The sequence below is a fragment of the Panthera onca genome, chromosome D2 (genome assembly GCF_046562875.1).
Source record: "Panthera onca isolate mPanOnc1 chromosome D2, mPanOnc1 haplotype 2, whole genome shotgun sequence".
In the NCBI taxonomy this organism is placed as follows: Eukaryota; Metazoa; Chordata; class Mammalia; order Carnivora; family Felidae; genus Panthera; species Panthera onca.
In genome coordinates this window covers 8,847,127-8,919,215 of record NC_138349.1, presented here as the reverse complement: position 1 = coordinate 8,919,215, position 72,089 = coordinate 8,847,127, and the positions used below count along the sequence as shown (strand labels likewise).

Here is a 72,089-nt window from a genome sequence, read left to right as displayed (position 1 = left end):
AATAAGCTTGCAGGGGAAAAAGTGAGCTTTAGCAGAGCTGCCTTTAACTGTGGCCACCCTAATGACTCTGAAGAAATGGATTGTCATCTATTAATCCAAATACTTATGTATGATTTCCGTGGTGGCGCACCTGTTTTCAGACGACTGAATAGGTCAAACGGCAGGTTGAATAGCTTGTTTTCCAAATCTTAATTCAGGCGTATGAACAAATGGGAATTTGAACGTATTTAGGATTTTGATGAGATAGAAAGTTGAACTTGAATTTGCCGCCGAGATGTACATTTTTAGCAGTTCCTACCTCTGCCTGCTTCAGAAGGCATTAGTTAATGGTAGGAGCGTGCGGTATGTGTGAGAGGTGGTGATGCGTTTTTCAATCTCTGTGTGTCCTTCATGAGCTGTTTGTGTTCAAGTTTACCTTGTGCGGGCACAAGACAGCCCGCCCGCCATGCTCAATGAGGAGAACCACTCTGCACGGGCTCCTGCCATTACCATTTCTTTTCCATTTAGGGGACACCTGCCATTTCAATATCTTGAAAACCAACAGGTTTGAAAGGCTGCAGACTTCACTCTTGAAGGAACCATTATGAAAAGCGAGCAAAAATTTAGCAAAGGGGGAAAGTTGGGGTGGGGGAGGCAGCAGAGACGAAGAAACAAGCAAGCTGTTGATGCCCCTGCTTCTTTGAAGGAAACATTGAAGATTAAAAGCGTTTTTTCTTTCTTTGTGTGTGTGCATGTGCGTGTGTGTGTGTGTTTTGTTTCTTCCTGGGAAATGTAATTGGCCCACCTGATCTGTGAAAAAGCAAGTTCTTGCTTGGATCTCCTAGCATGCCAAATGTTCAGATTTCCCCCTAGCCACCCAATCTTTCTTTGAGGAACAGAGCTTTCTCTTAAGTAAACATTTAGGGCCTAATTGGATCATTGGTGTGGTGTCACAATAATTAATGCACCGCTTGGAGTAGTCACATAAATGTCTGTGTGAGCAGCACCAAGTCCTGCTGGGAAGTCAGAGAGGGCTTGTGGGATCCAGCCAGCAAGTCTCTCGCACGATTGTTCTTGGCGATGAGGAAGAAATAGCAAGAATATCTCCAGGATACGTGGTGTATTATACAGAGATTTAAAAAAAAAAAAAAAAATCTCAACAGTGGTTGACTAGTGATTAGGGCTTTATTATTATGCTTAGCCAAGGACAGATTAAAATGACCCCAAAAGAGAGTGCAGTGTTCTCGTTGATTTTATGTCTTGTTCATTGGTTAAGACTGGGATGCAGAAACCAACCCGAGTGAGTTTCAGCCTCACAAAGGATTCTCTGTGAGCACGAAGGGCTGTTTTTCTAGAACCCAAGAACGGTGCCGCGGGATCCCTGGGAAGGAGTTGCCCTGGAATAAGAGAGCTTGCCGCCTTCACTCCACATCTGCTGTCTCACTTCCCCACGGAGCCGCTGCCTCACCGTTTTCCCTCTGTGTACAAGTTTGTTTCCACTGTTCCGGTTGATGTCCACTGACCCGCTTTCTAGGGGGGACAAAGCCCGGATTCGGAGCGTTTGCCAGTTCCCATTATGCAAATCTTCCCACCACGGCTGATCCGCAGCCACCCCCATGAAGGCGGTGTTGGGCAAAGGTGTCCAACAGCATTTGGAAATGCACAGCATTTCCATCGGGCTCTCGGGAGCACAGATACTAATAAAATGTAAAGTAATAATAAGGTCAAATAATTAGGAAGTGATGAGTTTTTTTGAGTACTACCTTTGTTTTTAATATGGCTTATTAATCGTACGTTTACGTAATTTAATTTTTTAAAGTTTATTTTGAGAGAGAGAGAGAGAGTGGGAGAGGGGCAGAGAGAGAGAGAGAGAGAGAGAGAGAGAGAGAGAATCCCAAGCAGGCTCTGCACGGTCAGCACAGAGCCCAACTCAGGGCTTGATCTCATGAACTGCGAGATCATGACCTGAGCCAAGATCGAGAGTCGGACGTGCAACTGACCGTGCCACCCAGGAGCCCCCATAATTTAATTTTTAATAGTGGTCATGTTAGCAAATTTTGCTCGCAAAATCCCCGATGATTTAATAATCAGCTCTCGTGAGCTAGCACGTATGAACTGATTCTAGCGCACGACCAGGTTTTTTCCACGTTATTGTGGAACACAAGGCAGCGGTCCCCCCACCCAGCCCCCCGCCCCCAGTTCCCTCTCCTACAAGGACTCCTTAAGGACCTCAAGCCCAATTCCACCTTCCAGGAAGCCGGAATCTAGTTGGTTGAGTCTGTTCTAATTTGGCCAGTCAGCTGTGGCTGGGGGTGGATTGGAGGCTCTTCTTTCCAGGAAGGGGCAGGGATACTGTGTTGCCAGAATATTCCACAGACTATCTCTGTGGGAAATATTCAGAAGAAGGTAGTGTCTGCTCAAGACTTACTATGTGCCAGACACCGTAAACACATCTTCTCTTCTTGTCTTCAGAATTCTGTGACTTGGGCGTTCTTGTCTCCATGTTACAGATGAGGAAACTGAGGCCCAGGGAGGTTTAGTGACTGGCTCAGGTTCCAGATAGTAAATTTAAATTACAGTGCTGAAATTCATATTCAAGCCCATCTTACCCCGAGGCTTCTTTCCACCAACCAGTTGTCTCTCACGTGGAGATAAACTGTGCCAAAAAACCTCTGCCAGCAGTAGTCAAGCTCCTGACCCTGTGTGGGAATTGCAACAATTCCTCCTCACAGAGAATAGAGAAAGGGGGGTAAAAGAAGAAAGTCTGAACAAGAGATACAGGAACAAAAGCATGCATGATTTTTTATCCCCCCAAACCCAGTCCCTCTGCGGCCTGCCTCTCTTCTTTCCTCTAGTCTCTGGGGGGCCAGAGGCAGATACTGGCTTCATTGTAATTTCGGGTGTAGGTACAGATCACGTGGAGTTGAATAGGAGTGTGGATACTGGTTTTTTACCTTCTTCATTGTTTGCCTCGCCCAGCCACTTTTGTGTGTTCCTGCCCCCAGGTATTGGGCGCAGTCAATTCTTCCTGCAATTAGTATTCATGGTCAGCTGAGCAGAACTAATGCAACAAACCGTTTTTACTTTGAAGGTCATATTACATGCTTCCGAGCTCCTGCGGAAAAGGCTCTTTATGAGTAAGTTCTTCTTGACTCTCTCCAGGAATTTAATTTTTGCTGCTCTGAATTTTCAAGCCCACCTATTGAAATCTTCAGTGTGGTTCCCCAGGAGACACCCAAAGCCAGACAGATAACCGGATAGAGCCAAATTGGTAGTATTTAAACAAAAAAAATCCCTTTTTCCCTGGGGGTGCGAGATACGCGTGCACGCCCCTGCCTGTGTTTGAGTGGTGCCTGTCTCTTCCTTTCACTGCTTTCTTTGATATATGTATATCATTGCTATCAATCCCATTAATTAAATAATGCCCATTCACTTAAAATTGATAAGAGGAGGGTGCTGAAAAATCTGACTTCTGATTACTTAAAAATTATATTCAGTTACTGCAGGTAGTTTCTCAAATAGCAGAAGCAAGAAATATTTTTTTAATGTTTATTTATTTCTTTTGAGAGAGAGAGAGAGAGAGAGAGAGAGAGAGAGAGGCAGAGAGAGAGAGGATCCCAAGCAGGCTGTGAGCTGACAGCACAGAACCTGACGTGGGGCTTAATCTCAACAAACTGTGAGATCATGACCTGAACAGAAATCAAGAGTCAGACACTTAACTGACTGAGCCACCCAGGCGCCCTGCAAGAAATATTCTTTAAAAAAATATTCTTAAAAATGTTTAAGAATGTAAAATGACTTCTCTGTACTGAACGTGTAATACCAATTAATACTTTAAATGACCAACAATGGTCAGAAAATTCGTTTATCTGCTTTGGAAAAATTCCAGTTAGTCCAAAATGATGGCATAAATCAGTTAATTCTGAGTTATTTAAATCTGCTCTAATGTTGTGAACACACACTAAAGCTCAGCTTTTAAGATGTGCCAACAACACTATTTTGTCCTATTTTCTTTCTTTTTATCCTCCTTATCGTTAAAAATAGCATCGGAATTTCCACTGATGCACTTCAGAGGTTTATATTACATGAAACAACCAAGCAAAATTAGGAAAGAAGTAATATCTGGCTTTTAAAAAGATGCCTTTAATTCTTGGTTTCTGAATCTTACATCGGGTTTTGTTTACATTTTTCCTTTCAGACTTTTTTTTCTGTTTTTCTTTTCAGACTTTTCAGATTTTTACTTATTTCTAAATATATGTCTTCTTTTGGAAACAGTGAGTCTTATGTCTGTAAGGTTGTGCTTTCCCTTTTGCTTTGGCCACTAGGAAGCTCTGGGCCAAAATTGTGGCTGGCTTTTAGCAACTTGTAGGACCCTATGGTGCTTACCCAGGAGTATGAACCCCACCTCTGGATTCCAATCCACACCACTTCCACTTAACTTCCCTCTTATTCGTTAAAATTTTGTTTATGGATTTCTATAAGCCACCTCCCTCTCTCCTCCACATTTTAGAAAATGAACGAGGTACATAGCGTGTGCTACTGCAAATTTGCTGACTGAGAAAATGGTGAAGTTCCCGAGAAGGTGACTCCCATTTCTACCCGGGGGTGAAGTCTCCCACCTGGGGGTCTCTGCTTCATTTACATCTTCCTCGCCCAGTCGTGGGCCCCTCCAGTGCCCGGGGATGAGCGCAGTAAAAAAATACAGGCGGATGATAAGGAGCCTGAGGGCTGCTGAGCAAGGAGGCCCAGAAATCTCGCTTTCCAAAGGGCTCTTAAACTTAATGGGAGGAAGGATTTCTGCTATAACCTCTAGAGGTTTCCGGAGCGTGGCCTTGGTAAATGGGACAAGAGCCTCACAGGCTGGCGAGCGTGGGTAGATCCCAGTCTGCAAACCCTCTTGTGGCAACAACCTATGCTGTTTCCATCTCCGTTTACATGCACGTACACACGAATTTGAAAACGTCACAGTCTACTCCCCCATCCCTTCCCTCCCTCTTTCTACCCTGCCAGTATTCCTACTGAGGGTGTTCCTCCTCAGAACCCTCAGAGACCACATCTGCTTTGAGGGAATATTGCCCAGATGCATGGCATCTTGCCCCATCCGTGCAATGCCCTCTCCCCAGGGGAGAAAGGGAGGTCTCCTTTGAAAATACCTTCTTCCCCTAGAGGGTTCACTTTAAGACTGTATAAAGCTGCAGCTGCCTCTGGAAAAAAAAAGTAAAGGTGAGTTTCTCTCTTAAAATCTGGTTAGTTAATAAGAGTCTTAAGCAAGCAAACGCATAAAATGTAAGGCTGTTGGGTTTTTTTTTTCTCTGATTAAAATATAGAATCTATTTTCTTGCAACATGCCGGATGATCTTGGCTTTTTTCCTCCCTGAGAATGCCGCAGACACAGAATCCAGTCCATCGACTCTTCATTTCTAAAAACCAAAACCAAAAGCAAAAAACTGCCCCCCCCCCCACCCCCGCCTCAAAACCTCTATTGGTGAATTTCTTCTCAAAATGTGTGCTCAGGACAGCAGACATTTCTGACAAGTCAAGTACAGGTGATTAAAGCTTGCAACGTCAATCAGTTAACATCTGTAATTTTCCTTGTTCTCTAATGCTATTAGTTATTTCAAGGGGAAAAAAGGATGTTTTACTTAATTTTTTTGAATCTTACTAGGTACCCGTAGCTTAACTTAATGATTTGTATAAGTGATAGTAATTGCCGGGACTACAGTTGAGTATTATTAGCTATAAAATGAACATGGTTATATGTCCAACAGAACTAGCAAGGGACAGAAATGCAGTTGTATCCAAGAGAAAATAATTACAGCAATAATCAGCGTAATTCATGATAATGGCTGAATTGAATTTCACACCATAGCTCCAAGCACTTACATTTAATGAATGTAGTTTGTGCTTGTTTACTAAAAAGGTTTTTAGCAGAAAATCGATAATGTAACTTCAGTGTTTCTAATTGCAAATGCAATTATTTTTTTTAAAGTAGTGGTTCAATAAGGATTTTGTAGAGAAAATTGAGGTATGTGAGCTCTGCACATGTGGGCGCTTTAATTAGTCTACCTGTGCATTAGGGCTATGGCGCCTTAATATCTATTTATTACAACATATTGATTAAAATGGATTTGTATTCCATTTTAAGGCTAGCTAATGTAATGGACATTGAAACTTTTCTGGAAGCGTTGGCTGGGATTACAACATGTCACTGGGTAATGAGGCTTTCCTTCAAGAGGTGATTTCAGAAATCATCCTACAAACCCAATAGTGGGGCCAAGGAGGGGAGGGCCAGGCGACGTGCTAGTCTCCGTGGAACGAGTGGCAGGGACGTGCATGGCGTTCAGTAAAACAGGAGGCGTGTGCATTCATAACGTTGTTACGGATTCATGCTTTCTTGGGTTAACTTCTGGGTGTGTGTTTTCCAAGCCCAAGGTATGCTTAAGCTGGTTGTTTCGGGGGTTGATAATCTCCTCCAGAGTAAAACCTTTTGGGAGGCTTCTGAATTTGCAGATGCACGGCTAGTCTAGCCTGAAGCCCTCATCCTACAGAAGCTGAAGGCAAGTGCATTGTCTCAGGTCTCAGGACTCTGAAGTAAACCAGTTGACTCAGTTCAGGTCCAGTGTTTTGGACTCACACTGATGTGAGCCTTCTTTCCCAACTGTACCCTTTGTTCAAGACCAACCGACCTTAAGCCTAACCTTCTGCCCCGTGTGCCTGGTCATTATAGTCACTGTCACATCACCACCACCACCACCACCACCACCACCACCACCACCATCATCCTCTTTCCCGATGTCTTACATCATCCTCTTTCCCGATGTCTTATCTCTGCGGCGTGCACGTGGTTGTATGCTACGGTCTTGCTGAGCATTACGGGAACTCTTTTCCACCAGAGAGGGTGAAGATGTAGTTCTGGACCAGCTGAAATCCCTTAATAACCTGAATTTTAGGTATATCCACTGGCTTGAGATTTCAGAGCAAGCTCTGATAATATCCTGGTGTTGCTGTCTCAAAACCAAGTTAATTTTAAACACGAATGCTTTGAGTGGGAGGAAGGCGTGCATATTGTAATTTGATAAGCAATGCTAAAATGCCACTGAATCCCAAAGACTTTTAAGTCCTGCCTCCCACAATATCACTTGGAGTCTATGTGAGAAGCAAATGTACCAATCGCCCCGAGCTCCAACGGGGTCTTCTGTCCTGGTTTTAGTAAAAATGGACCCCTGGCAGGAGGCCAGCTGAGTTTCTGGACCACCATGACAAGGCCTGGGCTGATAACTTTTTGGGAAAATGCCTCCTACCCTCCAAGGGCCAGGTAGGCTCCCACAGCCTCCAGAAGGCCCAAGAACCAGGAACTGTGGGTCACTCCCTCCTCTGGCTTTCTGTGGCACATCAAATGAAAGGCCACACAATGAGAGCTTCCCGTGTGGCATGCGCTACGCTGGGTGTGTGACCTGGGTCACCTCCTGCTTGTACAACGGCCCTGTGAGGCGGGTGGTATGGTCACTCCCATTTTCCAGATGAGGACACCAAGGCTCAATAGGGTTAAGTCGATGGCCCAGATCCTGATGGTTAGAAAGTCGTTGAAACAGCTGGAGTCCCAAGTGCCTTCCTGTACACGTCACCGGCTCCCCACTGTGTGTCCCCACGCGGTCCACATCGACTCTACCTGCTATTAGAGGTCACCAGAGGTGCATTTTTCTCATCACGGGGCTGCAAATTAGATTTCAGTCTCTCCCTCCACTCCCTACTCCCCTTCCCTGCTCCCCTCCCTCCACTTCTGGTGCCCTGTCCATAAATCAGTAAATGTTAGGTAAGCGAATGATGCCAAGACCCAGGCGAATCTGACCCGATTGTGTCTCTTTTTATGCAGAGAGCACGGCTGCCACCCATGTCAGTTGTGAGCCTCTGCGCCGTCTTCCTGGCGTCTGGAGGCTGGGCATGTGGCCCATTTCAGTGTGTCGCGACCTGATCGGCACCTGCACCACAGCGCCAAGCAGGTGGCTTTCGCCTTCGCTGGCACGTCCCACAAAGTAAGTGAGATGGAGAATCGGGTGTAAAGGAAGCTTATTGTGGGGGCGGGATGACAGAGTGGGAAGATCGTCAACTGTGCGACCTCTGGGGAGTCCCTTCCCTTCCTGAGCCTCAACTTGCACATCTGCAAGGTGGGGCTAATGCCCCTGCCCTGACTCCCTTCTGAGCTCGACAAGGCTCAGATGGGGTCTGTTATCCTCCTTGCATTCTGGAAGCTTTAAAGTGCTTGACAAAGGGTAGGGGATCCTTCTAACTAAGGAGGAAGGTCCACACAAGTTGCCCGATGGATGAAGTTCCTGGTATCAGATGCAGTCCCATCCAGTCCCATCTGTAAGGAAACAGCCCACGCATGCCGCATCCTTTCTAATGAGGCAACAGCCCTGTGCTCTCGTAGTTAGAGTCATTACTTTAGGGATGAAAACGTTAATGCGTTGCCAAGCTTTCTTTGTTTTTTCTTGGCTCATGGTGTATATTCAATATGGCTCCATGGAGCCAACCAGAAGCTCCTGCTTGACGGAATGATCTGTCAGGCTGGAAAAGACAGACACCCTAACTGTTTGACCAACAAATGTAGAGAAAATAGTGGCTGGTAAGTAGCAATTACATAATAATCTTATCCAAAGAAAATGGGGGGCTCAAATTAAGATGATTTCACCAGGAAAACATTAAGGTATACAAAGAGTTCTTAATAAATAGAAATAAATAGTGCTGGGCTTTCGCCATGGTTATTTTCGATGGTTATCTGCCCTTGCCACTGCTGCTCAGGCTGCATTTTCCGCGGGACTCAGAGCGGCATTTTGCTCTACAAAAACAACTAGCTCCTTTCCAGCCAATGATTACTTGTAATTATGCTTTCCCCCTGCTATTATTCTAATAGACCTGTCATGTTGCTCAGAGGACTCTGGCATTTAGAATATACGACGGCTTTTATGGATGGACTGCTGGAACACTTAATATAGCTCTATTTTTGAATTATCAAGTTCTAGCCTTTTGAAGTCTGTGTTAGTGGAACTCCTATTTATGAGATGTGCTGTGCTTAAAGGTTTGCTATTGATGAAGAGGTCCAACAGAGCCTTTATCGTAAGTACGGTAGCATTCTCCCTGGGAGATAAACAGCCGTGCTAAAAGGTATCGTGTGTACCTAGGCTGCAGATTACTAGCCAAGTACCTTCGTAACAGTATACTTCAAAAATACCTTTATGTTTCTTGTTTGTTCTCTTTTCCGTGGAGATGAGTGACATTTCTTAAAACCTGGAGGGATGGATGCATGTCGGTCATCGTTGGTCACCCACATTAATCGGGTCTGGGGAACGTGTTTGTTCTGGCACAGGGTGTCTCCGTATAGGCCCAAGTGTGGCTTACATCCTCTGTGCTTGCCGTTCCGAGAATTTGCTTTTCTTTAATTTCCAGGGGTACTTGGCTGGACTCAAGTACTTTTTGGAGGGGGAGGAGGGTTAAGGGACAGGGGTGCCCTGTCCTGGGGAATCTGGAAAACACTGTTGGCGGGTAGAGCAAGGGCCCGAGGCTTGGCTCTCCGGGCAGTGATACGTGCAGAGAGCGGGCAATGGCATTCGGCTCGTGGCAGCACGCAGAGGCCTTAGATGGGGTGGCCTGGCCGAGAACTTGTCATCAGAGGTGGTTTCCAAAGGTCTGATTATCTGGGCAACTTGAGGACCACCAGCTGGGGTCGAATTTTCTTTTAGCAGTTAACCAGGTTGCTCTTCTGGGGACCCCAAAGTGCAGGCATTTGAGGCTAGAGTAACTGGACCCTGGAGGCATTTTGGGGGCCTTGGGTGGAGATCATAGGGAAAGAGATGGTGTGGTTGACACACACAGGAATTTTCCAGGAGTGGGTGGTCTGGCTGTCTCTGGTATACTTGAGGTCCTCCCAGGTTTTTGGCGAGCATCCCAGGTGCAGACAGAACTTCCTCGGTAGCTGACGTCGAAAACGCAGAAGCAGGACCACAGAGCAGCTTTTGACCACGCGGCAAGGATTTGCATCGATTCCCCCAAGAAGGCAGGCTGTTGCTCCAGAGCGTTTGCCTGGTGTTTTTCATTTGGAACCGTCATGCATCAGAACCCTGACTACATGCTCCCTGTCTAATTCATCTTCACCCATATATTTTACCATTACGGATAGCCTTCCCCTTAAGCTTGTCTATTTACTAGCTGGGGTGACGGATGACAGCGAGTCTGAGCCATGTTAGATGGCATTTGTATGGCTCCGATGCCAGGAGCATTCTAAGCGCCGGTGTTGCATATTTATTGATCTCCATATTCCCGATAATCTGATGCCCGTCACATTTGACAACATTACGTGGAGAGGTCAGCTAGATGGGGCTAATGAAGCTGTTGCCAAGATGGATGTTGTTCCCACAACATTACCCTTGCAAATGGCTGTCAGTGGGGCATTTCACAGTCGGGCCAAGCATTTGAGGACTTTTTTGCTTTTTTTTAATAGTTGACGTTAACATTAAACAAAACCTGAAGCTATTCAGTCTTAGTATTTATATACGGTAGAAAACATGGGCGCCCTGGCATCTTTCCAAATGAAAATCTTATTAACAGACATAGTGCTTGTGGCAAAGTCCTCAGCGATCAGAGATTGGCTTGGCTGTCTAAAATGTTTGACGGATTAGCCCGAGATGATGTGAAGGGCCAAATGGGAAATGGCTGAAGTCTGGAGGATTAAACTGGCAAATAGGCTCGCTGTAGCAGGAGGCACGCGGTGCTTTTCTGACTGTTTCCAAGCTGCCATGCTGCTGCAAGCAGCTGACACAGAATGCGCTCGGATTTAGATAACGCTTTGCCGGAGAAAAAGGAAGATGTGAAATAATATTTGCAAAGAGGATCCTATTGAAAGAAATGCTACGCGTAAATCAATGACCCTGGAAACGCTTCAGGAGCACTTATGAAATACTAAAGGTTTCCCACACCGCTCCCACACCTTTAAAATAGAGAAGGTTTCCCACACCGGAACCTAGGGCCCTTTGAAAACCCCGCAAACAGCCATTTAGAGACTTTCCCACTGTCTGCCCTGAGGATGACCATGTTGGACAGTGATCCTGTCAGTTCTTCTAAGGAGTCCATCTTGGTTTAACTCCTGGTGCCTGTTTACTGGTTGAAAATTCATTGAGTAATTGTGAGCATCTTTGTGCCAATGTGGTTTTTGAGCAACTTGTTGCATATCTTGATAGGGCCACTGAAAATTTTGAGTTCTTTAAGAAAAGCACAATAAATCTTAAGTTTGAAATGCAATGTTATGTAAAGGCAGTTGTATTTATGGATTTCTTCATGACAGCGCTCCTCTCCCAGCTCATGCCAGAGTGGGCACAAACAAGCATATATAACAGAGCTGATAAGACTTGGCTACTGGCTCATCCAGAACCGTCTCAACAATGAACTCATTTATCCAGTGCTAGCATTTAGGACCATTAATTCACCACATTGCCCACAGTCACAAATAATTGAAGAACTTCTCAACTTGTTTATTTGGTAGGGCTAAAGGAAGGATGCCGGAGAAGAGGGGAGTAGCCATTGTGCCTTTTTCTTTAGTGGGTCCTTGTTCCTTCTCGCCCTTTTGCAACGTGTTGAATGAAGAGGTAGGAAAGAATTGCCGAGTTCAAGAGCAGTGAAGATTATTGCTGGGCAGATGCTTATGTTCTTTTCAGATGGAAAATTTGTTTCTCCTTCATCCCCCCTCCTCTACTCTCATGGAGTGATATACTATATAGACACATATACTAGGTATGTGCCATATAGACACATATACCATTAGGAAAGCATGTTCTCTTTTTGATGAATACCTAAAAGTCATAGGGTATACCAAGTCAGGTAATGGCAAAAGTTGGCTCCAGGGAAGGCAGAGTGGTATAGCAGGCTGCCTACAATTGAAGAGACACAATTCTCACTAAAGAAAAACACCACCGAAAAGTCATATGTGAGAGATGCAAGTTAAAGCTACCCCAGGCAGCTTTAATTTAGGCATGAGCAAATTACATGGATAGCAGTTGCTATAGTAACTAGTAGACAATATGGTGTTTATGTTGCTATTGAGATATCTTGGTCTTTACCAGAATGAGAAGGAAAAAAAAAAAAGGACTTCCAGGAGCATACAAACACTACATGCAGGGAACATTTCTCATAACCATCTTACTTTTTCCATTTATTTATAATGAAATGGGTATCTACAATTATATACAGCCCATGGGTTGTTTTGTTGTTGTTAATGTTTTCCTAACTAAGATTTTCTCTTGCAAGCCTGGTCTCTGAGGGCACCCTGGCCGCCATCTTGGATGGTCTCCAGGAGAATTCTGCGGTTGGGCATGGCGTGCCCTGAGTGTAGGCCAAGATGGGCCACTTGAAGGTGAAGACCAAGAATGCTCAAGAATTCAGGGCAGGACAGATGCTGTGAGAGGTTGTGCTGTTACGCTCTTGTCGGGTGTCTGGGAGTTAGCACGATTTCAAAAAGCACTCGCGGTTCTTTCTAGAGACAATTAAGATGTTTCAAAGAGGACTTGTGACGAAATACAGTTGTCCCATATCTAAGGCTGCGGCTGATGGAGGGACGGTGGAGAACATAGTAAAGGGGACACTTGCTATTTTGATGCGGGAGTCTGGAAGGCGGATCCCAATAGCTCAGGTCCCATTGTGGATATTGCGGCCTGGCAGCTCATTCCATAGAAATTACCCCCATAACTGCCTCGCCTTTCACTGTGGTAGATCACCACTGCCAAAGCCGCTATGGGCAGACGGAGGGTGCTTCCCAGTCCTTTCAAATTCTTAAAGCAAAATCGATTTATATTAATTTAATTTAAAAACTCGTGTCAATTAGGGCTTTTTCCTTTTGGGGTGGAATAGGGGGTTCTTTAGAGCAGGAAATGCAGGGGTAGGGTCCCACCAGCTCCAAATGATGGCAGTGATGGAAATAAAACTTGAAGGTACCGAGGTGTCTTGATCTGTACACAGTCTTGTCTCCATACTCTTCTTAGCACAGATTCATATGCAAGTTTTCCTCTACAAGACAACATGGAATAGAGGAGTGAGCATTGTCTTTGGAGCCAGAAAATCTGAGTTCCAGTCTCAGTTCTGCATTTTCCTAGGATATGGCCCAAGGGCAATAATCCATTAATATTTCTCATCTGTAAAATGCTGCTAATAAATTCCGCCCCCCCCCCCCCCCCCAATCAGCTGGGAATGGATGAAGCAGAGTGCTGGAAAGCTCTGGCCAGGTATCCGGGCTGTGAGTTCCATCCCTTAGCAGCTTTCCTTTATCGCCGCTCCTGCTTTGGCTGATCCCAGATGTGGGCCGGTCATTTGCTTTCTCTGGCCTCAGTTTTCCCATCTGCAACATAGCATCACTGGCCTTGCTGGCACCAGAGTTGCCCCATTGCCCCTCACAGGCTGCGATTGCAAGGCACGACTTTTCCAGGTTCCGAAATGCCTTTCCTTTAAGAAACATGTGCAAAGGCCTCTCGAGTCTGTGTGGTCAAATGCTAACTCCTCCTCTTTTCCTAAGTTTGAACAGCTGCTCAACTGAAAGGTTGCTTTGAAAAGAAGTCCTGTGTATATTACCAGCATGGCGTGTGTATATTACAGGCATGGCAGTCTGAAGCTGGAAGGAACTGAGCATCACCAATTTCACCTTTTCGCCTTTAGGATGATAATGTGTTTTAATCCCCATGATACAAATGAAGTGACTGAATTTCTAGAGCTTAAGCGACCCACGCAAGGCCTCACAACTCTCAGAAATTTGGTGGCCTCTACTCGCCATAAGCTTATACTTCCAGAGGGTTCACCGGAAGGGGGCATTTCCAAGGAAAAATGTTCAAAGGTTAAGGCTGGTGAATCTTTACTCAATCACTCTCAAGGCAAACACCGCATTGCATGAAAAACAGACAGTGGGCCGGGAGCCTGCAGGAGGTGGGAGGAGGGAGAAGTGGAGGTGTTGAACTGTTTGAGAAACAGTATTTGGTGACCTGATTCATAATTTCCATCCATCTCTGAAGCCCTCAGTACCTGAGATCTTTCACCACCTCACCCTGCACCATTGCCTCCAGATTGCAAAACTCATTAGACTATGAAGTAAGGCGAGTAAGAATCAATTTTTTGTCTAGCCTCAGATATGCTTTGGAATAATATGTCAAAACCGTTATCTTGTCTGTTGCGACTGGCTTGAAAATATCAGAATTTCTAAGGATATTTATGAGATTTCCAGGTACCATCTGGCTCTCTACATGTGAGTGTGCTTACACAGATGCTTGGATAATGTATAGGGAGCCAAGCGCATTTATTTTTACAGAGGGTAATTATTACAGTCTCTCCTTCCAGAAACGAGCCTTTTGTTTTATGTTTTCGGCAAGAACTTGTGAAATATTAAGATACTTTACTGCCTTAATGTTCTGAATTGTTTGCCTCTCCATATTGCGATCTAAAACTCATTAACAGTTGAACAATTTAATCAGAATGAATCAAGTGAAATGGATACACGGGCAGTTCACATGGCCATAAAGCATGGCTGAAACTTTTCTGAACAGCTTAATAAAACTTAGAAGGCAGCAAGAAATAAATGATTGTCCTGGACAATATCAGGGTAAACAGAACCTGGAGCCGTGAACTTGGTAATTGTTCTTCTCACTCAGCACATTTGCCCAGGCTTGGTCTTAATTCATGGGACGGACCTATGATTATAGGGATTTAAGTTGCCTGTCCTTCGGTAAAATTTTTCTTTTCATAATGAGCATGATCAGGGAAGCAAAGTGAACGTGGGCACATTAAGCCTGACTTGAATTCCAGAAGGGTCCCTCCATTAAAAATAGTCCCCAGGGATGCCGGAGGCTCTGACCCACAGTTTTTGAGAAAGACCGCAATTTCAAGAGTGACCTTTTTATTGTTCTTTAAAAATATCATTTATCCCAGAATTCTTGTTGCAGAGGCAGCCAAGTGGGACTTGTGGGGGTGGGTTTTAGTTTCATTCCCAAGTTTGGATTGTATCCACATCAAATGTTCCAGGTCGTCGGACAGAATTAGCCGTGTTGTGCACTTGAATTCCGGGCGACCAGGAGGATGACCGACTCATCTTTGGTTTCCTGGAACTCAGTGACTCTCAGGGAAATTTGGGATGGTTTGTGACCCTAAAAGGTCTCAAGCCCCAGACATTTCCTAGGCTCAGTGCCTGAAGTTACTCTTCTTTCCAATAGAAGAATTTTGTCTATAACTTCTTAAACAGATAATTATCCAGAATTGTTATGTTTACTTACTTACTTAATTACAACTTCTTAGACAGTTCTCCAGAATTGTTACATTTACTTTATTTGTCTGTTATTTGTTTTTGGTAATAAAATAATAATATTACTTTTTTTTATCCCATCTTCTGAGAATTGAACCATCTATTTAGGCTCTTCGCATATGTCTGGGATTTAAAGTTTCCCCATCTCTGCGGGGGTCAGTGGGAACAAGTAAAACAACAAAACACTCTCCGGTCTGGGTCTGATAAATTCAAATTGCACCCTATGCCACCCATCCTTACTGGTTTTGTGATTTGCACCGGTAAACCACCATTCCTACCCAGCACAGGCTTGTGTGGCCACAGATGGGAGAAGCTCCTATGGTCTTGTCTCTCCAGCTTCTCATTACTAAGCTCAGGGTTGGGTTTCTCGAGACATGGGCTTGTCAACTTCCATTATTGCTCTTTTGACTGTTCAGGTAGATGAATTCTACCCCACCAGCTCTTAGGTGTGTCAACAGGGGCAAATGCTGTCTCTCATTTGGCTTTGCTGCATTTTCTCATCTGTGCAGTGGTGACGGTAGGACCCGTGCTATAGACTTGCCATAGGCACAGCCCATAAGGGCCCAGCGCTTTGGTTGCGGGAGAGCTACATGACCGTGATTCTGCCAAGTCTGACCAGAGCTGCGGGCAGTGATGGCCGGCAGGTGCCCATTAGTGACTGATCACAAAAGGCTGATTCCGGTGTGAGCACAAGCCCCTAATCCATGATTTCAGGGGCATCTCCTGGCCTGAGGTCAAAGAGGCACCATCAGAGAAAGGGCCAGCTCAATCCTTTATGAATTGTTGCTGGGCGTGTGGAATGTTTCAAGTTCCAAGTCAAGTTGATTGTTGTATCACAGTTTATATATAGAATAATCCCATCCCAGTCCCTTACTGGAGATCCTGGGCTACCTGGGTTTACTGCTGAATACTTTTCCTAACTACTCTTCATTGAATTAATCAAGATTTGGCAAAGATATATGTCATTTCTCTTTGGTTGGTGGCCACACTTAACATTTTAACATGCACATTTATATTAACAGATAATAAAGTTTCTCAGTATCCTTATCTTTCCTTTCTTTAAACTTTATTTTGAGAGTGAGAGAGCATGCAGGGGAGTAGCAGAGAGAGGATCCCAAGCAGGCTCCATGCTGTCAGCTCAATGCCAGATGCAGGGTTCGATCTCACGACCTTGAGATCAGGACTTGAGCCGAAATCAAGAGTTGGGCGCTTAACCAACTGAGCCACCCAGGCACCCCTCCTTACCCTTGTTCTAAACAACATGAGGTTATGAAACGTTACACACTGCCAGAAGTAACAGTGCGCATTTTGGCAATGCTGTGGTCATCTAACTCTATCATTATTACTATTATTGCTATGATTGTTATTATTATTATGAAATACAGCAGATCCCAGCTATCATGTGTTGCCACCTAGAAATACTTTAGCTTACAAGGACTTCCCTTAATATAACCACGATGTCCTTATCACAGCAAACAAATTAGCAATACTTTGTTAATATGATTACCTACCCCTTCCATTTATAACTTTCCCCAGTTGTCTGAAAAATCTCTTTTTACAGATGGTTTGTTTGAATAAGTAATCAAATAAGGTTCACGTATCACATACACATTTTGGAGAAAATATAAAATGCCCTATGGCCTGGATTTTGCTGGTGGTTTTTGCTTGGTTTCCTATAATTTGTTCTTCTACTCCCTGAGGGGTTATAAACAAGTGTTTAAATTCAGTGACTACTTTAAATTCGGGACGTTTGGGTAAGAACACCTCAGAGATGTCGCTGTGTACTGATCGCATCATGTCGAGAAGTGCAGGAATGTCCGGCGACCCCCTCTGTGGATACTAAGATCAAGGTTCACAGGGTGTCAGCTGAATCCTTCATCATGAAGTCTTCCACAAAACTTTTCACCTAACACTTTTTAGAAACTTATGGGAACATAGACATAACAGAAAATTTACCATTTAGCACGTACTGTTCTGTGGCATCAAGCATATTCACGACGTTGTACATCCACTGCCACAATCCATTTCCAGAACTCTTTCATCATCCCAAACTGAAACTCTGTACTCATTACACAATGATTCCCCATCTCTCCTCCCCCAGACCCCTAGGAACCTACTAGCCCACTCTCTGACCCCGTGAATCTGTCTATTCCGGGCACCCCATAGAAGCGGAATCCTATGGTATTTGTACCTTCTGCGACTGGCTTATTTCCTTCAGCCTAACATCCCCAAGGTCCATCCATGTTGTAGCCTGGGTCAGAATTTCCTCCCTTTTTAAGCCTGAAAAATATTCCACTGTAGAGACAGGTCACGTTTTGTTTACCCATTTATCTGCAGATGGACACTTGGGTTGCTTTTGGCAACTGTGAGTGCTACGGCCATCAACAAGTGTGCATTCGCTCATAGCTTTTATTGTTCACTGGTGATATTTGTCTAGCTCCGTTATTTCATTGCAGGCTGCAAAATGATTTTCCAATACTTTCTATTTATGTATCAGCTTTCAGAATAATGAAGCGATGGACCACTATCCCACAAAGGTGAAAATGAGGGGTTTTTTTTTTTGTTTTGTTTTGTTTTATTTTTTGTTTTTGAGAGTGAGAGATAGTGTGAGTGGGGGCATGGGTAGAGGAAGAGGGAGAGAGAGAATCTTAAGCAGGTTCCACAGGGGTCGGCCTGGAGCCTGACATGAGGCTCGATCTCACGACCCTGGGATCATGTCCTGGGCCGAAATCAAGAGTCAGGCGCTCAAACCAATGAGCCACCCATGTGCCCCTGTTTTTTTTTTTTTTTTTTTTTGTTAAACCAACTTTTTCTCATAGCTCTAGTTAGTTCTTGTGCCCTTTGACACAACTCCAGTGCTCTTTCATCACTTCCTTTATTGCTAGTACAACAAAAAGGTATCCCAGACTAACCTTGTATATTTCCTACCTGAAGGAAAAAACTCCTGCCCCCCTACCCCCCTGTTCTCACTTCTCTAGTCTAAATATTTCACTGTTGGATATCAGTTCTCTGTTCTCCACCTGGGAGTCCTAACTTTAACTCAGTTCTGACACTCTCTGCCTGGAGACAGCACCAGGTTCCACAGGTTAAAGGCTTGGTCCTGCAAGACAGCCCCCCCCCCCCCCCCAGACACCAACTGTGTTTCTTGCTCTGAACTTGAGGTTCCCATGACCCCTCCTCAGGTTTAGCATTTGCCAGAATGGCTCAAAGAACTCAAGGAAACTATTAGAAGGGATACTCTTCAGGGGGCGCCTGGGTGGCTCAGTTGGTTGAGCGTCCGACTCTTGATTTCCACTCAGGTCATGATCTCACAGTTTGTGGGATTGAGCCCTGAGTTGAGTTCTGAGCTAAGGGCACAGAGCCTACTTGGGATTCTTTCTCTCCCTCTCTCTCTCCCCCTAACCGCCCCCCCTCAAAATAAATAAATAAATAAATAAGCAAATACATACATACATACATACATACATACATACATACAATTCAGGAACAGCCAGATGGGAGAGATACCCTGGGTAAGGTCCAGGGAAAGGGGTGCAGAGCTTCCATGTCCTGTCCGGGCACACCACCCTCCCTGCACCTCCATGTGTTTGTCAACCCAGAAGCTCACCGAACACTGTACTTTAAGGATTTCTGTAGATGCTTCATTACACGGGCATTATTATCTGTTAAATCATTGGCTGTTGGGTATTAATTCAACCTCCAGCCCCTATCCCTTCCCCAGAGGTGAGGCTGAAAGTTCCGACACTCTAATCACGTAGTCGGTCCCCTGGCAAGTAGCCATCATCCTGTGGTCTTCCAGGTGCTTTCCAAAACTCACCTCATGAACATATGCTCCAGCGTGGCTGAAAGCGGTTTGTTAAGAATAACAAAACACACTCATTTCACCTTTATTGTTCTCATCACTTAGGCAATCCTAAGAGTTTTAGGAGCTCAGTGTCAGGAATGGGGATGAAGACAATATATATTTCTTATTATAAATCACAATATCCCACTGTTCTTTCCTGAAATCAACCATTTTTTTCAGAGAGAATTGGTTCATTTGGGATTTGGCGCTTAGAGACCACAATCTGGGTAGTTGGTGTGCTCATTGCTAGCGGATTGTCATGGTTTCTAGGCTTTTCAGTAAACAGAGCTAAAACGTTGATGTTTTTAAAAGAGAAAAAATATAAATTCATACTGGTATTTTATTTTTAAGTTTATGCATGTATATATGTATTTACGTATGTATGTATTTTTGAGAGAGAGAGAGAGAGGCAGAGGGAGAGAGGGAGAGAGAGAGAATCCCAAGCAGGCTCCGTGCTGTCAGTGCAGAGCCCGACTTGGGGCTCCATCCCATGAACTGTGAGATCATGACCTGAGCTGAAATCAAGAGTCGGACACTCAACCGACTGAGCCCCCCAGGTGCCCCCATACTGATATTTTAAATTCAAAATTTGTGTCACAGTGTTTTCACTTCTTTGATATTACACGTGTATATCTTTCATGATGAAAATCTTAGTTCTGATAGGTTACCTGAATTGTTTTATTCTAGAATATATCTATAGTGGTTTCAAAATAGTAATGCCAGCACTATAAATACTAGATATACCCTCACGAGTCTTCAATCTTTCCCCACACCATTTTGTTTCTTCTTTCCTAATGAAAGGGAACCATTTTCCTTAGTTTTTTGAGCCTATCCTTCAATTGTTTCCTTTTAAGAATATGAGCAGACACACACTTTCTCTTTTCTTAGACAAAAGATGCATACTTTATTTTGTTTTTATTTTCTTAAACGTATTTATTTTGAGAGAGGCAGAGTGTGTATGTGAGTGGGGGAGGGGCAGAGAGAGAAGGAGAGAGAGAATCCTAAACAGGCTCCATATGCAGCACAGAGCCTGGCACGGGCCTCAAACCCACGAACCGTGAAATCATGACCTGAGCTGAAACCCAAGAGTTGGATGCTTAACTGACCGAGCCACCCTGTGCCCCAAGATGCGTGCTTTTTTAGTGTGCGTGCTCCTGCACTGCCACGCTACTCTAAGTGTTGGGCTTTGGGTTCTTTGCACCATTTAGCTATGATAATCATTGCTGAAATTAACAGCCTTGTGGTTACATTGCTTTGCATTTTTGCCGTTATGTCTTTGGGATCGAGTTTTAGAAATGGGATTGCTGGGCTGCAGGGTAGATGCAGGGTAGATTTCTTAGCACTACATTTCCTAATACTGAGCTTATCCTGGTGTGCATCCCTGTAACCACCTGTAATATATGAGCCTGCTTCCCTACAGCATTAGCAGCATCAACAGAGTAGATGGTGGTGTTGCTTTAGCTACTGGGAATGGTCCCAACATTTATTTTTATCTTGAGGTTCCTATACATGTGGACAGAACACATTTGGAATCCCCACCCATGGCATGTTGGGGTTTTTATTTCTTGGAGGAAGGGGGGACTTTTCACCCTATCCAGATGCCATTAACTTTTGAGGTTTCCTAACACAGGAATTTTCTAGTCCCATTTCGATGGAGGGGGCAGCCCTTGGGGGCTCCTCTATTATGCTGGGTCTCAGTCTGGGACTCCTGGCTTCATCTGGGTGTTCTGCCCTCAGCTCTGAGCTGTGGAGCCTGCCTCGAGATCTGACACCCTCTTGGGCACCAAGTTTTCAGCGTCTCTGTTTTGCCAATCTGGTTTTGAAGGCCCTCTTTAATTCTGGCACCTGGGAAGATTCCATTTATTTCTTTAGAGCTTATCTATGCATTACATTTTCTGTATACACTTCTATGCATAACAGATGGGAGGGGGTTCTTTAGAATCTCACGTGTCTATGTTGCTGGAAGAAACTCCATGCAGATTTCCGGAAGTTATACCAAACTGGGGAGGGAAAAATGGAAACTGGGCGTGAAGTGATAATTTGAAGGAGCTGTCTCAGTCCCAGATGTGAGGCGTCTGGGTCATGGGCTGCACATTTGTGCCATGTAGGCCTGAGCAGAGAAAAGACAACCACTACATTATCTTTTGGGCCTCATTCCAGACTTCAAACTCCAAACACATCCCAAAACATACTGTACCAGATAGGCCTCTGGGAGGAATAGATCCTGAAGGGAAGAGAGACCAGGATTATCGGTAATGGGATAATTGGGAAAAATCATTTAGTCAATACTGTTGAATTTCCTTTCAGATTCCTAGTTGCCTATCCGCAATGTAATCAGTGCCTTCTGATAACATCCAAAAGGATCTAGAGCTGATCTTTCCCCTTTCAAAGGGGTGGGGCTTTGGTCTCTCTTCTTCGACTCCAGATATATCTTCCTGCTGGTCTCTGTTGGCTGTGGTTTTGTTCCAGAAATCACTTTAGGTTGGAAGTAGCCCAGATAGTGGAGAATGGAATAAAGTTTGTTGATATCTGCTCTGGTACGAGATTATCTCAGCTTGTGTGCTAACAAGAGTGACAGTTCACAGGTGACTCATTTCATAAAGAGAAAAAGTTTTGGTGTTTCCTGTTGCTGCCTTGTCCTCTTGAACCTGTCAGTGTGTGTCTTATTAGGTATGGAGTGGTTTAACCCTTCCTTTGAAGAAGAGTTTTTGGAAATCTTCTCTAGCCTTGTTAACTCCTACCTGGTTTCTTTCCTTTGACTTCTCTCCATCATGCTAAATGAACAGGTTGAAATGAAAACTCCCAAGGTTTCTGAACAGAGACCTGATCATATCACTCCCCTGCTGAAGAACTCTTTGGTGAGAATCAAGTCCAATCCCCAGGCCTGGCATTCAGGGCCCCCTGAAGAGGACCTGACGGCCTTCTTCTCTTCCACCCTCCCCGTCTGGCAGCCAAGATGCCCCAAGCTCTTCCATTTCTTCCAGCTTTTGCCTATAGTTCTTCCTTGGGCCTGTGACACCCTTCCCATCAGAGACCATGCAATTAACCCTTGACTTGTGGGACCACACAGGGGGCCAAGGACAGCTCTGCCAGGGCTCCTAGTCCACTGGTTTTGAGCTTTATCCTGTGATGGCTGTATGGCTTTGTGCAAACTCACTTAGCTTTTCCAGCTTGATGTGGCCCTCTACTTGTGTTTTCATCTCTGTCTAGCAAATTCCTATCTATCCTCAAACGTTGCTCTCCTGGGTCCCAGTGCATGCCCTCCATATTTTTACCTCTTTTTCAGCATTTTCCATGTTGAATGGTAAACTTTCTCCAATTGTTGCTTGGTATACATGTTGGAGGAGGCATCTTGCCTGGTAAGAGGAGATTCGTTGGTGAGATGAATGAATGAAAGAATAGATTCAGAAGGGGGCATTTTCAGTTAGTCACCATTTTGCATGGAAGCAATTGGACCAGAGGATCTGGTGGGGCCCCATCATGCTGTGGAAGGAAAGGGGGTAGATTTCATCCTGTTACTAGCCAAGTTGTTACCCTCACTCTGGCCTCTTCTGCCAGATGTTTAGGTTAGTTCCCTAGACTGAAATATCAGGGCAGAGACTGGGACCTCTGGATCTTCCACAAAGGGCACCCTTCCTATCAGAAGAGTTGCTGAGTCGATGAATGAAGCAATGAGAGTGTGTGAAGGAATGAGTGAAAATCCATTATCATGATGGAAAGAAGAATCTATGGGAGTGCCTCTGGAATGGATCTGAGGACTTGGTATGAATAGGAAGAGCAATCCAAGGTTACTTCAGTCCAAGGAAAGAGATTGAGCTGAGCTATATGTGTGAAAGAAAGAACAATAGGCAGAGGGAAAGAAGGAATGGAGTCAAGAGGCCTGGACTTTGCTTCATTGTGACCCCAGGTCATTTGTATTCAACTGTTTAGCTTCCCATTCATTTATCTATCTATCCATCCATCCATTTGTCTATTCAACCATTAATATATCTTCCCAATCACCCATCTGTCCATCCATCCATCCATCCATCCATCCATCCATCCATCCAAACATGCATTCATACCTGTGCATTCATCCAACTATGCATCTGTTTGTCCATCCAGCCATCCATCTGTCCATCCAGTCATCCATTTGGCCATCTAGCCCATCCAAACATCCATCCATCCCGTCCAAACATCTGTTCATCTGTCTATCCATCCATCCATCCAAACATCTATCCACCTGTCCATTCATCATCTGTCCATCCATCCATTCATCCATCTGCTGTCCATCTGTCCATCTATCCATCTGTCATTATTAAACACCCATGGTTACATAGACTAGAAGCCCAAATATGAGAAAGACATTGTCTCTTCCTCCATGGGATTCAGTGTGTTATGGGAAAAATGTTATGGGAAACAAATAATTACTGGGTAATAAGATAATGACTTTAGAGGAGCCTTCTCTCCTCTGTGCTGAGTGAGAACATCTAAGTTGGCCTAGAGTCAGCAAAGGCTTCCCAGAGGAGGCAGTGTTTGAGTTCAGACCAGAGCAAGGAGGTGTTTATTACCTTTGGCTTCAAATTCTACCTCACCTGTGCAAGGCAGGCATGGGACCAAGTGACATCCATCTAAAGATCTCCGGGATTGCATGAGTGGCAGGGACATTGGGCACCAACAAGAGGTATGGAGGGCTAGTGGGGGGACAGAGCCAGTTAAATACTTGGCTGGGATTGGGGCACCCCATCTTTGAGGGGCCCCCGGCCCCTCTGTCCAAGAACTGGTTATTGCCTCTGGGTTGTTGGAGGAAAATCTTCACTGCCCTCAGTTACTTGTTTCCTGAGACATGTCTACCTAGACATGGACTTTCCAGACTCATTCAGGGCCCAGGGCCCATTGTCTGTAGTGAGCCACGAACTCCATGAATTTTAATAGCCTCCATTCAGAGTGATTAAAACCTTAATGAGATTTAATTATCTTGATGTTAAGTGTTTTGTGTTAAGTTATTGCAGCCTGACCACTCACTGTGAGCTGCAAGCTCAGGGCAGCTAACCCTACCTCTGCCTTAATGGAAAGGAAAGTTGAATATATTTAAATGAAATTTCCCCCAAAGTAATTGCCTTCAATGAAACACCAAGTAGGCAGCAGGATTGAATTTATAAATCGGGCGGGCTGCAGATGAGAGCTACCGTATTTGGAATGGTTTTCATTAATCCAGGGTCTCCAGAAGGAGCAATGTGAAAAGTTCAGAATGTAAGTGACAGGTGTTTATGGTTCGCAATTGCATTAAACAGGCTCTTAAATGCAGGTTAAAGGCCTTTGTGAAATATAGAATATACCTTAAAACGTGGCCTAAATTCTTGCCGGTTTGGACTTTGCATCACTGAAACCTACAGAATTAGCAGAGCTTTTGGTTAATCAGCTGTCAGTGGAAATTGCAGTCAAGCAAAATGCTTATAAATACCGGGAAGCACAGTTTGCTCGGCCTGTTGCCTTTTTTTTTTTTCCTTCTTCTTCTTCTTCCCCTGGGCCTTCCGAAGGCCTTCAGCTGATGGAGAGCTTTTAATTTCACATTTTGGCCCCCACCGCAGGTGATAAACAAAGGTTTCCCCACTGCTCTGGCTGGGGTCAGTTATCTGGCCTCCCCGTCAATCCCACTGCCCGTAATTACACACAAAAGGTGCCTGAGATCCACAGCTAATTTGTGGCCTCTGTTTAGCAGAATTTAATAGCAGGTATTACTGCTGCCGCGGTAATTAAGGACCTTTGTCAATAAGACGGAATGGATGGCCACACTTGGTTGTAATCAGTGGGCTCTCGAGAGCCAGAGGAGTGAAAAGGGAGAGAAGCAATCCATTTTGTGAATAACACAGCCCTCCTCGGCCCTCCCTCCCTCCCAGATAGGGCAATGGAATAATAATTCCCCAGGCAATGAAAGTACAGGAATAAAAGTACTTACCCTCCAGCCGGTGATTTTTTTTTTGACTTTTTATTTACTCTACTGAGCTTTCTTATTTGCTCCAGGCTGCATTTGATGAAGTATTGTTTAAACAGCACAGAGCAAAATGGATGTAGGGAGGTGGGAAAAGGAGGAGGAATTTTAACCAGGTGGCGAGGGAGGCGCCCCGCTTTAAGGTGGACGGGCGTTCGGTTTATCAATTATATCTCCAGGATACAAAAAAAAAAAAAAAAAGACAAAACCAAGTGGCTTCGTGAAGAGGTGGAGGGTGTCATTTAGAGCTGTCTCTGAACATAGTCATTCAGCTCTAAATGGGTCGCCTGTAACAAGCGAGAAGTGAACTTGGGGGAGCATTGTCACCCTCTGCCTCCTCCCTAATGTACCGATGAATGGCCCTGCGGAGGGGGGCGAGGGGGCGGCAGGGGAAGGGGGGGGCAGGGGCTGGCGGCCACAATTCAAAGAGACCTTCAAGGTGTGTGCCCCTCGCCGTAATTGGAGAGGAAGCTGCCTTTCCCTCGCCTATTCCCAGCCTTTTTACTGGTTTTAACAAGCATGATGCTTTTAATAGTGCTTTGAGTACCATCTCTTTATACGCCTCTCCCTTTTTAAAGCAGCTTTAACTATACTCTTTCTGTCGCTAATGCCTGAAAAACTTCTACCTTTAATCATTCCTGGATGAGGCGGCAAACAAGCTGCCTTTCCTTTGGCAATTACGTGGCTGGCTGGCTGCCGGCAGGGAAGGGGCTGGTGGGTGGGAGGGAGCAGGAGAGCTGCGAGGATGTGGATTGTAGAATCTGCAGTCAGGCCCAGAGCCTGGGGACACTGCAAGGAGCCTCTGGTTGGGGGAGGACTGGAGGTTAAGTTTAAAGAGCCAAACCTGAAAGGTGGAAGACGGAAATCCGTTAGACTACTAGGAACAACACACCGGCTTTGAGTAATTAAAAAAAAATTGAGATTAGCTTTCCAGTATTCCAGGACCCCCCCCCCCCCCCATTCAACACACAGTTCACTTCCTTCCCATTTAGAAGCCAACCCAAGTTGGGCTAAGGGGTGAGGTCCTTCTGTGAGATGAGCTTGAAGGGTTTCTCATGCCCCGTCTGGGCGGGGGAGGGGCTCAGGGTGGGCTGGCTCCAAATGCAGGTTCTTAAACAGAGAAGGAGGAGAAGGGGTCCATCCTTCCCCCTGGGGACCAGCCTCACACAGGTTTCGGGTCCTTCAAAGAGGGTGGCAGGGGCAAGGCCAGGAGCTGCAGGGCCGCTGGGAAGGCTCCCTGGCTCCGTTAAGGAGACTCACGAGCCCCTGGCCCCCCAGGCCAGGAGGGGTGGAATTGGTGCAGGGAGGACCACAGAAGTACCTGTTTCCTCATCTGGCCCCTTTTTGGCTTCTGAACAGGGTTTCTTCTTTCTGGAATGATTTGTCAAGCCACAGTTTGGGAAACATTCCAGAGGCGAAATCCTTCCCAGAGAGAAACACTGGGGGGGAAAGGAGAGGGGAGGGTTTTCTGCAGAGCTTCAGAATATCCCTTCTCCAAAGACAGCACCCCTTTGGCCTCCTTCTCTAGCATTAGGGTTCTAGTCCAGACTCTGGAGCAATCTAGTTCAGCTTGTTAGGCCAGCCTGTTACATTTTTCCTTGTCTGTAAAATGTAGGTAAGAACAGCTCCCGCCTTCTCAGGAGGACCTCTGAGGGTCCATAAGGTGGTGTCGATGAGACAGCTCACCGCTTAAGGCAAAAGGAGGCATCTGCTTTCCTCTGGGGTCTGAAGGTCCACTGAATTCCTCTCAACTCTCTGGCAGGTGGGGTGGGGGTTGCAGCCTGGTTCTGGAGTTCTGGACAGCCGTGTTGTGGGTGTCTGAGCTGTGGGTTGTGACTGTGCCAGCATCCACGTGGTTAACGATCACTTGGGGAAGTTTTGCTTTACACGGCATCACAGGGGAACCATGAACGCAGAGGCGGCTAATCAGAGGAAGAGGAGACATCTCCTCTCCTTGGGACCCTGAGAGGACAGACACCGTAGTAGGCTGAATAGCGCCCCCTAAAGATACCGTGTCCTCATCGCTGGAACCTGTGAATTTACTTGTCAAGGCAAAAGGGTCTCTCTCTTTCTCCCTCCCACCCCCCATTTTCATTGAGATATAGCATTGTATAAGTTTAAGTGTACAACATAATGATTTGATAGATGTATATATTGTGATATGATTGCTATAAATGTAGTTAACATCCATCACCTCCAACAGTACAAAAATTTTTCCCCTGTGGTAAGAACTTTTAAGACCTACTCTTAGCAACTTTCAAATACACAATATTTGTCAGCTATAGTCACCATGTCGTACGTTACATCCCCAGAACTTAGAAATGGGAAGTTTGTACCTTTTGACCACCTTCACTCATTTCTCCCACCACTATCCTCTGGCGACCACCAATCCGTTCTCTGTTTCTCTTTGTTTTTTTAAGAGTCCTCACATAAGCGAGATTGTGCAGTATTTGTCTTTCTCTGATTTAGCATAATGCCCTCAGGGTCCATCCGTGTTGGCGCGAACGATGGGAGTTCCTTCACTTTTTTTCTGGCTGAGTCGTATTCCATTGTATAAATAGACCACGTTTTCTTTATCCATTTATCCATGGATGGACACTTAGGTTGCCTTCCACTTCTTGGCTATTGTAAATAGTGCTGGAATGAACATGGAGATACAGATGTCTCTTTGGGACAGTGATTTCATTTTCTCTAGATGGATACCCAGAAATGGGATAGCTGGATCATGTGGTAGTTTTATTTTCATTTTTTTGAGGACCCTCCATACTATTTTCCATAGTTTCTGTACTAATTTACATTCCCACCAATAGTGCACAAGGAAGGATTCCATTTGCTCCACACCCTCGCCAACATTTATTCTCTTGTCTTCTTGATGGTAGCCATCCAAACAAGTGGGGGCTGAAAAGGGGGCTTTCCAGATACAGATAAGGACCTTGAGATGGGAAGAGATTATCCTGGGTTATCCGGGCGGGCCCTCCATGCAATCACAAGTGTCTTTATGGGAGGGGACAGAGGAGAGCAGAAGGCAATGTGAAAACAGGCAGAGATTGGAGTGATGTGGCCATAAGCCAAGGAAGGCCAGGGGCCACAGAGGCAGGAAGAGGCAAGAAATGGACTTCTTAGAGCCTCCAGAGGGAGCACCGTCCTGCTGACGCTCTGATTTCAGCCTTCTGGACTAGATTTCTTTGGTGTAAGTGAAACTAACACAGACATCTGGTGGACGGTCCAATTCTACAAATGAGGCGGGTGAGCACTTGAGGAGGGGGAAGGAAGATTCTGTGCCTGGGATCTCCTGGCCAGGAAGGGCAGGTTAGCGGGGGCTCCAGCTGTGTGACAGGTGTTCTGATACCTGTGGCGTTCATCTGTGGTGTCACTCCGGGGATGGACTAGGGAGTGGGCTCCACACCCAGCCCTCAGGGAAGGGGTATCAGGTGGGCGTGGGTGATCCTGGGGAGGGGGCGTTAAGGCGACTCTAAGTTCTGGGGCCGCGCTCTCATTGGCTCCACCCCAGGGCAGGAACACCGCTGTGAGTGGCCGGTCTTAGATCTGTCTCAGATCTGAGGTCTTTGATCCAGACCTGGGATGGACAGGGTGGCATCCCCTTACTGCATTTAATGAAAAGAACGTATTACAAAGCAACACAAATACATTATAATCTCTTAGTGATAATTTCTTATGCAGAAATGGGTATATTTTCTGATGTCGTATAAGAAATGTTCTCATAGGTCTGTCTAGTGCTATTTTTATAGGTCTTGCTCCTTTACACAATAGCTTTAATTCCGCGGAATAAAGTTTTTGGTTAAGGTTGGATGGTTTCCGTTGGGTCACTTGTAAGCTCTGATTTTTCATCTTTGGATAGGGTTTCGAATTCATAGCGCAATGGAAGGTAGAGGCCAGAAAAAGGATTATTTCTTGGTTGATTTCTTGGTTAACATTTATTGGCCACTCGATCCGTGTTATAAGGGTGGAATGAGAGATACTGCTTTAGGGGAGGCGAGAAACTCACGTACGCGACCTGGTGATGGGAGCACCGGACTGTGAACGCAGCCATCTGACCGCAGAGTTTAGCGATGAACTCCCGCGCTTTTGGAAGCCGAGGCCAAGAATCATTTCCGAGAGCCCTGTCGTGCCCTCTGCAAATGGTACTCGTCCAGGGCCCTGGGCTGAGCCCCTGTTCGCTGCCAGGTTCAGGCAGGGTGCTTGGCACGTGGGTCCTCAAGGAGTGTCTGCTGTTTTCGGCTGAATTATCACTGGGAATTAATGAGGCCTGCGGGCATTCTTGCTAACTGTGATTTCTTAGCCAGGCATTTCTAAATACAAGCAGAAGTCAAGTTTGGCAGAAATGATTTGCAGACATCAGAGGCACGAAGCACTTTCTTTTTGCTCCTATAGGAGAATGGTTTATTTGTTCTAGGAACACAATAATTAAAGGGTAATGCCCATCAAGTGGACATTATGATTTATTGCAGTTAGGTCAAAATCTCCACGAACATGAGTCTTCATTTTCAGGGCGGAAGACAGGAAAAAGAGAGATTATGTTCTGCTGTTGGGAGGTAGTATTTTGCAGCCTTAACACCACCACACCCCGGCTCTCCCCCAGGGCTTTTGCCTCACAGCTGGCTTCTAATCGAGGACAGTTGTCACTGTCTTACAAGGGCAGGGAAGAGAGGAGCAGGCGGGGCTGGCCTGGAGGCAGGAGCCTTCAGCTAGGGCAGCGGATTTTGGTTTTGCATTCTGCTCGGAGCTGTGGCTGGGGCGTGGCTGCGTTTGCCTGAACTGCAAAGACCAAGCGGGTCTCGGGATGCTGAGCGCTGGTGGAGGCCACAGGGCTGCGTGATGGAGGCTTGTAGCAGGGACACCATGGATCCGACGGCTGGGTAAGTCCTGGCTGTGTGGCTCTGCGCGAGTGTCTTCCCTGTTGTGTGCTGCAGTTTCTACGTTGGACAATGAGACCAATCTATTCAAATGACAGGGCTGTTGAGAAGAGTAACCAGGATAAATGGACACAGTGCCTGGAACAGTGCCTGGCACAGGCAGTGACGTTCCCGAGGGGCCGGCTGCTGTCGTTAACGTGGTCTGGCAGCAGCCCTGTTCCCACTACTCAGCAAGGTGCTTGTCTGTAAACCGTGGAAGGCGACTTGAGGGATGGAGAGGAAGATTAAGTGGGAAGCTTTGTAGAAAGCGCCCGGCTCACATGACTTCTTCACATACTATTGCTCCCTTCCTTCCATCAAAGCCTTCTAGAACTTAAGGAATTTTGCGTTTTTAGCAGGTTGTTCCTCTTTGGCTCCAAACTAGATCTGTTAGGCTGCCGTCTGAGCCCAGTGACTTTATCTACCAGCTCAGGTCACGGACCTTCATCCACCTAGGGCCTGCTCCGTGACTGCCATGGTTTTCGCCTGCGGTAGGATGGGGAGGTGAGATGTCCCTGTCCCCAAGGTATGTCTCCAGGATGCCCTGTTAAATTTGAATTTCAGATACTCAACAAATACATTTTTTTTTTAGTATGTCTCAAATACCATATGGGATATACCCATACTAAAAAAAATAAAAGTATTTATTGTTTATCTGACTTAAAATTTAACCAGATGCATTTTTATTTGCTAAATCTGACAACTCAACAGCACCCCCCCTTCTCCATGAAAATGCCAAACTTGGGGTCACTGCCTGTAGGTTTGAGGAATCCTTCTGAGATTATTGGTACCCAGGATCTGACCCTGTTCAACTGTCACTTCCTTGGTCATGGACTCTGGGCAAGTCCTCCCCTACCGCATTCTATGCCTTGGCTTCCTCCTTTGTACTGGGTTATCTCTTTGGTGGTCCTTTCTGGTTCTCTTTCTTTGACGTCAGGGTTGGTGGAAGATATCGGGCCAAACTGGCATTTCAGTATTGTGTAGACAAAATAGCCCAGTGGCTTGATTGTATCTTTCCCTTTCAGACACTTGTTTTGGCTTCATGGAGACACGATCTGAGTGCCTCTGACCTGCCCTGTCAGCCCCAATTTTCAGCACTTGTAAGGAAAGGTCTCCTTGTAGCATAGTCCGATCCCCAGGCTGGCTCTCGAAAGGGCATGTTAAAGTTCTTTTAATTTCCAATCCATTAAAAAAATAAATCTTTGGAGGGTTTGCTTCCTACATAGCAGCATGCTTTTTGGCCTGACAGCTGTCAAACTGAAAAACATTCCATGAATTCTCCCAAGTAATTTAAAAGTTGCTCGGACTGAAATACGGGGTGATGTCTACTCAGCTGGAAGGGTGCCATTTGTACCTGAGCAATCCAATTCACTACTCCCCCCCCCCCCCAGGGGATTACTTTCCTAAGGAGAAGGAGAAGGAGTACATTTTCCTCAATTATGAAATGGGTGTTCCTATCTAACTTGTGACTATTTCTTTTTTTTTTTTTTTATTTTTTTTTAACGTTTATTTATTTTTGAGACAGAGAGAGACAGAGCATGAACAGGGGAGGGGCAGAGAGAGAGGGAGACACAGAATCGGAAGCAGGCTCCAGGCTCCGAGCTGTCAGCACAGAGCCCGACGCGGGGCTCGAACCCACGGACCGTGAGATCATGACCTGAGCCGAAGTCGGATGCTTAACCGACCGAGCCACCCAGGCGCCCCAACTTGTGACTATTTCTAATTGATTCTACCGTTCACCGCCCCTCTGGGAAGAGAAGTCTCTTAAACCATCGCTTGTCTTTGGCCAGAATGACTTGGATGTGAACCAAAGTCCATTTTGGGGGCGCTGTGTTCCATGACATATATGTACACATCTAAAATCCTTTTAGGATCTAAGCATCACACTCACCTACGAGTTTCCTTCTTTCTAGGGATTAAAACACGGCAGCCACTATTTGTTTTGAGCAAACACAGTGCTGTGAAGGCCTGTAATAGCTTGCTTGGGGACTTGGAGCTAGAGATTTTCTTATTCATCTTGTGAACACCTTAGAAGGTGCGTGGTGTCTCTGAATGCATGTTCCGAGGGCTCATTTGCTTTAATTTCTCAAGTTTCTCCCACTGCTCTAAGTTGCGGTTCTGCGAGTTTTGTTTCCTTTCTTCCTTCTCTCTTCTCCCTTTCTCCTTTTTTCTTCCTCTCGTCCCCTTCTTTCACGGATTTGAACTTGTTAGTCTCAATAAAAGGGCTTGATGTCTGCCATCAGGAAAACTTACTTCCATTCTTCCCCCCAGAAAAATGGAACAGGTTTCTTTTAACTAGTGCAAGGCTCTCCTCTCTAAAAGGTTTTTATTATTGAGTGCCCGGGGTCCTTAGTTTCAGACATTTATCTTCTAGCTAAGCAGGAACAAAAGAGGGAGGCAGCCTTCTGCACCTTCTGTGCCCCGAGTTTCTGAGTGATCACCCGGTGGTTAAATTGAAGTGGCCACAACATCTTCTTCATTCTGTCACTTTGGGCTTGCTCGTTAATTTATGAGCTTCAACTGTCAAAATAGTTTGTGCAACGGACCCTAAAAATGGTGATGAATCATTATCAGTCAGTTGGGTTTTACAGGCCTGCTTTTCCGCACAGCAGTCCTGCCTGCTGTATACAGCGTGCTAAAAGGAAACCCCATACATAGTGGACGGGACCTCAATGAATACATAATACAAAACAATGTGCCTCTTTGTGTAGGGCTCTAGGATGCTTAAAGTGTCAATAATGCCCCACCCCCGTGGTCGTCAGGATGATGGCCAGAAGCTCTTGGACCCTTTGGGAGGGATGTCCTCATGGTGGAGTGCCGCATTATTTCAAGGGTACTGTCTCCCATTGCTGTAACTAGGTTGTCCCAAAATGGTGTCCTTCCAAGCCCTTTGGACAAGGGTGGTGATGAGGTATGGAAGATGGGGGCCAAAATTCAGCTCCAATGAGTCAGAAAAAAAACTTTTCCCCCAATCTTTGTGATTATGGAATCTCAGTAGATACTCAGTAAGTTATAAAACCTTGTTTCTAGATTTGAAGTGCGTTCAGATACTGGCCTACTTTCCTAAAGTAAATTTGTCAGGGGTGGGCCATTGAAATGTGGAGAAAAATGTATGAATTTCTTGTGTTCCTTCTGAATTCTATGCTCTACCTAGGGCTTACTTACTGTGCAGTTTTTTTCACCTTTTTAAAAATCACAGCAACAAGTTAGTTATTGAAAAACGAAATATATGGAGAAGGGAGAAGAGAAAGACCCTTCCCTTCCATCCAGGGCCAGCCTCTGCTAGCGTGTGGAATACTTTCTGCCTCCTGTGCATGTGATGTTACATATTTGAGACAATCTGTCTCTACCATTTTGGTTCTTGCTTTTAAAATACTTCTCCAAGCATTTTTGTTGTTCTATGTTTGATCCCACTATTGGTATGTACCCTTGTTTATTCAGTCACCTCTTTCGTGACGAGCGTTTTTATAGTTTACTGCTTTTTGTTGTTATCAACAATAGGGGCCAGGCTACGAGGCTTTCTGAAACAGTTCTACTTACAATCATTGTACTTACAATGATCTCCTCAACTGGACACTTCCCTCCAGATATCTTCTCTCATTCCAAGAGCACAATGAAGCCTCAGTGCCCTCTGGGTATGAGCCCTCCCTAGGGTGCCCTTCCCTAACCTTCTCCATGCAGATGATGAACTCCTATTCATCCTTCAAGACCCGGCTAATGCACCCCTCCTCCTCTGTGAATTCTGGATTCTCCCTCTCCAGGGAGTTGGCCACATCCTTCTTTGTGTTGACCACCATGTTAGCTGAATGGTATTTAGCTGTCTCTCTGATCTCCCTCTGTCTGTATGCTTAGTGCACAGCTAAGTCATCTGTCCTGGTGACGCTGGCCTCCCTTGGCTGCCCAGGGCCACCTGGCTTGCGTGGACTCTCCAGTTTTCTGAACTGTGTGTGCCTGGCATGCTCACGGATAAGCCAGTCATTTAGAAGTATAGCTCAGGGGTTTGGATGACGGGAATGAAACAGTAAACTAAAAAAAAAAAAAAAACAAAACACACATTAAAAAACAAGACAGAGCAAACAACACCAACAACAACAAACCTTTTTCAAGCTCTCAAGACTCTTCCTTGATTTCCACTTCGGGCGTGAAGACATTTCCCCGAAATGTCCCTGTTGTTGATAGCTGCTGTCAGAGTTCATGATGGCATTTGTACTGAGAACTCCTAATTTGATATTTCTCTAGTGAATTTAATGAGTACGAAAAAGTGTCATTTAGACCTAGTTTTCTCTTTGTGCTTTGAAAAATGAAATGCACGTAGTTATCTGTAAATGAGATAATTACCTCCCTACTTTGCTAAAGGCACCTACTAGCGATTTTTTAGCTGGTTTCACTTAATGGAAGCTTTACAAAATGGGGAGCCCAGAGCTGCTAATAGACTTGTCGTAATAGGCTCTGAGAAAGGCAGATAAAAACCAGTTGTTCCAAACCAGTCGCAGAAATAGCCTGATGACATGGCTGGGAGCTCCGACATAAATTCGAAATCTTGGTTGCATTTAGAGCAAATGTAATAATAGCTGCAACCAATATTTTTAATATTACTGATCTTTCAGCAATAATTACCTAGAACTTGTAATGTCTGCAATTACTGCACGAAATTGGATACTTGCCGTAATTGGTAATTAATCACTTTTCATTACCAGGAAGGGATGTTGTAGTTACTCTGAATAGATACATCATGCTAATTACAGGCAAACACAAACCTACATATTTGCATTTGGGGCTTTTAGGAAAATAAGCAACTCATGCCGGGATTCTAGAGCCGAGAGGAGATGAGTCCGCCCAATTAACATGATGAAGAAGGGGCCGTGTCTATTTTGACAAGAAGCCTTCAACCCCAAAGAGGTCCCCCCTTGGCTAAGGGTCCTGGTCATGTTTCCATTCGCTTCTGTGGGTAATTTACATTCCCGGCCTTTATGCAGATTTAGGAACGGTTCCAAATATTTACATGTGCGTGTCTGCCTCGGTGAGTTGGCACGATCACAGCGCTTCGGGTACCGCCTCTGCCTGTGGAACTGGTGCAGCCACAGCTCCCGCCGGCACCTTTCTGTCAAGCCCGGGTCCCTCCCAGGGTGTCCATCAGCATCACGTCCACGCTGCCATCTTCACCCCTCTACCACGGGTGCCTGTTCTGTGAATGCGACCATCATTTTGCCAGACCTGAGGCTTCAGCAATTTCTTTTGACCTTCCCACCCCTTGCCCCAAACCTCCCTCATGCGCCCCGGGGCCTGTCAACTTCTCCCTTCACAGGTTTTGCTGCCTTTGTGGCCCCCCCCCCCCCGCTTCCTTCTCACTGCAGCTGCTCATTATTGGGGCTCCATGTTCTCTGTCAAGGCTGCATCCCAGGAAAATGCAGCCTGTGGGAAGAGGGCTTATAAAAGGACAATATGTCTATGAGAATTCATGTAAAAAAAAAAAAAATCATTCCCTGATCTCTGTTAATACTACCCCTGCCTGCCAATAACATAGAACAGGTCTTAAATCGATAGCAAAAGGGGAGCCATGGGGACAAACTAAACTGCTTCACCAAGGATGTGATCATAAAAGTATACCCGGGGTGGAGTGACAGGGAGAGGGTGGGATTATCCCCACCTGTCTTTGTCGTTTTGACACTTGAGTCTGGAAGCCCAGGTCCAGGCAGACGGCAAGAACTAAGTTCATTGAGAGCCCCAAAGTTCTGGGTCCTTAGTGTTCTTCTTTACTTTTAATTTTTTTAATGTTTATCTATCTTGAGAGAGAGAGTGTGTGTGTGCGATAGATAATGTTTATCTATCTTGAGAGAGGGAGAGAGAAAAATCCTAAGCAGGCTCCGTGCAGCCAGTGCAGAGCGCAAAGCAGGGCTCGAACCCACGCACCGTGAGATCCTGACCTGAGCCAAAACTAAGAGTCGGACGCTTCACCGACCGAGTCACCCCGGCACCTCTTCGTGTGTTTTTCTTTAGACCGCAAAGAAGGAATGAAGTGTCGGCTGCTTGCTTTTGTGACTCTTGTCATCCTCGGTATGCCTACTCTCCCCTGGCCAAAGTTGCCTACGACCTACCAACAAGATCATCTCAACATTGGGTCACGATGGAGAAACGGGTCCAACGTAAATACGCTACTTACAGGCAAAATGGGGTGTATGGAAGCCAACAGAAACCGCTGGCCCTGCACCCTCACATGGGCCTCGAAGGCTCTTTGCAGCCTCTTACCCATCCTCTCGGCGTAAGAAGATGCCAGAGGTGTCTCTGAGGCAGGACAGCACCAATTCTGTCCTACTTGCCGACCTCCACAACACCTGGCCCTGGAGCACTGGCCTTGGGTTGGGTTCGGAGGATCCGTCGCCTTTCTCGTGGCGGAAGAAAAACCATTCCTCATGGGCATGTGAACAGAAAGAGGGGCGGCCTGATTTCGAGGTTGCAGGTGATGGACTTAGCCTGCCCTGTAACTTAAGTGACGGACACCTCACCTTTCTGTCTTGGTGGCCAGTTACCTTCAGTGACAGGTCCATCAAAGGCACACTAGGGCCAAATTAAAACACAGAAATTTATGCAATTAAACATGAAATGTATAGTCATCCTGATAAGGCATCAGGTTCTTATTCTGTTTCCTCCTTAACATGACCCATAATGCAGAGCGTCTCTAGCCAGATTTCATTCTGTTCCCTATTCCATCCTTGCCAGGGCCCCCGAATGGGTTCCTCGCCCAACAGCACCATTACAGCCGCAGTCTCTTTCCTCTGCCTTTGTCACGGAGCTGAGTAATGATGTGACAACATGTGATTTGGCGATTGATGTCAAATGTTAGCAGCAACATTCATTTTCCCCTGAAATGGACAAAGAAGAGTATTAGTCATTTAGAAATTTCGTCTAGAAGCTACACCTCACGAGTGATATTCCAAAATTGAATTGGTCTGAAATTTAAAGTGGCTTTTAAGTTCCTCTCCTTTGATTGCTCCTCAGGTCATGCAGAGTTGTAAAAGGCCGAGGGAGCAAGTTAGCGATGGGAACTGCAAATGTCATTTGTAAGCTCCCTGACTCCTCTGCGGAAACCCAGTCCTCCAGTGACAGGATGCTCCAGAGACCCAGTGTCACATGGAGAAAAATCTGTGGGCTTTGGAGACACAGGCAGATCTGAGCCCCAGGCTTGGCTCTATCACTTACCGCTCACGGCCCTGGAGGATGAGAGCTTAAAATTCCCTCTCTCTGCAATCAGCCTTTTTCAAGAAAAAGAAATATGTAGCAGGCTGCGTTAGTTATTTAACATCTGGGAAGGCTCTTGCTCACTCTGAGTCCTCTGTGTGCTCTGAAGGTACTGATATCATCGTTAGAAATGGCTTTCACCTACAGCTCTGATTCATGGCCTGGTTATGATTGTGATTCATAGCCTGCTAAGAAGCGGGCACCAGGCAGGTGTGCTACCTAGAAGCTGCGCCTACAAATAAGACCACCGATGAGCCGCCGCGCAGCCAGATATGCTAATGAGATCAATGCAACCTTCTGTTAAAGGGTCCACACCTCATTTGCAAGTGAATGTTAATAAGGAGGAAGAGCTGGGCTCGGGCTGGACCAGAATCAATGGCGTGACCAGTTCTTCCTCGGCTAAGTAACATAATTTGTTCAATTTGTTTTATGTCAGTAAGTGAAGAACCCTCTACTCACGTTGATTCATGGAAGGAGGTTAGACAATGGTACAGTAGAAAGGAAATTAACATTTAACCTGCCTGCCTGGGTTTTCTAACGGATGTCTCAATATGACTGTGGTGGTGTGCGTAAATTCTCCCGATAAACCAGAACGAAACAGCAGCTATTTCAATCCCAGAGAAGACCCGGATGGCAGACACTGCAATTCAAAGCGAGGCCGGTGGATGTTGCATCAGGAATCGAAAGACCCGAATACTCCTTTCATCACTTACGCGCCCCATGAGTTGAGTCGTCAACCCCCCAGGCCTCAGTTCTTACATCTGTAAAATGGTGTTAGTCATGCCAAGTGCAAGAGGATGTTGTGAGTTCCTAAGCTGTAACACAGCATCCTGTCAGTGAGCTGATCTGACAGTCATTGGTCCACGGCGTGCCGCGGGCTGACGATAGTTGCCAGAGACACAGTGATGAATGGAATCGTCATTGCCCCTGACCTAAGGAGATTACAGCCTGATGAGGATCCTTTAAAATTTTTCATTTTCAGAGAAGTAGGCAGAATATAATAGTGAACTACTCATCACTCAGATTCAAGTATTAACCAGATTTTGTCACGCTTGCTTTGCCTTTCCCCCACATTTTTTGCTGGCTTATTTTAAAACAAGTCACAGACATTATGTTTGTTTTGGGTTGCTGTATTCCTAATTACCATGGATTTAGCTGCTTAAGCAACCCGCATTTGTTATCTCACGGTTTCTGTGGTTCAGGACCTTGGGCACAGTTTAGCTGGTTCTTCTGCTCAACTTTCACGGAGCTGCAGTCCCGATGTTGAGCAGGGCGGGAAGGCTCATCTGAGGCTCAGAGGCCGCAGCCAAGCTCGTGTGGTTGTTGGCAGAATTCACTTCCTTGTGGTTGTAGGACTGAGGCCCTCAGCTCCTACAGGCCATCCTCTCCCTAGGCAGCGATTTGCTTCTCCTTTGAGGCCAGCAGGGAAATATGTCTGACACGTTACCCTCTTCTAAAGGCTCATCTGATTAGGTCAGGCCCACCAAGGATGATTCCCTTTTGATTAACTTGAAGTCATCTGCTCAGTAACCTGTCATGGGCAATGATATCCTGTCATATTCACAGGTCTTACCCTCAGTCAGAGGGAGAGGATTATTCAGAGTGGGTACACCAGGGAGTATGAATCTTGGGGCCATCTTAGAATTTTGCCTACCATGGCCATTTTATTCCTTCCATCTTAAATATGCACTTCAACAAATTATGGGCATTGCTCATGTATCACTAATGTTTCATGTTAATATCTTATGGAGATTGTTATGTGAGCTTAGGACAGCTTAGGATGGGTCACAACAAGTGACCTCCAAATCTCAGTGGCTTTTACCCACAAAGGTTTCTCTTTTGGTTCATGTTCTACACCCCACATCGATTGACTTCGGCTCTGTGCCCTCAGACCCAGTTTGAAGAAATAGCCTATTTCTTGGGAAAGAGGTGGAGGAACATGCAAAGGCTTTTCAAGCTTCAGCTGGGGAGGTACCAGGTTGCTTCCTCTTATTTCTTGTTTGTTCATCCTGCTCTCAATGGTCTGGGAAGCACAGTCTTTCCACAGGGAGGGTCCTGACAGGAAAGGGTCAGCCTTTAAGGGTGACCCAGGATAGCTAAAGGGTCTCACACACACACACACACACACACACACACACACACACACACTTTAATTTATTTATTTAAATTCAAGTTAGTTAACATACGGTGTCGTTAGTAATGTGGGTAGTAACTATGGTGTAGTAGTTTAGTTTTAGGAGTAGAACCCAGGGATTCATCACTTACATATGACGCCCAGCTCTCATCCCAGCAAGCGCCCTCCTTAATGCCCTTTAGCCCATCTCCCCACCTACCTCCCCTCCAGCCACCCTCAGTTTGCTCTCTGCATTTAAGAGTCTCTTACGGTTTGTCTCCCTCTCTGTTTTTATCTTATTTTTCCCTCCCTTACCCTGTGTTCATCTGTAGTGTTTCTTAAATTACACCTATGAGTGAAACCATGCGATACTTGTCTTTCTCTGACCGATTCATTTCATTTAGCATAATACATTCTAGTTCCACACACGTTGGTGCAAATGGCAAGACTTCACTCTCTTTGATTGCGCAACTAGGTTTTTATCCAAAGGTTACAAAAATGCGGATTCAAAGGGGCACACGCACCCCAATGTTTATAACTGCTATCAACAATAGCCAAATTATGGAAAAAGCCCAAATTTTCATCAACTGAGAAATGGATAGAGAAGATGTACACATGTATGTACACGTATATGTGCACATATACATACATACTACTTGGCTTGGTGGACATTTTCAAGCAAATAATAGAATCACTATTATTCTAGAATACCCTCTTCCACATACCGTTTTTCCACAAACCATTGACTGGTTAGAGAAGTTGATCAGTTGTTCTATAGAATGTTCTACATTCTGATTTTGCCTGCTTCCTTGTGATGTCATTTCACTTGTGCCTTTATGGCCTGTATTTCCTATAAGCTAGAATTAACTCTAATTCACTTATTTTGGGCAAGAATACTTCATATGTGGTGTTTGGTTCTTCATACTATATTAAAAAGCATGTGATGTTTGGTGAGAAAATCTTTTAAAAACTTCATATTTTAAAGTGAGATTCTTACTCTTATGTCCTTACATCCATTTATCAGACATTTATTATTGATTAGGTCCTGTACCAAGCCTGGGGATATGACAAGATAAATAAGACAAAGTCTCTGTCTCAAGGATCTCATGGTTCAGCTGGAAGGGACAGATTTCAAGTGCAATGAGAACAATTATGCAAGAAAAAGAAACAAAGGGTATCCAAATAGGAAGAGAAGGAGTAAAAATATCTCTATTTGAAGATGACATAATCTCGTATATAGAGAATGATAAGGAATCCACAAAATTGTCTTTATGTCCACCAGCAATGAGCAATCCAAAAGTGAAATTAAGAAAATAAGTCCACCTACTTACAGCGTCAAAAATTATAAAATTCTTAGGAATAAATTCAACAAAAGAATTGTAAGTTGTGTATACTAAACACTACAAATATCATTGGAAGACATTAAGGACTTAAGTCAATGGAAGGACAACTGTGTTCCTGGGTCACAAGACTTAATGTTGTTAAGATGACAATACCCTCCAAATTGATCTGTAGATTAAACATAATTGAAATAAAAATCCCAGCTGGCTTCTTTTGCAGAAAAACAGGTATTGCCCCAAAAGAAGATATACAAATGGCCAACAAACACATGGAAAGATGCTCAACTTCACTAATCATTAGAGAAATTCAAACCCGAACCACAATGAGATACCACCTCGCGCCTGCTAGGATGGCCGCTCTAAAAAAAAAAAAAAAAAAAAAAAGCAGAAAATAAGAAGTGCTGACAAGGGTTTGGACCAATTGGGACTCGTGTACACCGTTGATGAGAGTGTAAAATGATGCAGCCTCTCTGGAAACCAATTTGACGGTTTCTCAGATGTTGACCATAGAGATCCAGCAACTCCCCCTCAGGTGCGTACCCAAGAGAATTGAAAGCGTACATCCGCGTAAATGTGCGTTCGTGAATGGTCATAGCAACGTTACGCATTATGGCCAAATAGTGGAAACCACTCACATATCCACCAGCTGACGAAGGGACAAACAAAATATGGTATATCCGTACAACGGACTGTTATTTGGTAATAAAAAGCAATGAACCTGCTGATACCTGCTACCACTCGGATCAACCTTGCAAACATTATGCTAAATCGAAGAAGTTAGTTACCAAAGGCCACATATCGTATGATTCCATTGATACGAACTGTCTGGAATAGGCAAGTCCCTAGAGGTAGAAAGGAGATCAGTGGTTGCCAGGTGCTGGTGGAAGAAGACGAGGGGGGAGTGACCCCTGACGGGCCCGGGGTTTCTTTTCAGGGTGAGGAGGATCTTCGGGAATTGGTAATGATTGTCATACAACTTTGCGAAAATAGGTGGCTGCCAAGTTCCTTCCTCCCAGCTGCTCAATGGCAATTCAACCCACCTGGGACAGAGAGCAACTCTGCCTGGGGGTCTGGGAAGGTGTCAAACGGAGGCAACCCTGGAGGAGACCCACAAAAGATGAGGAGGCGTTCCAGGAGGCAGGCAGCAGATCGGGGCTGCAAGAGCCCCGATCCATAGATGTTTTCACTTAGCACTTGGACTCTGCAGAGTTGCTCCCTCAGGAGCTGCCGGGGACAGGGGTCGCGTGATCAGCCCTAAGGCCCCCGTTCCCTCTTTTTAAAAAAAGGATTTTTTGAAATGTTTATTTATTTTAGAGAGAGAGAGAGACAGAGTGCAAGCAGGGGGAGGAGCAGAGAGAGAGGGAGACACAGAATCTGAAGCAGGCTCCGGGCTCTGAGCTGTCAGCACAGAGCCCGACGCGGGGCTCGAAACCACGAACCGTGAGACCATGACCTGAGCCGAAGTTGGACACTTAACTGACTGAGCCGCTCAGGCGTCCCGTTCCCTCTTGAACCAAAGCAGTTCTGCAGTTGGCTGTGAAACGGGCAGGACCTCTAGGTAAGACTCTGTTCACACAAAGAATCCTGTGACGGAAAACTGCCTGGAGTGAGCAGTCCTTAGTGTTGTTACTTGCCTCGTCGGAATATTAACAAATCTACGTTTAATGATGAGGAAGATGATGACATAGGCAATGACCATCATCCACAATTACAGCCACCATTTATGGGGCAATGAATCTACATCAGGCCCCATTCCAGGCACCTCATCTTCACCATCTCCTTTACTTTTCACAAGAGCCCTAATGTGGTGAGTGGTTTTAGCCTCATTTTTACAGATGGGGAGGCAGGCTCGCCTAGCTGTCTTGACCCAGTTCGCACAGTCAGGAGCGTTGATCTGGGAGGTGAACTCAGATCTCGTTGTCTTCCTTTCTTGCTCTTGGATAGCGCTTCGCAGGTTGCAAAGCCCTTCATAAGCTGTGCGTCTGCCGATGGCTGCAGCGGCCCAGTCAAAGAGAGCCACACTATTAGGGTTTGGCCAGTGCTCGGCGTGGCCACCCCTCCGCGGCCGTCCTTCTCAGTATCCATGAGATGCTCAAATTATGATGTTTTATTCTAATGACAAAGAGTATAACAAGCACAGGAAATGGCCTGGCATTAATCTCCACTCCATCTTGTGGCAGTGACTGCAATGAAAATGAGAAATAGTTTCAGCTTAACCCATTCTCATTACAATCATAATTACATTTTGTGGTCATTCTTAGTTTCTAGCAGAGCCCAAGTGCGCTTCATGTCAATTTGAAAGATACAGACAGCCCTTAATTTTTCTCCAGCATTCATCTGCCCAGCCATCTGCTGAGGACTGATCTTGGGGAAGCTGAAAATTAAGCTTAAGGAACTTACTGCTTTATGTTTTAAATGGTTTGGCACGGACCTGCTAAACATCTGGATAAATGCAATTTACATGCATGTGCCTCAAAAACATTAAATTGGGCAACCGATTTATCTTTCTAATAATATGTTTAATAGGATATTCAAACCTGGGCTCTGATGATACAGCTGAGGACACTGGCAACTAACCCAGGAACACGCGGGGTGGCGGTAGGGGAGGAGCTGGGGGCCAAAGGAAGATGCCCCCAACTCTTAGGCCATTGCTGAAGTGTTGAGTGGGTCTGGCCCTACACGCCTTTTGCACCAGTGGTATTTTCTGGAATAACTACACAGTACGCAGCTTTGCAGCGTTCCTTTGTGGCTGTTATAGAACAGATCCATTTACAAGTAAGCATCTTGCCCAATGGTTCATTCATTCTTTTTGCACATATTAATCGAGCGCCTGTGATGTGCTAGGTGTTGGCCAGGAGCTGGGGACACAAAGACAAATGAAACCGAGACCCTGCTTTCGGGGCGGCTACTTTGTGGTGGTCAATCAGAGAGTACAACACGGCACAGAAAGCTATGTATGGGGTGCAGAGGAGAGCCCGGCCCCTATCCAGCTCCCGGCGTAGAGGGTGGATAGGGAGGGCCGGGCAACAGCCCTGCTTGGCCTCAACTGGTTATAGGACAGTGGATAAATCACCTGGCCTCTCTGGACCTCAGCTTTTTTCATCTTTGTAGATATCTACTTGGGGCTGTGCAGAACGAAAGTAGATGATATGGTTGAAGTACTTAGTAGATGCTAAGTAAGTAGAGGCTAAGTAATAGAGACTACTAAGCACTCGCTAAGTAGTCGGCAGGGCTTTGCTAGGGACAGCCACAGGAAGAACATTCCAGGGTGAGGGCTCAGCCTGTGCTAAGACCCGGCACTTTGAGAGGACACTCGAGCATGGGTGGGCCCTGCAGAGGGGAGCGGCAATGGAGGCCACATTCTGGGGTGTCCTGTGTGCCAGGCTAAGGAAGTTAGATTTTCGTCCCAAAGCCATGTAGCAGGGGGCTGGGAGAGATGATCAGATTTGCATTTTAGAAACATTATTCTGGCTGCAGAATGGAGAATGAATCCCCCAAACTAGGGGCAAGACTAGAGGCTGGGAGGTTGTGGCAACAATTCCAAAGAAAATCTTGGTGGTGATATGTTTCAGTGGATTTCGTTTCATGATGCGTGATATTTACACGGTTTTGCTTAAGTGAGCTTTAGGAGAATTTGGATTCTTTCTTGACTGGATGATTTCAGAATGTCTCTTATTGGAGCCTTCTGCCCAGTCTAGTGGACAGAGCCGGGTTGCATTTTTAATGCAAGTGTCCACTTGAGGCAGGGAGTGGAGCGTGGTACCATTGAGCTTGGGCTTTGGGGGCTAAGACCTGGGGCATGGAAGTCCCTTCTTCCTCCTCTGCAGAACACTCACCCTGCCCAGTAACCAGGATCTGTAGGTGAGTGCAGTGAAGTGCTGGGTTGGGGGTGAGGCTTCTGGACCTGTTCCTACTAGCTGTGTGATCCGAACAGTGGCTTGATTTCTCTGGGCCACTGCTTCTCATCTCTCTAAGACAACAGAAACAGAAGAGCCCGTGGGAAGCGCTTCTGGAGGGGTGGGTTTCTCAGTCCAATCTCCTGGTATCTCTTTCTGACTCTTGGACTGGTTCTCCCCAATGGCTCAGTGTCCACATGTGTTCCCATATTAACCTGCTACAGGCAGTTTTCCACTGTATTTTTGATTGGTTTTGAAATGTAATGTTAGGCCTCATCACGCTGCTTAAAAATAAATTCACAGATATGGACACGGCCGTTGGCAAAGGAAATCGGGACAGTAGCTGAGCACTGAAAGGGAAAACACGGTGATAAAACTGGAAAAGTAAATTAGACTTTTACAGGCAGGAAATGAGACCAGCCCTAATTGACCCAGCCATCTTTGCGCGAACCCTCGGTCGCACACGGAGGCCTGCCCTTTCTGGTACAGCTGTCTCTTCCCCCAGTCCTGAGTCATCCTCAGCTGGCTCTGAGTTGCAGCCTTGGGTTTGGCAGCTCATAATAGGCGGTGGAATTAGATCTGACCTTTACAATTGTGGCTTTTTTTTTAATTATTAAATTTAAAAATGGTTAAATCTCAAATGAGCTGAAATCTTTTGTATGAAGAACCCGTCTATCATTGCTTTGGTCCATAAAATATATTTAACCTCAACCACGTAATTAACGCCAGTGAATCCGCCAGGCCAGTTGGGTTTATTATGTGAGCAGAGAGCTCAGCCGTTCTCATTTGCAAAGGACAGCACCCGTTCCCTCACGGGCATTTTCTTGAGTTGCTTGGCAAAAGCTATAGGCAGGAAGTTGAATCTTATCTGGACTAGCTCCCACTTTGCCTCCTCCTGTTCCCTCCACAATCCAGGTTGAGCAGAAAATGCTTCACAATTAGAGAGAAATGTCCAGCAAAGGATAGTTAGCCAGGCTGATAGCACGTTCCGGGAAGAATATGTGTCAGGGGCAGGGGTTCGTAGGTCCCAACTCCCATCATAAAGCCCTTAAGCTAAGGCCCAGCCTCAGACACCCAGCTGCAGTTTCCAAGCAGGGCAGAGAAGAGGTCTGTGGAAGTCCAATGGCATCTGCAAAGGAGATTCTAAACATGGTTCCAGGAATCCAGGCTTCCCCAGTGATACCGAAAGAGCATTGGCTTGAGAGTCCAAAAGACTTGAATTAAGATTTATAACTTTGCTGCATTTCGTGTGTGCATTTGGCAAGTCATTTAACCATTTTGAGCTTTAATTTTTTAATTTATAAAATAAAGGTAAATAAATAAGTCTCTACTTTGCAGGGTTATTGTGACTTAAATTCTTAGCACAACAGTTGGCATGTGGAAATCAGCTATTGTTCTTCTTTTACTTTTCTTCTTCCTCCTCCTCCTCCTTCTTTTGCTTCTGGAAGATGGGTCTGTCAAACTGAAAATTGCCAAATAAAAGTTATACGTGCATGAGGTCATGAGGTGGGGAGGATGCCTTCCCTTTCCAACAACAGGAGTTATTAGAAAGCTGCAGTCATTGTGATACTGCAGTCCTGGTCCAACAAAAGACAACACTCCAAGGAAACTGAAAAAGAGCCTAGAAGCAGACCATGCATAAATAGCACTGTGGACCATTGGTGGATATCATGGACTACTCAGTAAAAAGTGCTGGGAATGCCAGTTAACAGCGTAGGAGAAATTGAATGGGATCCCTACCTCACACCGTATGCAAAAATTGATCCCAGGTAGATTAAATATGAAAGGCAGGGGCACCTGGGTGGCTCAGTCGGTTGAGCATCCAATTCTTGAGGTTGGCTCAGGTCGTGATCTCACGGTCATGGGATTGAGCCCTGTGTCAGGCTCTGTGCTGAACGTGAAGCCTGCTTGGGGTTCTCTCTCTCTCTCCCTCTCTCTCTCCATCTGTCCTCTGCTCACTCTCTCTCTCTCTCTCTCTCTCTCAAAATAAATAAATAAATAAACATTAAAAAAATATGAAAGGCAAAACTTGAATATTTAGAAGAGAAAATAGAGGAGACCACTTTATAACTTCATGGTAGGACAGGGTCTCTTAAGCAAAGCACAACGTATTGCTAAGTTAGACCACATTAAACTTCGGAACTTCTTTCAACAAAAACTTAGGTAACATATAAGAAAAGATTGGCATTTGGAATATAGACAAATGGAAAATAATCTATAAGAAAAAAAAAACAATCCCAAAGAAACATGGGCAAAAGACATGAGTGGACCTTTTATGGAAGAGTAAATAGGATTGGCCAGTTGACATGAAAAGATGCTCAATCTCCGTTGTAATTAGGAAAATGCAAATGAAAGCTATAAGGGAATTATGTGAGCTTCTGGATGTGTTAACTAACCTTATTGTGATAATCATTTCATGACGTATACATAAATCTCAGCATCGTACCCCTTAAACTTACACAATCTCAAAAATTTGGGGGGAAAAAAGCGTTACCAAACCACCAGTGACCTTCTACAACTAATCCCACTCGTTTCACACGACCAGTCCCTGAAGTTTTCTTTCTTTTCTGATTTTTTCCTAAGTATTACTCATCGGCTTTAAATAACAAAGATACAACTGTATTTAGGCACCAACACACAATATACCAAAACCCACAAGACCCACAAAGGTCTAGCATTTTATACTTGCCAGGTTGATCAAAGTCAAGCCTGACAGAGCCACTCACAGGTGACGATGTGGAGACTGGAGACTCATATATATCTTGCTGGTGAGAGAGTAAGTTGGAAAAGCACTTGGAAAATATGTTGGCAAGGTCTTGTAAAGCTATACACGTGCATCCCCTAAATCCCACTCCTTGGTGGATACCTCAGAGAAACCCTTGTTCGTTCGTTCAGGGGGACGTGCCGTGAGGACTTTCACAGCAGCACCATGGGTAAAAGCAAAACACTGGAAACCACCCTCATGTCCATTGATAAGAGAATGGTGAAAGACACTAGGGTGTGTCACACACAAGTGAAAATGGATGGGGCATAGCTACGCACAGACACCTGTGTGAATATTACCAACATAACACTGAGTTTCAAAAGCAACCTGTGGAAGGCCACATCGAGTAAAATGCCACTTTTTATGAAACTAAAAAGCCAATCAACACTAAAGACGATTTATTGTCTAGAGGGTGAAATGGTGAACGCACAATTCAGAGCTCTCTCTTTTAAACGTTTAGTTAATTGATTTTGAGGGAGAGAGAGAGGGAGAGGGCAGAAAACTGTGCCTGTGCATGCGTGTGTGCACATGTGTGCAAGCAGGAGGGGAGTCGAGAGAGGGAGAGAATCCCAAGTAGGCTCTCAGTGCTGTCCGTGTGGAGCCCGACGTGGGGCTTGGTCTCATGAACTGTGAGATCATGACCTGAGCTGAAACCAAGAGTCAACCATTTCACTGAGGCCCTCAGGGCCCCCAGTTCAGATCTCTTTGGAAGAGGCAAGGGGTGAGTTAGGATCGAGCAAATAGGTGACGTTACTATTGTAGGTAATGTTCTGTTTTTCCGGGCCAGTGCTGGATTCATGACATGCGTGTTATAATTATGCCTCATACGTACATACGTGTTTTGTGTGTTCTTCCGTGTGTCTAATAGGGGGTAGAGATACAAATGGAGTATCTTTACTGGGGGAGGGGGTGGCTAGGACTCGACTGGCTGCAGCCACAGTCCCAGGTTGGCTCCCTGGAAGCTGAGGAGTGAAGGGGTGCCTGTGCGGTGTCACCAAGGAGGCCCTACTGGTGCGGGTGGATGAAAGGAGGGGAGCTCTCGTGGGAGCCAAGCTTGAAAGGAACTGCAGCTTCCTTCCAAGGTCTAACAGCTTTGGTGATGTCCTGGGAAAGGGGGGGGGGGGCAGGGGAACTAAATGTGGAAGCAGGTGTGCCTCCAGCATGTTGACATATGAAAAGAACAGAGCCTGGAGTTTCTGGTGAGGGGACCTGTTGTGCCAACCAGGGGCTCTTGGGATCTCTCTGCCCACTTAGTGTGTGGTATTAGTGTTGTACAGTGTTTCCTGTTACTGAACTTCTCGGCACAAAAAATAAAGCTGCTGTGACGGGAGAGTGTCTGTGAGTTGACCTGTCTATAGGGATGTGGAGCCGTAGGAAGGGACGACAGGAACATTCTATGTTCTATAGGTCTGGGGACCCAGTGGTTTTGAGGACAAAGACAGTGGGAGGGGGCTAGTTAGCCTTTTGAAATACCCATAGTTCTAGAGACTTTTCAATGAACTCAAATAAAACAATGAAGATGTAGAGCATTCTTTCAATTTTAGGGCAATTTTAGAGTGAAGGCTGTTCGCCCTGTGAAATGAGGATCAGGCCCCCGTCGGGGGTGATGATATGACTGTTTCTGGGGCTCCCAGCCCTCTGTGATCTTTCCTTCTGGGTGTGTTAAAAATCCCCTGCTCTTCGGTATAATGGACGTGAAGAAATGTGACTACTCCATTGTTTCAACTGAACAGGGGTTCACACTCCTGAACGATGCCTTGACCGGCTGATACCCAGGCCTCTTACGGACCCGGTTGTGCCACGGCAATGACCGGGAGAACACTTGGAATTTGGGGTGCTCAGTGTGGGTTCTGTTCCTGGTCATTTAGCAAAGTCCCAGTATGATCTATTGTCTTTTGTGACAAAAGAGGTAGAGGGCCCACATGACCGGCAGAAGGCTAGTCTTCTGGGAGCCTTGGTTTTCTGCTCACGCCAACACTGCTGAAGCCGTGTGACTTTCTGAAATGCCGTCCTAATGAAATCACCAGCACAGAGTAGCAGGGGGAGCTTACTGCTAGAAATCTGAATCTGATCGCTCGTCAGGGATTGTGCTTCTTCCTGTGAAGTTAACATAGGATCCGGCCCCCTCCCTCCGTCCTTTTCCTGCTGTCTTCCGTACTTAAGTTTGGTTAAAAATGTCCGCCCCAAATTGATCTGAGCAGGGCTCAAGGAACAAAGCCAATCTCTGGCTTACAGCAGGTACACTTTAAGTGCAAAACCTAACTTGATAACGCATGGCTTCTCCGTGCTTTCCAAAGATCGATTTTTAAATGTGTGGAACATCAGGATACAGAAAGCCTTGGCCACCCCTGACCCCTGCCGCCGAATACTTGACATTTTCCCAGTGCTTAAAAGATGGAAAAGGTAACAGTGAACATCGTGCTCCTAGTGTGTGTGGTGACTCCAAATAGCTCATGGGCCTTCTGTATGTATGTTGGAAGCAATAAAGTCATGTTTGCTATTATTGCATTAGATAAAGGAAGCAGCTCAGATCGTGGCATATGGAGATCTCTTTCGCAGTGACTGGCCGAACCACGGGGAAGCCCTACCTTTCTTTCCCTTCACGATCGGCTTGAGATCTGGGAGGAGGGGCAGGAAAGCCTGGAAAGCCGGTGGGCTTCTAATTGTGTCTTTACAGCCAACTAGGCTACCAAAATGATTGTCTTTTTCTCTCCAAGCCTTACTGACCTGTGGCTAATGAGATTTGTGCTTCGATTAGTTGTAGAACATAAATTAGCTAATCAATGGCAATGGATTCACATTATTTCTCATCCATGAGTTCTGCTGCGGTGATCTGTATTGAATATTCAAATCAATTTCGAATACTCCAGATGATTCCCTTGACGTGGCCCGCTGGAATCTGGAGGCATCTGTAGCCTTGCCGGAGAGGGCGAAGCCAGGCCCAGCTACCACACTTGCCTCTCGTGGTTTCCGGAGCTCTGCAAACTGCCTTGTTTTCCCTTGTACACAGTAAGGGCCATACAGGGTTCAGGAGAAGGTTGTACGTAAAAGGCAAGAGAGACCCCCGGAGAACGCACAGCCCGAGGTGGCCTCTTTCCCGAAAAGGGACAGGGCTAAATGGACATCAAAAAAGTAGGTGAGCTGCTTTCAGGTTTCGGATACGCAAACTTTACACGGAGTAAGTCTTGGGTCAGCATCTTCACTTTTCCGCGCTGGGAAGCGTTTCCTCGCGCTCTGCTGTAGTTGTCTCGTCTGTACAATTAACCGGCATCTTGGCATAAAATGTGGAAATTTGTACAGTCTTTAAGGCATCTGTGGGCTTTATGGTAGAAGGTTCTGTTAGTACTGAAGCCACAGAAAATTAAATGTTCCCCAAAGAACTTCCAGATGTGCTTTATTCTAATGGGGTCATTATGCAGTAAATTAAAAGGCAGGGTAAATGGAACTGTAAAATTTAAATTACTCTAAAACCACATCTCTTTGCTTTGAGCATTCATTTGTGGGGTTGCATTTGCAATAAATGTGAATTAGGCAGCTGCAATAACTGTTAATCATATATTTATAAAATAGTAATGAGGAAATGAATAGCAGAGTAAGACAGCTGCACATTTCTCTAATAGTGTGTCAACTGTGAACATAATAAGATGTGGAACATTGTTTGGTGCTGGGCTGATAATACAGCTGAATGTAAGAGATCGCTTCAGCCTCTTAACTTTACATGAAATTATACGTAAAATCCATAAAAGCCCATAATAATGCATTATGCCTCTGAATTGTATTCAATATTTTTCTTTGCTTTGATTTTCTGAAATGAGCTCTACTTTCACCAAAGCCATCTTCCAGGCATCGGTGAGGCTTTTGTTTCAGGCGGTGTCGGGCTTCGAAGATTGCAATTGGATTTAAAGAAAGCAGGGCCGGTGCAGGCGAGAAGTTAATGGTAGGGCTTTGTTTTGCTGTCTCGGGGTTGCTGTACACAGCCGAAGGCACGCCTTGTCCTGGGTGAGGACGGTGGGTGGACAGGCCTCCCCAGCCGCCCCCTGATGTCAGGATTGTGGTGAGAGGCCACTCCCAGCCACTCCCAGTCCACCAGAGACCTCGGGCTGCAGGTGACCTTCGGCCACTGTCCAGACAAGCGTCTCCTCTGGGGCCGGGGATGGGGGCGCGGGAGGGTCTAAAAAGATGGGGAGCATCCTATGGACCAGAGTTTGGGAAGGATGGCTCTCCTGGTGGGTGGGAGGATGGCTATTACTCAGAAGCCTTCATGGCCTGGTGTTTGGACAAACCCCTTTGCAGTGACCATGTGGAAACTGGGGCTTTGAGGTAGATTTCCCCCTGAGGGCAAAGAGGCAGGGAAGGGGATGATTGAGTGCTCATGTGGAGAGCTGGTTCTGGGACGATGTCCTCCCTAGCATGGCTGGGATAAAGCGGGAGCTCCTTGTAGAACATTCGGGCCTCTGCATGGGCTGACCCAACCGAATCTCTCCCATCCCCACATTAAACACCCACAGGGTGTCAGATCTGCCACACCCTTGGGGTTTGGTGCTTTGAGAATGCTGTTCCTTTTGTCTGAAATGTTTTTCCCTGCTTGGCAAATTCCAGTTGTTCCCAGACTTCCCCCTTGTGAAGCCTTCCCAGACTCTTGGGCATCTTTCCCTTCTTCCCTGGTACTCATCGTACAATGTGTGCATCTCCATTAAAACAGCAATCTTAACTGCACCTCGGGGTACTGTAAGCTGGTATTAGCATTCCCCTCTGACTGAGGGCTCCATGATTGCATCCTGGGTTTTGGTGCTTGACACGTTTTGTTTTGGAAAATGAGTGCAGAATATAGTTACTGGAGATTGGTATAGGTTTAGCGAAAATGGCCTGGAAGGGTCCAACTTGAAACTTTGTTGGTGTTTCTAAAACTAGGATGGGTTCCCCTTTTCTTTTTTTAAAAACAATTTTTTTTTTTAAAGTTTATTTATTATTGAGAGACAGAGAGAGAGACAGAGCATGAGCGTGGGAGGGGCAGAGACAGGAGAAGGGACAGAATCCGAAGCAGGCTCCAGGCTCTGAGCTGTCAGCACAGCGCCCGACGTGGGGCCTGAACTCACAGACTGTGAGATCATGACCTGAGCCGAAGTCGGACGCTTAACTGACTGAGCCACCCAGGCGCCCCGGGTTCCCCTTTTCTAAGGGCAGCCCCCAGTTCTTGGGATGAAAGGTGGCTGTCTGCAAGGGCTGAAGGTGCAATTCTAATGGTTAGAGTGCCCCTACGATGTTCATTGTGGGATGTTTCAAAATAGAAAGTCAAGAGTTCATAACCACTCTCCCATCACACAAGACTTTTTTTGTATGCCCTCACTGAATACGGTGTATTGGCAGAGACCGGAGCCCCCCATTCCCCCTGAGAGGGAGGGAGAGAAAGAGAGAAGAGGACAAGGGGAGGAAAGGCAGGGGGAGGAGGAGGAGGGGGAAGGAGATTGTTATACACACATACACTGAACATCCTAAAATCTCCTCCTAAACAATATTTACTTCCCGGTATTTCAGTATTGAATGTTTTTAACCAAAAATTTTTTGTTACAAACATATAATATGGTCATTATTGCAGAAAATGTGGAAAACAGAACACGCACAAAGAAAAAAATAAATGTCACCCACAACCACTCCCTTACCTGGAGATAATTCCCATTAACATTTGACGTACTTTCTTTCAGTCTCTGTTGTACTTGCATTCATATTCACCGATCCAGATACGATCGTACTGTGCATAATAACATTTTGAAACTGGTTTTTATGTGATATAGTACGGACATTTTTCATATCATTAGATATTCTTCGACCTCACAATACGTCATTCAACATGACCTCATAGAATGTACAACATAAGGAATTCCATAATTTATGTAATAACCATTCTCTTTTGTTTAAAAATTCCGTAGCTTAATCATTCTTTGCATGTTTAACCGTTCTCTTACGGTTTAGCCATTCTTCATTTGTTGAATATTTATGAACATTTTTTTGCTCTTTTAAATAATGTCATTAGAATCCTGAAAACCCTTTGCTAATTTCATAAGTAAAGTATGATGCGTCATTGTAATTGTATTTTTACTTTATTTCTAGTAAAGTCGAATTTTTCTCTTTGTGTTTTGCTTACTTACATGCATTTTTTCTTCTGAGATGATTAAGTACAGCCTTATTAAATTAGGGAACAGGGCCAGCACTGAGTGTTTATGGGATGCATTATTCATTTAGTCCTCGTATTAACCCCATTCATAGACACTGTGGTCCACGTGGGATAAGGGGGACCAAGGCTCGGAGAGGTTGAGGGTCCTCCCTGGGACACAGCCAGTAGGTAGTGGACCCCGCTACGTTGCAGTGAATGAGGCGTCATTTTTCTACTGGAATGCTGATGGCTTTCTTTTTAATTTAATGGAGCTGTTTCCATAGTAAGTATTTAATTTTCTGTCCATATATATATATATATATATACAGCATAGTCCTTTGAACGGAAACTGTCATGTCCCAAGGAAAGGACTCCCCCTAGAAAGCCATTGCTCTTTCCATCCGACTTTGTTTAGAGATTCACCTGCTTAGTGGTTCCACTTTTTGGATTCTTCCCTCTTGTCATCTAGTGATATTGTCACCATTTGCAAGGTTGGGGGAGTGATGACTATGGTTCGTCTCCTTCATGTGAGGAAATTGAGGACTTCCCGGTCTTAGAGATTTGGCAGGCAAGCCAGTTAAAAACAAACAAAATCCCAAATAGCATTAACAACACAGACCAACAAATCAAAGCAACCAGAACAAAAATACCCCAGTGTGGTGAGTCAGTTGGTTTGGATTGTGGGTAGGCTTGCCAGGTAAAATATAGAATGCTCAGTTAAGTGTTAGCATCAGATAACCAATATTAAAATTACTAAAAATAGTAAAAACAAAAAAAAAAAACCCCTGAAAAATGTTCTGTGCTCTATTTGGCACATACTTACCCTAAAAAATTATTGTTGTTAGCGATTTGTTAGGAGACTTTTAGTCTTTCTACGAATATAATTTGGAGCCCTAACATATGTAGCAGCTAAAAAGGGCATTTTAGCAGTATAAATTTATTTTGGAAGTTCAAATGAACAATATTTTAAAATTGATCAATAAGAACCATAAAACTGTTTTGCATTTGGGCCTGTGAGTTACCTTCACAGCTTATAGCAGCCTCAGCTCCAATTCAAGTGAGATTCTGTTTTTTTTTTTTTTTTTTTTTCATGGCAGTGAGTAAATCCTCTTGCAAATGGTAATTAAAAAAATAGATTACCTTGAAATTAGAGGATGCTCATCAATTAAAGAGTAATACAGGAGAATATTTATTCTGAGATGTGCTCAGAAACAAGTTGCCACAATTGTTAATACATTTGACTATCTCCACTGTGCTCAATTTCTGAAAGGCATGTGGCTCTGATAAAAGAATATGTAGAGTAAAAGATGAATTTGATTCAAGTATTCAAGACCCTCTGAGTATTCAGAAGAGCCCCAGGCTAGAGCAACACTTAAAACTTGGGGTAGCCTGCCCTTGTCCATGGCTTTCTGGACAACAAGGCTGTGTTGTGCAGTTGGGGTGGCCAGTGCCCAATGCAAAATTGTTGGTCGTCTTGACATCAAGAAGCTCTTCTTGGGGCACGCCAAAGCTTGCTGTGGTAGCCTCAGTGCTGGCTCCAAGGGAGGGCCTGTGTATGCCCGTAGGAGCCTGTAGGTGTTCGATCACTGTCCGCTTTTCCCTCTGGAATAGTAATGGCTACCCCTTATTGAGTGACTGCTAAGTGCCAGGACTCGTGCAGTGGCTTTACCTCGCTGAAAGTGTACTATGGCGGAGAAATGAAGTGTGCTTACGTAACTCCCAGGCAGAGGAGTGAGTGCGGCTGGAGGAGACTCTGGAAAGCCCTTTATGGGTGGGTGACCAGAGCCAAAGGGCTTTCTGGGCGGGTGGGTCTGGTGCACCACACAGCCTTGGTTTTGATGAGCGGGCTAGTCCCCTGCAGGTGGGACGCCATCCCACGGCCTCCCTTCTGCCTCCGCTCCACTAAGCAGGGTAAGGTATGGCTGTGATGGCACCAGAGAACGTCTGTTGAGGAACAAATGAATAGCGTGAGACATTAGACTGCTAGGGGACGTGCCCACGTCAGTCCAAGCCTGCTGGAGGATGAGCAGACCAGTAGTAGCTTGAAGAAGGTTGAGGTCAGAGGCCACTTCTTACAGTGGTGAGCCAGGCACTTAACCTTTCTGAAGTTCAATTTTCTCGCCTGGAAAAACATGGGGCAAACAACCACAGTGGTGATAATAGTCACCAGTTTAGGGGATACTCTCCGGGAATGCGTGTCAGACGCGGTTCTCAAAGTGTCTCCTGTATCAATTCATGTAATTCTTGCACTGACCCTCCCTATGAGATAGGCAATTTTACCCCAGTGTACAGGTGAGGAAACAGAGACGCACAGGACCTTGTGCCCAAGGTCACACAACTAAGGCAATCTGGCCTCCCCGTTCATGCTCTTAATTTTTGTGTCCTGCATCTGTGCAAAAGGTGTCTTGGGGTATCTTCCAGGCCCGTTCTCTGCTTCTCTGAGAATTGCCCCTCCCCATCTCCCATATGTCCTTGCAGCCATATTGATGCTGTGATCTGTTCCTTGGCCACGGATCCGATCACAGGGGACCTTAGAGCCAAGCTGGGCCTTGTGTTCTGTCTGAGAATATGGAGTTGGGACTCTGGGATATAAGTTGATCTCCACTGTTTACGTAAACGTATAGTGCCAGGTGGTAGGGGGTGTCTCTGTTTTCCCCCCTCAGTGTCCAAAGCAGAGAAAGGAGAGAGTGGGTATCTGATTCCTGCAAAAAAGGGGCTCTGATGTGAAGATCACATTAAACAATGCCTGTAGACAGGACTTCATATACTCTGATCATTTAGGATGCTTTAAAAGTTCATAGGTATTACGCCCTCGCATCCTTTTTAGATTAAGTTTAGCCAAGATGAATTCCCTGCGCTATGTTAGTTTGACGGGAGTATTCTTATTTCACAGAGATGATGCTATGCCCATGGGGCCATTTTTCCACCTGGGGGATGGGTGGGGACACCCGTGAGACTCCCTGAAAACGCCCATCTCCCCAGCAGCCTCAGCCACATGGCTTGAGTTCCATTGGTAACATTCTGGCGGCAACAAAGGAAAAGGTTGCGCAGGTCGCCGTGGGCCTTTGTGGAGGACTGCTAATCTCCCCCAAATCACTGGCCTTTGAATCTCTATTGCATCCAGCTTTCTTTTTGTATATCGGCTCCATTAAAAGTGATTAAAGTGGAGATCTGATTGGATAAGGTCATCCAAATTCTGTAAACGCCACTTGCACACAAACGGACGCTTGCAATCAGTTTAATTTTTCAAATAAGATGATTAAATTCTATTATCGTCAGACCATTTTTTATTAAGAAAAACCTTTTAAAATGTTAATTATCGGGGCCCTTGAAACACTTTCATCTTCCCCGACTTCGCTCTTGAGCGGGAAGTATCTGCGTGTTCCCAACACCAACCAAAGGGAGGTGCAGGCTCCCCTATTTTACATCTGCAACTATTTTCCTTTGCTCTAATATTTACGTGAATTTAACTTTAATTTTTCTGCCTTTCATCTTCTGAATTAGTCGTATAATGCACAGATCGCTCCTTCGCGGCTTCCTTCCTGTTTATTTGCCTTAACAATAGATTCATTAACTAGATTTGGGTGCTCAAGCCATGCGACCACATTCATTTCAAAGGAAGATTTAATGGCATTTCATATTTTTCTACATTAAGGAAGATTAAAGTATATTACAATACCCTTTGCTGCCCTATTTTCTTCATTTTAGAAGTGGTCAGTTTTAACATTTTTTCCCCCCTCTCTTTCTTTCATCTGCAGTGTTCGATAAATTGTCCAGGCCCTTTCAGATGATAGGCCCAGCAAATTGAGTTCTATATTACGACTCAGAAGCATTGTTTAGCCCATCAGCAGTCAGATAAAGCACCCCTATTCACACAGGACATCAAAAGAACAAATATATGTTCGAAGTGGGTAAAAAGAGGACTGAGGCTCAGATACTTCATTTTCTTAATTGTTAGTGATTATTGGGCCAGTTTCAGGGTGATCATTTTGCGGACTCTGAACCTATACTTACTTGCCTGATGTAATAGTGCTGTGAAATCTACATCCGTGTCTGCATAGACCTGGATCCAGATTCATGGCCACAAACGACACCATTTGCAGACAGGGCGGGGGCGTCATCTTTTTAATAGCCCAAGGGGCAGGCACACTCACCTTTTAATAGTGGGCAGTAGTGTGAAATGCAAGATTCGAACTTATGCCTTTTTATTTCAGCCACGTACCATCTTGTGAAATAGTCAGGAGACTTTGAGGCATTCTCAAGCTAGAACAAGGGAGAGATTAAGATTGAAGCTTTTTTATTTTTATTTTTTGTAAGGTAGGGGAGGTCAAGGCTGTCAGGTGGCCCCTGGGCCGAAGTTTTATTCAGGAGTGCCATCCATCAGCCCAGATCATCACAGGGAGCCCTCCCCCATCTCAATAAATGCAGCATAACCTCGCTGGACACAGACCCTAAACAAAAAGTTTGGGGATGTCAGTGCGATGTGGGAGGAGAGGGCAGAAGACAGATTTTACGACAGTACAATCATGGGGTGTGGGTTTTAGGCAATAAGCAGGTAGCCTAGTTTTCTCAAAAGAAAAAAGAAAATAATGGAAAAGTGTAACATTCATTCGGAGGCCTCAAAGGCATAAAAAACCCAATTCCAACTGTTATAGGTCCCTGCAGGAGTCTACAAAAGAACTAAGCTTTTTAAGTAAGAAAACTAGATTCTGGCCCACAGGGCCCTGTCACAGCTGCTTAATGGATGAAACTCTTTGGATATAAATATGCTGTTTACTTCTCAGCTTCAGCTTTCATAAAATATAACCTTTTTATGATTTACGACCCACAGAAAAACTGGAGGATGGATTTTTAGCTCTGAATTGGTTGGATGTCAACAAGAAAAATATAGACAACATATCGAAGTAGCAGGGTGTTAATGCCACACAAAATGATGAAATTATTTTTGTTTAGAAAAGTTAAGTTTGTTCTTAAAGTTGTTGGCGGATGGCAGTTGTGAGAGGCAGGGCTCATGAAAACCTGTGAAATGTCTCCCGTTTTCATGTGCTTGGCCAGTGGCTGAGAAGTTTGGGCATATTGACTTCAGTCCTCAATCAATAATGTCTTGTTGAAAAGTTTAAGCCAGCCACAGATTCTTGAAAAGCGGGAACGGTCCTTCTTTGTCTAAATCATTCATTGCTACATTTTGGTTATGTTTTCCCCTAAGAGACGTAGAAGCCGCCCCTGATCCTGCCACAGGAGATGACAGAAGAAGACTTTTTTCCAGAAAGATGATTGCAAAAATGAAAAGCAAAACAACAAATAAGCAAACCAAAAATCAAGTGAGCAAACAAACGAAACCCCCAAATAAGCAAGCAAGCGAGCAAAAGCAAAACCCTCGAATCGAAAGCAACTACAAACTCCCCCTAATCAATCACAAAGGCCAACCTGGTCTTTGGGTGTCAGACTGGAAAAAGATTGCATGCTAACTTGGCATTCAGGGATTTCTATTTGTTTTACAGCTTTTTTAGTTTAGTATATAAATATATATTTCTATATCCAGTTTGTCTTTTGTTCGTCCCTTAAAAAAAATCATATAACATTAAGGTTCATTTTTTTTTTTTTTTGATGGGTGTGGAGAGAATCTGATACCAGATAGATTGGCTAGAAAGTTTGAAAATAGGATTGCCAGTTAAAGGAATGAGGTTGTCAAAACCAAAGAGCTTTTCTCTTTTGACTCTTCCAAGCACTGAAAGAAAGAATTTACTGTGTGCTTTGAAAGCTACACTTAGCAAATTAAAATCTCTTGCTCTGGACGTTGGAAGACCAGACCTTTAGTCTGTCTACAGTCTAGAAAGAGCAGAGGTGTGAGGCCATGCCTTGGAGGGCTGTCTTGTGGTGACCCGAATGGAAGAGATCCTTCTCACCCACTGTTCTCTCATTTTAGACAAAAGATCCACCAAGAAGAACACCAAAGATGCCCACCCACATCCTTGGGCAGCCATGCATAACCTCTGTCCCTGGGAGAGACCTGTAGCCCTAGAAGGTAGAGCTGCCACAGCCATGTGGTTTAGGGGGACAAAGAACATCGGCCAGAATTTTCATGAGTGTCAGCACCTACCTGTAGAATATCTCAACTCTTGTATTCTTTAGTCAACCAAGGTTCAGGAGGTAACTTCAAGAAGTCTCCTGGCTTTCTGTTTATTTTTAGAGGAACATGCTGTTTATCTTTGGTTAGAAGTCCTCAGGGTGGGGACGCCTGGATGGCTCAGTCAGTTAAGTGTCTGACTCTTGATTTTGGCTCAGGTCATGATCTCACAGTTCATGAAATCAAGCCCGAGGGGGGCTGTGCACTGACAACGAGGAGCCTGCTTTGGATTCTCTGTCTCTCCCTCTGTCTCTGCCCTTCCCCTGTTCACTAGCACATGTGTGCACATATGGTCTCTCTCTCTCTCTCTCTCTCTCTCTCTCTCTCTCTCTCTCTCTCAACATAAATAAGTAAACTTAAAAAAAAGAAGCAGAAGAAGTCCTCAGGGTGGAGAAAAGGGCTGTGTATTCTCAGCCAGGACCACTCAGTCAAGCTAGGAGCCAGTGCTGAGTTCAGGCAATGTTTTGTAAGCAGTGAGGAGTGCCTGAGGGCCCTTAAGGTCTGTGTTGGCTGTTAGGGGAATATTAAGATAAATTTCCTCATGTACTCAGTCCATATAGATTGTGTACTACAAACCAGATGCAATACAAGGTGTTTGGACCTAAAATAGTGATTTCATTCCCCATGGGACTCTCATTTTAGAAGGGGGATCTATAAGCCCACAGGCAATTACGATCTAAGTGGATCAATTTTTAGGCCCCTTTGAAATCACATGGAAAGGGATTGATAGGGATAGGGGTGGTTATCAAGGAAGGCTTCCTCGTGGGAGAAGCAATCGGTGTTTCTGGAAGCAGTGGAACCACACCACATGGAAATGTTTGGAAGTCGACAACTTTATGGAATGATAAAAGAGCAGACGAGATTCAGGACGGCCCGAGTATGGAGTATACTTAGATTAAGCATCAGTTCATAGTGCAGAATGGTGTTCCCCAATCTTTAGTGAGTGTGTGGTGGGGTGGCGTAGGGTGTAAGGGAGAACTCTTGAAAAACACGGACTGCTGAGTTCCAACCAGAGAATGGGCTTGGCCCTCCATAGCCCAGCACGCATGGCCCAAGGCTTCAGGTTAGAGACCATTCAGAAAACCCATGAGACCACATGCCTCCGAGTCAGAACCTTGCATGAATCCCTGCTTAGACCGGAAAAGTCAGACCTGAGGGGTGCCTGGGTGGTTCCGTCGGTTAATTGTGCAACTTTGGCTCAGGTCATGATCTCGTGGTCCATGAGTTCAAGCCCCACGCCAGGCTGTGTCCTGACAGCTCGGAGCCTGGAGCCTGTTTCAGATTCTGTGTGTGTCTCTCTCTCTGACCATCCCCTGCTCACACTCTCTCTCTCTCTCCAAAATAAATAAATATTTTAAAAATAAAAAAAAAAAGGCAGACCTGAGATTGGCCCAGATATTGTGCAGGGAGCATTGCAAACCTTGAGGGGCAGTTCCTTGTAACCTCGTAATCCCACGAGGTTCACCCTCAACCCCAGAGGCCAACCTTGACCCTCTCATGTCTTCCAGAGCAGACTGAGGGTTTGCTCTGCCATTGATACAAACAATGTCCGTTTATTCTGCACATATTGGGTCCTTGCCTAATCCTGTGGTGTGGAGAGGGATGTGGCCATGTTAAAGGCCTTGCCGCACCGGCGGGGACTTCAGAACAAGGTTTTGTTACTTTTCCAGTTTAAATGAAGTAACTCCAATGCTCATGGCTCCTGCTTCAAGAATCCCCTTCTTTGCTTTCCAAGGACCTCCTCCCAGGAACACAGGCATCTATGCCTAGTCCAAGGGATCAGTCCTGTGACTCTCCCCTTCCTAGGCCTTGTATCTATCTGGACATAACCATAATTGCACATGGTATCAAAACCATCAACATTGTCTTCGTCACCATCACCACCGTCAGCATCAACATCAGCATCATCATGACCGCATCCTAGAGCTGCTTTATGCACACAATTGCTTGCAATCCCCCTAACAGTCCTGGGGGGCGTGTGGGGTGGGATTATTGTCTCCATCTTACAGATGCAGAAACTGAGCCTCAGAGGTTATGGCTTTTTTTCCAGATCACGCGGAAGGCGTGATCCCTTGCACACAACGAAGCCAGCTCCGCCTGCCAAAGAGATGTCAGGAACGAGAGCTGAAAAGAACGTTTCCGTTTCGGGCGGGGGGCACTGCCGTATAGCAGTGCCTTGCAGAGAAGAACGTACCAGCTGCCAGACGTGCCCCACGTATGCTAGCTGCCCTCAATCTCTCTGGGTCAGGGAGAAGGCCCATCCAAGGGGGTAAACACAGGCTGCAGAGCTGGGAAGTCAGAGATCTCTTTGCCTCCTTCAGGGCTTAGTTTAGGAATTACAGATGCTCAAGGAAGAATGAAGCAGGCTTGACGCAGGCTGGGGAGATGCCTAGGGCTGGGCTGAGGGCTCCTCAGGAAGGATCTCTTCCCGAGGATCCTGACAGCAATGCCCTGGAATTATTCTTCCCCAAGACCTGGGTCAAGAAACTTACCAGACATTCTTAAAGAACTGATAGCTCAGTGTGGTCCTCAAGAGAGGTTTGCAGACCTGTCCTGGGAGTGCGTGTGAATCGGTGGGTAATGAGGCGCCTTCGCTGCTCGGGGCCACAGGGCCTTGGGGCGCTAGGAGCCAAGTAGGGCTTCCCCTGTGTATCCTGCCACCATGCTGGGCAGTCTGGGATACCAAGAAACGGAGATAAGAACGCTTCCTGCCCCTGGGGAGAGGGTGTGGGTGGGAGGGTGTGGTGGGCATTTTGCCGTCCAGAGACAGGTCACAGAATGCACTCATTTGAGGAGCCCGTGAGGCTCCAGCCCAGGAATCACCCTGTGTGGAGGCTTGAGGACCAATGGGGCAGAGGGAACAGGTGCTCTGAGTTGGAGAAGAAGGAAGCTTCTTTAGATGGGGATACACAGCCTTGATCTGGGCGGGCGTGAGGAGGGGAGCTGGGGATAATGGAAACCCCAGCAATGGCGAGTGACACAGCCAGAGAGAAGCCAGAGAGAGATGGACTGTCTCTAAATGTCACTTTCTTCATCTAAAAATGGGGCTCTGGCACCTGGGTGGGTAAGTCGGTTAAGCCTTTGACACTGGCTCAGGTCACGATCTCGCGGTTTGTAGGTTCAAGCCCCACTTCGGGCTCTGTGCTGACAGCTCGGAACCTGGAGCTGCTTCAGATTCTTTGTCTCCCTCTCTCTCTGCCCCTACCCCGCTTGCACGCTCTCTCTCTCTCTCTCTCTAAAACAAAAACATTAAGAAAATTAAAAAAAAATGGGGCTCATGATGTGTCTCTTCATGCACAGTGGTCACAGTCAGGTTGGGAGTTGTTTTCTTGGTTGAATTAGTTCTGGTTTTGTTTTTAGTCTTTTCCAGTGCAAATCTCTGGGGGCCCAAGGGTGCTCAGTAAATATTTGTTAAGCTCTTGAAGGCGGAGCAGGGGTTCGTGTGGCCCGCAGGGCAGCCATAATTATAATGGATCAAGAAGCCCTACAGGCCCGTCTAGACACGGAGTGACGGCAGGAATCGATGGGCGTCGAGGAGAGGGAGGTGAAGGAGGTAAGACGGGCTGAAATGAGCAGTGGCTGGGAGTCAGCCATTCTGGGTTCTGTTCTCATTCTGCCTAAGGTTTCAGGGTGGCTTTGGGTGAGTTCCTGAGCCGGTTTCCTTGATCAGAACAGAGGTGGGGGGTGGTCTTCAAAAGCCTCTTCCAATGCCGACATTCTGAGAATGTGTTTGGCGTTGAACTACTGTGGACCTAGAGACTGCACCCCGCTGGACCCTGTCCCCCAGGCCACCATGTTGTGAGACAGGCGTTTCCATTTTACAGATGTGGAAACTGAGACCAGGGCGCAAATCTGGTTGTCAACAAATGCAGTGCTGGGTCCTGCTCTGTCGTCTTAGGTGGCGCTCTAGGTCATAACCCTGTCAACCAAGGGATGCCACTGTGCCAAGCTGCGGACTGGAACCTCCAGGGCGACCACGGAGCGTGGTCCCGCTGCCACCTACATCCCCGCTTCCTGTCAACCATTAGCCTGGTGACAAGAAGTCCATGCCAGTGTCCTTACAAGCTGTAGAGTGCAGAGTGTTCTGAGGGCCTGTGAGCCGTGAGTCTTTCTGCATCAGAGGACTGTAGGGCCAGGAGATCATTTCTGTCTCCTGCTCACTCCAGGATGTGGTGGGTCCCGGAGAAAGAAGACAAGCCTAGAAGTCAGGTCACTTGTCCCCAAATAAAAGTCTCCCATTCTTTCTCTCTTCCCCTTGGAGTTCTTTCATCTTGGCTCACAGGGGGCGTCTTTTGAAGGTGGGAGCTCAAACTCCCATCTCCTATGGCTCTTCTGGTTGAACTCCAGGAAAACCCATCCCTATTGCTTTTTGACCTTCAGCTCTCCTCAGAATCCCGGCCCCAGTTTCCAGGCTGGCCCTGCCACAGCTAACTAATATCCAAAAGGAACAATCGGTAGGAAAAAAAAAAAAAAAAATCTTGGTGCTTTAATTAAAAACCCATGTTTGGCTTGTGTTCAGAGGCATATTTTTGCATCTTAAAATGTTTCTTTTCCCTTTGTAGTTGGGCTTTGCTTATAAATAGGGCTGGCTTGGAGTCACATTAATTTAATTTTATCTGTGATCCAGATCAGCCTAGAATGCTATTAATTTGGGTTTGACTGCCAGCAGAAAACAGCATTCACTAATATCCACTTTTTAGCTAGGTAATCGTGTAGTAATTAGGATGCGTGTTGTACATAATCTTGATTTAAATAATCCTCGGTTAGTTTTTTGTCTACATAGATAAAAAAGCTATTTTGTCAGTATTTTGGAAGTAGGAAATCATCTTGATTATTTTAATCAAAATCAGCATTTGTGAATTGTGGCGTTCTTTTATGAACAATTAATGTACAAGGCAGAGATTTGTCTCCCTGCCCTGCGTTGTAGATCTGTCTTGAATGCATTAAGATAGAGGAGAAGTGGCAGTCTTGAGGCCCCCAACCCACACTGGTCTCATCTCTAGGTCTTGGTGGCCTGAGGGTTAGCCCTGGAGCAATTCCAGGTGATTGCAAATCCTGGCTCTGTCACTCAGAAATGGCAGGTAAGGTAAGGACCTTGGCAGGTACTCACATGACCATGACGGTTGTTCGGATTCCTCATTTGTAAACGCGGAGGCTGATACCTGCCTGGGGATGAGTTGTGGCGTGTTGAATTCCCCCCAGTGTCCTTTCCGTATGCTTTCATCGCCAAGAGGCAGTGTCCCACAGTGATCCAAAGCAGGGATTGGCAAGCTTTTTCTGCAAAGAGCCAGACGGTAAATATTTTAAGTTTTGCAGGCCGTACATTCTCCGTTGCATCTACTCAGCTCTGCCGTTGTAGCTCAGAAGCAGTCATAGACAATACACAGATGAGCGGGCGTGGGTTTGGGCCACCTGTCACAGCTGGCCAAGCTCTGCTCTGGAGAAAGGCTTAGGAATCAGACGACCATAACGTGGAATCCGGTCTGATACTCAACTGTCACGTGTGACCTTGGACAGAGTATGTAAGTTTTCCTTTGTCCATACCAACCACAAGGGTTAGGGGCGGAGAGAGAGACACACACACAGAATCCCAAGCAGGCTCCAGGCTCTGAGCGGGCAGCACAGAGCCCGACACAGGGCTCGATCTCACGAGCTGTGAGATCGTGACCTGAGCCGAAGTCGGACGCTCAACCAACTGAGCCACCCAGGCGCCCCAGTCACTGACATTCTTACTCGTGATTGCCTGTGTCTCTTTCCTTGAGCTTCATCCATGTCTTTCCTTTGTTTCGGCTAACAGAGGTGATGTAGGGGAAGTCACAGGGCCAGTGGCCTGGGTTCTGGGATCTGCTGGGGTGGACTGGGAGCTCTGTGGCTGGAGAAGCTGGTGTTGGGGATGTGGAATGCTGGTGCTACTCCCACGATGGCCGCTGGGCTTGGCAGAGGGGATGGTCATTTGTAACATGTGTCCTTTGTAGTCTCTTTAGTGCCACCAGGTTTTTCACATTTTGGTGCTTTTTGTTGGTGATCTTAAAACAGCGCCCAGATGTAGGGAAGTGCTGTGTAGTACCCCCAAGAGTAAGAAGGCTGTGATGTGCCTTACATTAGATAAGTTTCATTCAGGCGTCAGTTACAGTGCTGTTGGCCGTGAGTTTGGAGTTAATGAATAAACAATGTATATTAAATAATATGTCTTTTGAGGGCGCCTTAGGGGCTCAGTAGGTTGAGCGTCTGACTTTGGCCTGGGTTGTGGTCTTGTGGTTTGTGGGTTCAAGTCCCATGTCGGGCCCTCTGCTGTCAGTGTGGAGCCGGCTTCGGATCCTCTGTCCCTCTCTCTCTCTGCCCCTCCCCTGCTTATGCTCTCTCTCTCAAAAATAAACATTAAAAAATAAATAAATAAAATGTCTTTAAACAGAAACACACATAAAATAAAGTTGTCTATTTACTGATTTTTGAAACTGTGCCCAGGGGCGCCTGGGTAGCTCAGTCAGTTAAGTGTCTGACTCTTGATTTCATGATCAGGTCATGATCCCAGGATTGTGAGATCGAGCCCTGCGTTGGGCTCCATGCTGAGTGTGGAGATTGCTTGGGATTTTCTCTCTCCCTCTCTGCCCCTCCACCACTAACATGCACGCAAGCATGTGCTCTCTCTCTTTCTCTCTAAATGAATAAACATTAAAAAAAGAAAGAGAGAAAATGTGCCCAGAGGCTCTTAGGGACCCAACTCTGTTTCCCATGGGGCAGTGGCTTAGTATTTGTTAATTCAGTGTTCACGGTGACTTTATCGACCATGAATACTACAGCTGATGAGTATCTACTGTGACCTGTTATACAGGTCATTGTATACCTTAGAAAGAAGGGTTTCAGTTGTATGATAAGGGTAGAAACCAGACTGCAGCATTTTGAGGATTGAATGGGAAGTGAAGAAATGTGGAGAGCAAGTGTAGACACGTCCTTCATGAGGCTGAAGTGAAAGAAGGAAGAGCAGAGATTTTTTTTTTTTAAATTTTTTTAGAGAGCGAGAGAGAGTGCGTGAGTGAGGTAGGGGCAGAGAGAGAGGGAGAGAGAATCTTAAACAGGCTTCATGATCAGCACGGAGCCCGATGTGGGGCTTGATCCCATGACCCCCGAGATCAAGACGCGAGCCAAAATTAAGACTCGGACACTCAACTGACTGAGCCACCTAGGTGCCTGGAGAGATTGTTTTACATGTGGTACATGATCTAGAAATGATTGCCCGGGGACTTGAGAGTGAACTCTGAAATTTAAGTTTCTTAATGGATTCTTATGTTTTATATTAGCTGGACTCTTTCTGTCACTTTGGAGACTCTGTAGCCTTAATTAAATAATTTAATTAACTAATTAATTAATTTAGTTTCTGTCAAGAACCACCCCGAAACACATTACATGGAGTTGCCTACATGAGGAACAGTTTGGTTAGGAGATGATACCTGTGGCTGGAGCTTTGTGGCTTTCCATTGAGACTGATATTTGAATATTGTGTCTTTAAACCCTGTCCGTTTGGTTGGATTTACCAGATAAAAATAGGATGCCCAGTTAAATTTGAATTTCCAGTAAGCAACAAATATTTTTTTAGCGTAAGTATAGTCCACGCCCGACTTTCTGCATCAGACAACTCTCTACGTTGCTTCAAATGTTTGGTCTCCCTGCTCGGACTGGGGTCATGCTGGCGTCTTGGGACTCCTGTTTCAGGGGATAGAGGGCTTTGGGATTCACCAGCACCTCTCCCTGAATGAATTTCAACCTGACACATAGGTCACTTACGAGTCAGACCATTGCAAATATACTAAAAATCCAGCTCACCAATTATAGGTGGTAAACTAGCATTCAGAAAGAAACCTAATTTCATTCTCAATTCCATGGCACTTTCCCTGGCAGCACAGTAAGGAATGAGGCAGGGTAGGTTGTGGATCTGGAAACCTGTGGATCATCTCACCTTTGTCCCTGACCTGCTGTGTGACCTTAAATAGGTCAGGTCCTCCTTCCGAGTCTTGCTCTTTGGATCTGAGTCAAGATATTGCGTGGGGGTGGTTCACAAGGCCCTTTGCAGCCCGAAAACCCAATGAAACATTGAAAAATAGGCAGATATGATGGTCTTAATTTAAAAACCTAGAATTTTTCCATCTGGAGGGGAACTTACTTGGTCATGATTAAAAAAAAAAAAAAAAAGATGCGTTATATTTGTTTCCTAAATGCTTAAAAACATGATTGACTATAAGAAAGAAAATCCCCAAACCCTTAAGGAAACATTACATTTTATGGTGTATCCTCTTTTCCATTGAGGGACCATTTGCAATCTGTTTAGGGTAGAGTAGTGTCTGAATCATTACCACGACTCTGCACCGAAGGCAAGCATTTTCTCCAGCTGGAGAATGCCTGGGACTGATGCTGCAGCTCGCGGGCAGCTATGCAAATGCATCCTGGTGTACAAACCTGCGGAGGCAAAGCAAGGCTGAGGCCAGGGGCCACACGCATGATTAACAGCCAGAGAGCTGGTGACAGCAAAGACTTTCTTGTGCCCAATGCTTCCTTTGTCTCCGGGCGCCGTTCTAGACCGACTCTGCGCGCTTTGTCTTTGGTTCCCACTATGGCCACCACCGCACAGTGGTCCACGCAGCACTAGCCTTATTTCTTTCTCTCTTCTTGTGCAGAGGGGAGTTGGACTGGGGGACCAGGCAGGAGGAAGAAGGCTTCATCTTCCAAGGCTGGAGAAGAGAAATAAAATGTCTATTATCCTTATTTTAGAGATGAAGAAGCTCAGAGAGAGAGAGAGAGAGAGAGAGAGAGAGAGAGAGAGAGAGAGGTTAAGTGGCTTTCTAGGTCTCCTGCCTGCCGGCAGCACAGCTGGTGTTAGAACCCAAGACTCTGGCTCGGAAACCTCCTCCCAAATGTATCTTTCGCCTGGACCCGAAAAGGGAAAAAATTCAAATGGTATTTCGAATGTTGACACTTTTATTCCCAGGGCCATAGAAATGAAGAGCTGTGAAGTCAAGAGCATTAGCCTTGATTACCGGCTCCAGGAGGTGAAAGCCTATTTGTGTTTCACACATAGATTGAATTTCTTGAAGTAGTCCCGGCAAACACTTCCAGGTAGTGGACTCTCTGATTTAAGGTAGAAAGCTGTAATTAAATATACCCATCCTTGTGAATCACAACAGAGATACGCCATGCTAGGAAGTCTTCCCTGCTGTGCGTATCTTGGCTCTTTGTAATGTGTAATGCATTTGCATTTATTTGCATGCATGCTTAATGTTTTGAAACAGTGCATCACGTCAGGGATGGGTTGCCTCATTCCTGAGGACTTGGATGGTGCAAAACAAGCCAACTTTTCCATTCTGAGGAGGCAGTAAAACCCAAGAAGAGAGAGCATGAGACCAGAACCTTGAGTTCGGATCGCACGTTGGACCCTTAGACTCTCTAGTGATGGAAGGCATCACCTTCCTCTTGGAGGCAGGGCCTTTGCACAAGTTGATTCCCTTGCCTGGGATGTTCTTACTAGATATGTTCTCAGGTACATGAAGATATTCAGGGGCTGACGAAGGGAAGAGCCTGGCCTAAAGTGGGTACAATCTCCAACCCATGTCACATAATCCCTGTTTCCCTTTTTCTCCTTAAGGGGAGTTGACCTTGGGTGACCAGGGAAGGCAAGACTGATTTACTTCTACAGCTGCTAGGGGCCAGGCTCCAGGGAACGGATGACGAAGGAGGTAGGACTTCACCCAGAATGAGCTCCCAGCTGAGACGAGATGAGGGGAAAGGTGTCTCACTAGAGGATAAAAAGCAGTGCTTGAAAGTTTGACAGGAGAGTTCTGAGTTGGAAATTTTTCCCAAGGGCATAGTTGTGCCATTGTGAGAGTGTAATTCCTCACTTTGAACTATGAGAATGAGGCTGGATTCCTCTATCAGGTTCGAACCTCCTCCAGAAGACTCCATTGCCATGTAATCTGAAGACCCAAAGTGTAAAATTTGGTTTAGTAAAAATGATCAAATTTATTCCAAAGCAATCATGCCTGATATGGGAGGAAGGCCTGTTAGACACTTCACGAGGGGCATCTCATTTAATTTTTACCACACTTCTGTGAGGCCCAGACTCTTACTCTCATCTTACAGGTGGGGAAAATTAAGGCTCAGAGGCTCAAGTAACTTGCTTGAGGTCACACAGCTATGTAAGTAGTTAGTATGGTTTGGTTTGAAGACTGCCATTGTAATAAACCATCTAAAAAAGTTGAGACATGGCACAAAAACAGACACTCAGATCAATGGAATGGAATAGAGAACCCAGAAATGGACCCACAAACGTATGACCAACTAATCTTTGACAAAGCAGGAAAGAATATCCAATGGAAATAAAGACAGTCTCTTCGGCAAGTGGTGCTGGGAAAACTGGACAGCGACATGCAGAAGAATGAACCTGGACCACTTTCTTACACCAGACACAAAAATAAACTCAAAATGGATGAAAGACCTCAATGTAAGACAGGAAGCCATCAAAATCCTCCAGGAGAAAGCAGGCAAAAACCTCTTTGATCTTGGCCGCAGCAACTTCTTACTCAACACGTCTCCAGAGACCAGGGAAACAAAAGCAAAAATGAACTATTGGGACCTCATCAAAATAAAAAGCTTCTGCACAGCGAAGGAAACAATCAACAAAACTTAAAGGCAACCGACAGAATGGGAGAAGATATTTGCAAACGACATATCGGATAAAGGGTTAGTATCCAAAATCTATAAAGAACTCACCAAACTCCACACGCGAGAAACAAACAATCCAGTGAAGAAATGGTTAGAAGACATGAATAGACACTTCTCTAAGGAAGACATCCAGATGGCCGACTGACACATGAAAAGATGCTCAATGTCACTCCTCATCAGGGAAATACAAATCAAAACCGCACTGAGATAAGACCTTCTGCCGGTCAGAGTGGCTAAAATGAACAAATCAGAAGACTATAGATGCTGGAGAAAATGTGGAGAAACGGGAACCCTCTTGCACTGTTGGTGGGAATGCAAACTGGTATAGCCTCTCTGGAAAACAGTGTGGAGGTTCTTTTGCGGCAACGTGGATGGAACTGGAGAGTGTTATGCTAAGTGAAATAAGTCATACAGAGAAAGACAGATACCATATGTTTTCATTCTTATGTGGATCCTGAGAAACTTAATAGAAGACCATGGGGGAGGGGAAGGAAAAAAAAAAGAGGTTATAGAGAGAGGGGGCCAAACCATAAGAGACTCTTAAAAACTGAGAACAAACTGAGGGTTGATGGGGTGTGGGAGGGAGGAGAGGGTGGGTGATGGGTATTGAGGAGGGCACCTGTTGGGATGAGCCCTGGGTGTTGTATGGAAACCAATTTGACAATAAATTTCATATTAAAAAAATAAATAAATAGCTTGCAAAAAATAAATTAAAAAATTTTTTAAATTTTTTAAAAAATTTAAAAAAATTTAAAAGTTGAGACAAAAGGAACTTGATCTGATAAGATATGTAGGACTTCCCCTGGGCAGACTTTGTAAGAATCACCATGATAACATACCTTTATGGGTTAAGATTTTACATTTGACTTTTAATTTTTAAATTTTATTTCTGTATTTTTTAAATTTGACTTTTAAAAAAGAAGCCATCGTGCCAAAGTGGGAAGGTTTCAACCATGTAGTGAGTTCTCCAGATTCTCATCTAGAGGCAGAGTAGACCTGGAGAAATCATTTCCTCACATTAGGACTTCCCTTTGTATGGAGTATTTAAGCTGCAAGGAGCTTCAGGACCTTGAGAGACATCTTGTCCTGTGGGTCCACCTCCAGTCCAAGAATGCCCTTTGAACACCAAGTTTTTCCTGAGCACATAGCTATTCTTTCGTTTCATCTCTTGATAAGACTCCATAGTGTAGGGGTTCTTGAGCCCTGTTAACAATAATTCTGCTGTTGTCCTGATCCATTGGGAACCCCAGGAGTCTAGCTCCTCCGGGACCGCAGAAATGGGACTGGCTCGGGGGCACAGGATGCCATCCCTAAAGTCACTCAGGAAAGTGTGGGCACAGCTGGCTCTTATGCCCGGGCTCTCAACCCCTGGGTTTGTGGGCTTTTGGCAGTGCCTCACAAACACTACCTAGCACGTGAGACAACTAGGAAGAAGCTGCCTCTCCTGAAGTCCTGTGGAACTGAGAGCTTATTATAAGACCCAGCGAGAATTGCTTACCACAATGTCTTGCTGAATCTCCTTTGTGAAGTTGGAAGAGTCCAGAACATTCTCCTAGTGTTGAATCTTGAAAACCTTGACAGTGGTTATCAGAGGCTTCTGGATTTTCCTTTTTCAAGGTTAAGTTTCCTTATCTTGGGATGAGAGAAAGGAGCATCCAGGAGAAAATGAAGGGGACAGGGAAGGGTCTGGGAGTCCAGAAACATGTCAAAACAGACTGGGGGC

At 45.5% G+C, this 72,089-nt stretch overlaps 1 long non-coding RNA gene across 1 annotated transcript; it reads right to left on the bottom strand.

Annotated features, from left to right (window-relative positions):
- Positions 1-36,595: 36,595 nt before the first annotated feature.
- On the bottom strand, positions 36,596-40,190 carry LOC132684794 (uncharacterized). Its single transcript, XR_009612797.1, has 2 exons — positions 40,104-40,190; positions 36,596-36,889 (listed from the first exon to the last, which is right to left on the bottom strand). It is a non-coding gene; the product is annotated as an uncharacterized LOC132684794 (long non-coding RNA).
- Between the last annotated feature and the right edge of the window lie 31,899 nt (positions 40,191-72,089).